The sequence below is a fragment of the Silene latifolia genome, chromosome X (assembly GCF_048544455.1).
Source record: "Silene latifolia isolate original U9 population chromosome X, ASM4854445v1, whole genome shotgun sequence".
NCBI lineage: Eukaryota > Viridiplantae > Streptophyta > Magnoliopsida > Caryophyllales > Caryophyllaceae > Silene > Silene latifolia.
The window spans coordinates 313,879,271-313,951,359 of NC_133537.1; the positions used below are offsets into that span (position 1 = coordinate 313,879,271).

Genomic DNA, 72,089 nt, shown 5'->3' on the forward strand with positions numbered 1-72,089 from the left:
ACCAAAATTCTGAGATGGTAGGAAGTTTACCCATCATCCAAGGATCCCAAATATCAATTTTCATCACAAATGGGCAATCCTAAGGCTATTTTCGAAGCAATTTATGGTTTAGCTGTGAAACCGTCTCAAATTCACTCAAAGGCTCAAAACTCAACGAAAATTCGAAACAAATACATGGTTGTGTTCCTTATATTACCTATTATCCGTTTCTAATGTCAATTTCACAAGGCAAATGCATTTGGGGGAAAAGGCCCAAATTTTCGATTAATTGGGTCATAAACCCTAATTTTTTCGATCCAAAATTGAACAAATACAGAAGATTAATGCAAGAATGAGACGCATACCTCGATTAGTCATGATTAATGCAAGCTTTTGGATCAAACTTTGGCAGAAATGGTTAAGATTTGAGAGAGTAATGTGTGATTTGTGTTTCGAAACAAATGATCCCAATCCCTCTGTTTATCGCGTTTTTACGCAGAAAAAACGCTTTGGGGAACAGACGCAGCAGGCGCTGCGCCTATTCCAAGAGACGCAACTCTTGCTGCGCCTCTTCCTTGTGTTCCCTCCATACGAGTTTTCAAAAATTCGTTATGAGTTCGTTATTTGTGGGCCCATCTTTGGTGCGCCTCTTCCCCGGTGCTATTTTATTCTTTTGGTCCGTTTGACGATTATCTTTCGTTCCGACCCGCATAGAGCGTACTAATCAATTTCTAATCATTTCCTAAACACTTTTACTAATACTTAAACTACGTTACTGCTTCTCTAATCATCTACATCGTTTCCAAGCCAAAGGGTGATCGATTGTGAGTCCTAGCATCTCGTATTCCGTGTCTATCGCAATAGTAAGTATTCTTTATGCTTTATCGATTTGTTATTTTAAGTTAAGCAAACCCTAATTTGGGTTGATTTGGGGATTAAGGAATAATTAGTGATGGTTTGTGATTAGTGTTGTGTGATTATCATTGTTAGGTGACGATTTCGTAGAGGAGCGGTTCTAGCTCGCTTTGTTGATTTGTCGACCGGATTTGCTTATTAGGTAGGGTTTCCCTACTCATTTTTCTGTGTGATTGATTATAAGTTGATTGGAAATATGTGATTATCTTTTATGTGGTTTATTGTGATATTTTGATATTTGTGACATTGTTGGTATTGAATATGGAGCCATTGTCGGGAGATGGTCTTCACCTCCATGTTCACCCCTTGTGGCTCCCGTCACAAGAGAGATGTGTATATTAATGATCTGAGTTCACTTGTTGTGATGAGCGGGGCTTAGGTGGCAAGGCCGCGGTCTAACACTAGCGGTATGGGTATTTGTTGCAATGGGTAACTTGGCAGGTATGGGCTGCAGTTCAGACATTTGTATTTGGAGGTTGAGATTATTTATTGCAAGATTGTTTTGTATTGACTGTTGTATTGTAGCTCTTGATTATACAGTTGACCGACCCTTTTATGTTTTCAAAACCTGCGGTGATCCATTGGGAGATGGTGAGCAGAAGTCTAGCAGGTTTTGTTGTTTGAGCTTACATGAAAGTTTGGATGGGACGCTTGCGAGACGAGAATCTATTAGCTTCCCTCGAGTCTTTTAGCTTTTGCCGAGCCTTACACATTTTTATTCTTTTTGTTTGCGGTTGTATTTCATTTTGGATTTAGTATTTTGGTTATGTATTTTTGGTTAAACTACTTTACTTTAAATCTACATTCTTTTATGGTCAATATGATGTACCTTTCCTCGGGTAACCGAGATAGTAGCACTTCCGTTTACTAAGGTAGGCCTTGGGAAGACACTTTGGTAGATTACGGTGTTACAAAGTGGTATCAGAGCGACGATCTTGGAACCTAAAACCAACGAACAAAATGAGCATAGGGTGTCTAAATGAAATAAACTTAGATAGGAGTTGTTTGGAGCTACCGTAAAGATTTGGGAGATGTCCTAAAATCGCAAGATTGCCTTCACAACTTCTAGTCGGTCACTACAGGGTGTGTCGCGGGAATCGTTGCGTTTTGTGCTTGCTTATATATATATATATATATATATATATATATATATATATATATATATATATATATATATATATATATATATATATATATATATATATATAAGCATCATAACCCCATTAAAAGACTCACGAAAAACTCCCGTGCCACCCATTGTAAACCCAAACTTAGAGCAACCCTCTCTGACCAGCCTTAATTTATACCCCAATCAACGCCACATAAGGCCGCCTTTAACCACCGCGTTGACAACCCTTAGAAAGCCTGTACTCTTACCTTTCCAATGATTCTAAGAACACCTCAAACCGACCTCGTTTGCTATCTCAAACATCGACTGAAAGTCACCTCATTGCAAGTAGCCAGGAAGTTGTCGGAATCCGGCTAAAAAGTCGTGTTTGAAAAAAAAAATTATTAAAGGTTGTGTTTGACAAACTTTTTTTTTTAAAGGTGGTGTTTGAAAATTTATCTTTTTTAAAGGTTGTTTTTGACAAAAAAAAAACCCTTAGTTTAATACAAATTAATGAGCTTAGATGAGATTGGTTGTATGTATACCTTGGATTAGAAGTGATGTGAACTCAGATCATTAATATACAAATTAACCTGTGCTTACGTATGTCTTGGTTATTGAAGCTCAAAATGCCGCCAAAGAGATCTTCTGCGTACATCAAAACCTCTGAATGAGCTTAGATGAGATTGCCAAAATGATTGAGCAACAAGAGGCACTCACTGAGGCCCTAAAGAATGTAGGGAAGGGAAGGGAATGTAAGTAGTTGTTGATGCATCCAGGATGAGCACCACTATTTCTCGTTTCAACCCTACCACCCATGAGGGCACAGGCGAGCCCAAATTGCTCGACAACTGGCATCGAGATATGGAAAGTGTTTTGGAGGTTATTAACTGCCCGGATGAAATAAAAGTAGAGCAGGCTGCGTTTTATCTGAGGGACGAAGCTGGGGTGTGGTGGCACCGCGAGAGGGAGGCTGCACATCAGTATTATAAGAACTTATGTGAGCCCGCGATTCCTTGGGTGGAGTTCAAGAAGGCAGTGAGGAATCACTTTATTCCAGAACACATTCGTAGCAAGTTGAGGGCCGAGTTTGACATGTTTGCTATGACTGATAGTATGACCGTGGCCGAATACTATCACAACTTCAATTAGTTGTCGCCATATGCGGAGGACATGGAGCTGAGTCAACTGAGTCTGGGTCTCCATTTCGAGAGAGGGTTGTCGCTGAAGATTATGGAGAAGCTACCTGTTGGGTGATCTCAAACTTAAAAAGCGGTTTATGAGAGAGAGGGCTATGCTGAGAAATTGGTTGACATGGCCAATGAGGCCAAGGAAAAGGGGAGTGAGAAAATAAAGGCTGGGAATGAAGGTGTTAACCAGTCAACCTTCAAGTGTGGTAACCACAACTAGGCTAGAGCTTATTCTGGTGGGTCTGGCTTTAATGGAGGATCTCGCTTTGTGGGAAGAGGTGGTCGGAGTATTAGTGATAACTCTACTTCACATTGCTTCAACTGTGGCGGGATAGGCCACAAGCGATTTGAGTGTAAGAGTGATGGGGGAGGAGGCTTCCAGCGATCATATCACGGGAACTATTCATAGGCTCCGAGTTAGAGCATGGCGAGTTACATGCCAGCTGGGTCATGGAACAGTCAGGGTGGTTAGAGCAACAACAACAACAATGGCGGCTATAGCCGTAACAATGGTGGATCTTATTAGCACGCGGACAACAATGTGAACCAGAATTTGGCAGCCAAGCCTACTGCATCGGCGACTACGGTGCAAGGGGGAGGTCAGAAGAGTAGCTGTAAACTGTTTATGATGGGTAAACAGGCAGCAGAGGATGATGCGCAAATCGTCACTTGTACTTTCGTTGTTAACCATAAACCAACTTTTATTTTGTTTGATTCGGGGGCTACCCAATCGTTTGTGTCTAGAGGTCATGTCTTAACAATGGGTTTGGGGGAGTTTGAGTTGGTAAAACATAATGTGTTTATACCATCGGGGATTCGGTGTCATGTCATAGGTTGTACAAAGGGGTGTTTATGGTGGTTGGGCAAGTAGACTTACCGGTTAACTTACTTGAGTTTCCTATGGATGGGTTTAAGGTCATTGTCAAGATGAATTGGTTGGGTAAGTATGAGGCTAAGATAGACAGTCGTCAGAAAAATGTGTCTTTGAAGGGTTCTAAGGGAATTAGAGGGTCATATCGGGGGTTTGTGGTAAAACCCAAGGTTAAGATGATTGCAGCTATGACTTTAAAGTCATATTTGAGGAAGGGATGTCCTATAATCCTTTGCCATGTAAGGGATACTCGCATGGAGGAAAAATCAGCAGCAGAGATACCGGTTGTGGGTGAGTTCATGACGTCTTTCCGGAGGAGATATCAGGGTTACCTCCTAAGAGGGACATTGACTTCAGTTTAAAGCTTAAACTAGGGATGGGACCTATATCTAAGGCTTTGTACCCTATGGGACCAAAGGAGCTGGAAGAGTTGAAGAAAGAGTTGAATGAGCTATTAGATAAGGGATACATTCGACCTAGTGTATCGCTTTGGGGTGAGCCAGTTTTGTTCGTGAAAAAGAAGGACGACAGTATAAGGCTGTGCATCGACTATGGAGAGCTAAATCATGTTACCGTGAAGAATAGGTATCTTTTGGCGAGGATTGATGATCTGTTTGACCAGTTAAGTGGTGTCGAGTGTTTTCAAAGATTGATCTAAGATCGGGTTACCACCAGTTGAGGATTGCGGCTGAAGATATTCCTAAAATAGCGTTTCGGTCGCCGTATGATCATTATGAGTACGTGGTGATGCCTTTTGGGTTGACAAATGCGCCGACAGTGTTTATGGAACTTATAAATAGGATCTTCAGTCCTGTGGATGTGGGACAATGGAGGGTATTATCCACGGGGTTGAAAATCATCTTGGAGTCGCCACCAAATTTAAGGAAATTTGGGAACCATTTTTGAAAATGAGATTTGAGTTCGTTGTTGAAAGTACCTGATGGGAAGTTCGTCCCCCTCCGGTTGCATTAACGGCCTCTACTTGGGACTATGATGGCTAATCGGATAAGACTACAATCATTATATGAGAATGCAAAACAACATTTTGATCCTAACATGTGGGCTTGGTTTCTAATCGTTTAATGCATCTAATCTACTTTGTCCAAATGATCTAGCAGATGAGGTTGATTTGAGCTATACTAACAAGCATTCACAAACATGGCTTGGGGGAAGAAAAACAATTGGGGCACTACCTATAACAACCCAGACGATTCTCGTCGACTCGATGTGCAAACAATTGAATTAAAGATACAAATCTATCTAAGTAAAATTGATAAACATGACGCACGACACACGACACGAACTAGCCTACTTAGGCGTCTTAAAGTATGTACCATATGGTGGGGCCACGGCTTACATGGACTTCGTCTTTGGCCTCATCATCGTTTTGCGCACTCGCTTCGATTTAATTAATTAAATACTTCAATTTAACTAACTAAAGCAAAGGTTTTGTAAAATCATTTTGACTCAAAATAAAGGACTAACTAGACCCATATTTAAAGTACAAATTACATTACGTGAAATTATAATGAAATAATTACAACGATTAAATAACAATAACATTTGAAATAAAACCACATTAATTAAGCAAAAGGGCACGAAGGCCGAGGCAAGAGGGCATGAAGGCCGAGGCATCACAAGGACAAAATGGGGAGTGACGTGGACTATTCTAGTCATCGAATGTCATGAATCAGATGCTAAGCATGCGTAACTCAACTAGTGAGAAATTGTCATAAGAAGAGATGAATTCATTTAATTCTTTAAAGAAATTCGCATGACCTATTGAATGTCTAATTCATTTAACATGCATTCTACATATTAAATTGGCCAAGTTACGATTTAATAACGATAAATGATATAACAAACATGTATACATCATAAATTGAAATAAAACGAACTAAACATGCGATTTAATTCTACTATTTCATAGTTAAAAATAAAACAAGTCATTAAACATGTGAATACGAATAAAATAATTACAATTTCATTTTAATTATTTAGAACATGTTATCGTCCTATGATTGCAAATTATTTCGTTTTATAAATTAAACATGCAATTATTCTAATTAACATGTTATCGTCATAAATTGAAAGATTAAGCATGGGATTAACTAATCCTAAACAGCAATTAAACCATCATTAGCATCACAAATACGAAACATATTAAATAACATGAAACGATAATTAACGAAGGATAAAAAAACGAAACTAAAAGGCCTTAGGCCGTGGCATACACAAGAAAAGGAGAAAGAAAGAGACGGGATTTTGTGCACCCTCAACTTACATGTAGACTTGGACACCACTCGGTATCCCGTATGCAAGTGTTGCTTAGAAGGCACGTCGTCGATGATTGTAAAACAAATATCGAAACAATTTAACAAAATCAATTTCGAAAACAAAAACATTTTTCTCGCATAAAAAGCACTTTGTGCAGTGATTTTCAAATGAAGATTGTGACTTCGTTTCTGACTCAAATTTAAATAGGAAAGATGTCTGGAATCCTTAGACTCCAAAGATTTGATTTTTAACAAAAAACCAGACTAAAAATGATTGTAAAAATGACGAGAATTGGATGTGAACAGAGGCAGTCCAAAACGCGAGAAAACATAAACGAGAGAGCAAATCGATGCTCTAATGCATGTGTAATCCTTTGTATGAACTATGTGCTTTGTTTCTGGGTATGAGAGGATGCTAGGGATGCTTTGTATTTGAGAATGGAGGGCAAATGCTAGGGTTTCAAATGCTCTAAAAACCGTGTATGTGTCTTGTGTTTTCGTCCCCTTTTTCGGTGTGTATATGTTTGTTTATATAGAAAATGGGAAGGGGGTGCTTCTAGGGTTAGGTTTGATGGTAAAATATCTTTCTTGGGGAAGGGGAAGATGAATGTGGTCGAAAATATGGAGTGTAGAGGAGGTATGTCAGTTTTGGAAAAGATAAAGGAAGGATATTCGGTTTCTGTTTTGAGAAGCATGTGTGAGCTGTTTGGATGGGGGAAAATATCTATCTTACTTGGGTAATAAGTAAGATAAGATAAGGGAAGGAGATGGTTGGTATGGGGGGCTCGAAAAGGAGACGTTTGGGCTCGCAAAACAGGGGCTCGGGTGCGGGTGTGGTTGGGGTTTTTGGTGTGGGTTTGGGCATGGGTTAGGGCTAGGTTGGGGTGTTGGGTTATGGGCTAGGTTTAGGTGGGTGGTCAAGCTAGATGGGAGCTCGGTTGGGTGGTGTTTGGGGTGTCGGGTTGGGCTCGAAAACAGGGGAGAGGGGTTGTGGTTGGGTTGCTTGGGACTTGGGTTTGGGGAATAAAAGGGAAGGGAATGGGTGGTGGCATGGGGGTTCGAACCTGGGACCAATGGAGGATGGGATGTGCCAAAGCTATGCCTTGAAACTCGTGCTAAAAACTGTTTAAAAAACGAGCTTAAAACCGTCTCAAAAACCTTGTTTAAAACCGTTTAAAAATCAATTCTTCGAATTAAAATATTGCGGATAAAACACGAAACCGTCACACATCTTATTTCAAAAAAATTCCAAATAAAAACTTTGAAGAATAATTTATTTTTCAAATAAATTATAAAAGCTTTAAATTTTAAATAAACTTGAAAATAAAGAAAACCGATGAAATAAATTTCATTTATTTCGAAATAATTTAAATTTCATTTAAATTATAAAACCGTCAAATAACGCTTCTCCCGCATATAAAAACGGAATACTCTAACGAGAGATGTAAGTAAACATGTGTCTTATCATCATCGGGTGTTTTGTCGGGATTTCTGTAAATTCCAATATCGACGGATACGGGTATCTACAAGTCCGTCTTTGGATAGATCCGTGGTGGTCTTAATTAATGATATTCTAGTCTATTCCAAGACTAAGGAAGAGCATGAGGAACATTTGAGATTGGTGTTGCAAACTTTGCGCGATAACCAGCTATATGCTAAGTTGTTCAAATGTGAGTTCTGGTTGGAAAAGGTGGCTTTTCTGGGCCATGTGATTTCAAAGGATGCTGTAGTTGTAGTTTGTAGATCCTAGTAAGATCGAGGTGGTGTCAAACTGGGAAGCACCAAAGAATGTTGCCGAATTTGGAGTTTCTTGGGTTTGGCTGGATATTACAGGAGGTTCGTGGAAGCTTTTTCCAACATTGTTAGGCCTATGACAGCTTTGATGTGGAAAGAGACCAAATTTCTATAGGATGAGAGTTGTCAGACGGCGTTCCAAACCATAAATGAACGTTTGACTACAGCTACTGTCTTAGCTTTGCCAGTGGGGAGTGAGAACTTTGAAGTTTATATTGATGCTTCGAAGAATGGATTTTGGTGTGTCTTGATGCAAAATAGGAAAGTCATTTCCTATGCTTTGAGGCAATTAAAATCGTATGAAAAAAACTATCTTACTCATGATTTAGAGTTGGGTGCAGTTGTATTTGCTCTAAAGATTTGGAGGCATTATCTATACGGGGTGACCTTTAAAGTGTTCTCAGATACTAAGAGTTTGAAGTACATCTACACTCAAAAGGAACTGAATATGCGTCAGAGGAGATGGATAGAGCTGATTGGTGACTATGATATGAAGATTATCTACCATGAGGGGAAGGCTAATGTAGTTGCAGATGCATTGAGTAGGAAGAGTGTGCATTCGTTACGCACTGCCATGTCATTGATGAAATTAAAAGATGAAATAACTAAGATGGGGATCCATATGATTTGCAAGGGAGATGCCATTGGTGATTTGACTATAGAGCATGAAATTTATGATGACATCAAGAGGAAACAAGTGCTTGATACCAAGATTCAGGAGTGGAAGACATGGGTGGAGAAGGGTACTGTTTCGAGATTTTCGATCCATACAGATAGGAGTGTCCGATTCAATGGGTGGTGGTGTGTGCCTAATGATGCCGAGTTGAAGAAACTGATTATGACGGAGGCTTATTGCACTTCTTATTCGGTGCATCCGGGAGGTGACAAGCTCTATAAGGACTTGAAGAAGACGTTTTGGTGGCCCGGAATGAAGAAAGAGGTAGCGGAGTTCGTGACTAGGTGTTTGACGGACCAGAGAGTCAAAGGGGAGTAGCGAAGACCGCAAGTTAAGATTCAAGCACTTGAGGTACCTGAGTGGAAATGGGAGTCGATTTCTATGGACTTTATTGTAGGATTACCAAGAACTCAGTAGGGTAATAACATGATTTGGGTAAGCAAGCGTTATCCAAACTCGCCAGCTCCCGCCTGCAAGACATTCGCCGATCATGGCAAAGCCAACTTCTTGGGTTGCGGGCGTAAAAAAGCGGTTGGGATGACAGAGGACGTTGGCAAGTAGGATAGACCGAAATGCCCTTGCATGATGGATGTTCTAGAAGAGGTTGCTGAAATTCCTTTTTCTTCTTCCCGGATTTCACTTTTAGACAGAGAATGCAGGGAATATTAACTCTTTCGGGAACCAATAACGCGTAAACCATGTATGGGCTCTCGGGTCAGTACTGCCTGAATAGATTGTTTGTGTGGAGCCGGAACAGAGGAGGTCAAAGCGTGTTGATCGTCAGACAAAATCAACTCATTTTATTCTAATGAAAGATAATTGGAGTGAGATTCAGCTGGCTAATGGATACGGGACACGTGTGGTAAGACTACATAGGGTACAACAACAACAACAACAACATCAGAGCCTTAATCCCAGAATGATTTGGGGTCGGCTGACATGAATTATCCTTTAGAACTGTCCATGGGTGAACGCACACCTCAAAATGCGAAAAAAGGAGTGAAACATAATACAAAGTCAAGGTAAACTTATAGTTTTTAAAATCGAATTCTGGATTTCTTTTATAAAAAACTTAAAATTTAAATCGAGAATAAAGATTAAAACGATTTTGAAAACCGAAGTAGAATTTAAGGATCTGGAATACCTTAAAAGTAAACCAAGTAAAATATATAAGAGAGTGGTTGGTAAAAAAGGTGTAATAAAGGAGAGAAGAACATTTTTTTTTTAAATTAAATAAACACACTAAATATATCAAATAACATCAAATACTAAAAATCCACATGTATCCTTTCCCTCCATTGTGCCCTCTCCGTCACCATACTCTCCTCAAGCCCCAGAAATCTCATATCAAAGAATATTGCAGGATTTGATGGGGGGTTTATACCGCGGTTTTGGCAAGAGTTGCAGGATCTGATGGGAACTACTTTAAAGATGAGCACGACATTTCATCCTGTGACAGATGGTCAAACTGAGAGGACCATCAAGACCTTAGAAGATATGTTGTGAGCTTGTGTGATAAAGTTTGGTGGAAGTTAGGAAGATCCTTTGATTTAATTTTGATTTGATTGAGTTTTCATATACCAACATCTATCACACTATAAAGATTTATGGGATATCATAGGTCATGAGATTTATGAAAATGTTCAGAATTTTATGAATTCTTGTAAGATCCTTAAGCAAATTAATAATACCAATATCACACTCATTCCTAAAGTGCCTAATCCTGCTACTATGCTTGAATTCCGTCCAATTGCTTGCTGCAACATTTACTACAAGTGTATCTCCAAAGTTTTATGTGCCAGACTAGGAGAAATCCTGCCTGACCTAGTTAGCTGTAATCAAGGGGCCTTCATAAAAGGAAGAAACATTATTGAAAATGTCCTTATATGTCAAGACCTAATCAGATTATACCATAGAAAGGTAGTGTCAGCAAGATGCATGTTTAAAATTGATCTTAGAAAAGCTTATGACACTGTGGAGTGGAGCTTTATCAAACAATTGCTGGAAGGTATGGATTTTCCCAGGAAGTTCATTGATCTAATTATTGCTTGTATACAAACACCATCCTACTCTCTTTCTATAAATGGGAACAATTTTGGGATTCTTCAAAGGGGTGAGGGAACTAAGACAGGGTGACCCATTATCTCCTCTGATCTATACTCTGTACATGGATTACTTATCAAGAAAACTTAATGATATTGCTCAGCAGGACACATTCAAATTTCACCCTCTATGTGGTCCACTCAAACTCAATCATCTACTTTTTGCAGATGACCTTTTACTCTTCTACAAGGGGGATACTCATTCCATTATGTGGTTGCTCAGAGGTTTTGCCACTTTTTCAACAGCTTTTGGATTGTGCCTAAACAAGGAGAAATCTGCAGCATACTTCAATGGAGTACCCCAACACATAGTGAATGATATTCTTTAGGGGTCAGGTTTCTAACAAGACACCCTCCCATTTAGATACTTAGGGGGTGCCAATATCTCCAAAGAGAATCAACAAGAATGAAGGCCAACAATTGATTGACAGGATTGTTAAAAAATCAGATCGTGGGGAGCCAAACATTTATCCTATGAAGGCAAACTTGTTCTGATAAAATCTGCTCTCAAAACTCCACTCATACTCGGCAAGTATATTCCTCATTCCTAGTGGGATAATGAACAAAATTCAAGCCCTCTGTAGGAATTACTTGTGGGAGGGCAATGAAGGTTATCATAAAGTACCCAAAGTAAATTGGGATATAGTTTGTCTACCGAAAAAAGCAGGAGGCCTTGGTTTGACTGATTGTAAAACTTAGAACAGATCATTACTTGGAAAGTATATATGGTGGATAGCTTCTAAAAAGGACCGTCTTTGGGTGAATTGGATTAACCATGTCTATATGAAAGGGCAACATTGGACAGAGTATGAAATTCCAGCAGACTGTAGTTGGTCCTGGAAAAAAATTTACTCTATTATGAAACTGTTTAAGAATGGGTACCTAAATGATAAGTGGATAAATAATGAGAAAGGCTACACTGTGGAAGAAGGGTATCATTGGATGGGTACTCGCAGACCTCAAGTTCCTTGGTACGTAACATGGAATAGGAGCAATGTGCCAAGACACTCATTCATTTATTGGCTGAGTATGCACCAGAGGTTACTAATTAAAGACAGGTTAATGAGGATGGGGATAAGTCAGGATGATACATGTTTGCTTTGTCACAATGAAAGTGAAACTCATGAACACTTATTTTATAAGTATAAGTATAAAAAATGTTGTGTGACTGCAATGAAACAGAGGATAAGGGTGAAATTATGTCATGAGAATATGCATCAATGGATTAAGAGTAGAATAGGGAGGAGCAAAGCGCAGAGGCAATTAACTTCAGCCTCCCATGTAGGGCTTGTTTATCATATATGGCAAGCACGCAATTAAGCTACGCACCAGTTTTGTTTGCAGCCGTAACACCCTCATACACAAAGGTGCCTTACCAAGACCACCTAATGCATGGAAGTGCTACCATCTCGGTTACCCGAGGCAATGTATATCAAATTGACCATAAAAGAACATACTTTAATAGATAAGTTTAAAAGCGATTACATAACAAAATCCCAAAACTGTAAAGTGATACAACTGTTCCAAATCCAAAACAAAGTAAAGTAAATAAAATGTTTGACGACGCAGCGGAAGACTCCTAAATGACTCATGATGACTCAAGCCCAGCTATTCCTCGCATATCCATATCATACCTGCTCAATAACTGCTCACCATTCCCGAATGGATCACCATAGTTTATAAAACAATTAAACGAGGTCAGTTACTGATTACACAATATAAGGTAAGGCAATAACAACAATACATACAATCCTCCAACACCGTCACATCACCAATCACCTGACTAGCCTGAAGGTCTAGTCTCCCGTCTGCATTATCGTAACCGTAATCCACACCGATGATGGGGACCGCAACCGTTCCCACCTAAGCACCGCTCATCTATTCCGAGCGCAAACCATGTTCTTTAATATGCACATCCCCTCTTGTGGTGGGTTCCACAAAAGGCGAATCAAGGGCGTGAAGCCACTCCCGCAAGTGACTCCACTCAGCCGAGAGCGCACCTCACGAACCACAGACAAAAAACAACAACCAACCAAAACATCAACAATTACCAATTCAAATAAGATATAGACAAATGCCATTAACCAACAACCAACAATCAACAACCAACAACTAACTCATATCATATAAACAATAACTAAGTAGGAAACCCTACCTGGAAATGCAATTACAACGATCGTCACAACAGCGAATCATAAACGTTCCTCTACAAAATCACCTCTTATCAAACATACAATCACCATATAAACCAATAATACACCCAAAACCCTCAATTTACCCAATTAGTGTTTAAACAATCAATGAAACAATACAAAAACTATACTAGGATCTTACCCACAATGTGACGGTCTTAACGACGTAAAGAACTCTGGATTTTGACGACACAAGCCTTGGGATTTGATAGCAATGAGAGAGAGAAGAGCAACGTAACTTTGTTTTATCTTTTGTGAAACTTAGAATAGGGTAAAAGTGAAAAGAAACTGACGAAAAGTGTTTTTTATATCATTCTCACGTTGCTATCAAAACCCGGAAAATAACCCGTTAAAACCCACTTACTCGATCGAGTAAGTGACTTACTCGATCGAGTGGCCCCTAATCGATCACGTTGCCCCTACTCGATCGAGTACCCATCAGACAGAATATTGTCCAAAACGCCAACACACACTTACTCGACAGAGTAAGCCCTACTCGATAGAGTACCCAACAACACATAAAACCGCAGTATTACAGTCTTCCCTACTTCGTTCCTGAAGTTCAAACCCATACACAAAAACAAACTTACTAACTCAACTACGACACAACAACGCAACAAAAACTCAAAAACAAAACCAACCTCCTTAAAAATGAACTTCATCCCCGAAGTTCAAACCCATACACAAAAACAAACTTACTAACTCAACTACGACAAAACAACGCAATAAAAACTCAAAGACAAAACCCAACCACAACTCATACTGACTCAAAACAACCACTAATTGACCAAAACCAACATAAAACAATACCAAAACCTTATGCGATCATCTCCTACCCCCTAAAAGAAACATGGTTACGTCCTCGTAACCACACATACCTGATCGAAAAGAAACTAATACTGCTCCTTCATAACCTCTTCTACCTCCTAAGTAGCTTCCTCAACCTCGTGATTAGACCATAAAATTTTGAGCAACATTGTTTCCCCGGACCTAGTTTTAAGAACCTTGCGATCAAGAATCTGTTTAGGCTAGACAAGGATTCATCCAACTCGATGTTCTCCACCTCTAACACATGGGAAGGATCACTCACATACTTCCGTAACTGAGACACATGGAACACATTATGCACACGATCCAAAGCTGGTGGCAAAGCTAACCGATAAGCAACCTCTCCCACTCGATCCAAAATCTCATACGGTCCAATGAACTTTTGGCTTAACTTTCCTTTCTTACCAAACCGCATAACCCCACGCATAGGTGACACTTTGAAAAGAACCTTATCCTCAACCTGAAACTCGATGTCCCGATGATGCAAGTTCGCATAGCTCTTTTATCGATCCTGAGCCGCTTTCATCTTTTGACGAATCACTTTCATTTATTTTATCATCTCCTGAATCATCCGTGGGCCTAAAACCACTGCCTCAGCCCTATCATCCCAGCAAATCGGACTCCTAAACCTCCTCCCATACAAAGCCTCAAACGGAGCTATCCCAATACTCGTATGGTAGCTGTTGTTGTAAGAAAACTTGATCAAATTCAGCCTATCTTCCTAACTACCACCAAACTCCATCACACAAGATCTCAATATATCCTCCAAGGTCTTGATAGTTCTCTATGTCTGCCCATCTGTTGCAGGATAAAATGCAGTACTTATCTTCAAGGTAGTTCCCATTATCTCCTGCAACTTGCCAAAACCGAGAAATGAACCTCGCATCCCGATCTAACATAATGTCCTTTGGTACCCCATGTAACCTCACCACATGTTTCCTATAGCCATTAGCCAACTGCACCTTACTCCATATAGGGGTGTTAACCGGTCCAAACCCGGACCGAACCGAACTAGTTCTGACCGTAGACCGGATGGCTGGAAAGACAGGGACCGAAGACCGGGCCTGCCACTGTAAGATCGGACCCGGACCGGACCGGGTGTACGGTCCAAGAACCCGGACCGGACCACGTGGACCGAATGTAACATTAGAAGTTCGATTTCATTTCATTTATATCGCTAATAGAATTTGCCAATAAGTTTTCTTGAGGCATACTGTTAGTGAAGCGGTCATATACCAAATAATATACTCTAAATTAATGCCATTAGTTAATTCCTTATAAGAAATTAGTATATCCTTATCCCGAATCCTCACCTGATGGTACCCTGATCTCAGATCAATCTTTGAAAAGACTCCTACCCCGCTCAGCTGGTCAAACAGATCATCTATCCTTGGCAAATGATACTTGTTCTTCACTGTAACACTGTTCAACTCCCTATAGTCAATATACAGCCTCAAGCTCCCATCTTTCTTCTTCACAAACAGAACTGGTGCTCCCCACGGTGATACACTAGGTCTAATGTATCCCTTCTCTATCAAATCATCCAATTGCTTCTCCAGCTTCCCTAAATCTTTAGGACCCATGCGGTATGGGGCCTTAGAGATTGGTCCCGTCCCTGGTTTCAAATCCACACTGAAATCTATCTCTCTCTTGGGTGGCAAACCCGGTATCTCCTCCGGAAAAAATCTGGAAACTCTCCCACCACTGGTATCTTATCCGCTGTCGGCTCAACCATACTATGATCCTTCACATGACATAGAATAAAAGGACACCCCTTCCTCATGTAAGACTTCAAGTTCACCGCTGCAATCACTTTGACTTTGGGTTTGACAACAAACCCACGATAAGACACACTAACTCCCTTAGGACCTCTCAATGAGACTTTCTTTTGGTGACAATCTTTTCTAGCCTTTTACTTACCCAACCAATCCATACCAACTATCATCTCAAAATCGTCCATAGGAAATTCTAACAAATCCACTGGAAGATCAACCTGCCCAACTATCATAGATACACCCTTATACAACCTCCCACAAGACACTGACTCACCTGACGGTATAAAAACCTCATCTTTTACAGACTCAAACTCTCTCAAACCCAAAAGCTTAGCATGACCCGACGATACAAAAGAATGTGACGCCCCCGAATCAAACAAAACAAATGTAGAAACATCATTAATAAGAAAGGTACCAGTGATCACGTTTGCATCATTCTCAGCAGCTTTCTTGTCCATCATGAATATCTTGCCACTGGTCTTTTGTCCACCTCCTTGAACTGTATGAGCTGAAGTAGATGGTTTGGCAGCTGAACCCTGGTTGTTGTTAGCTGCTAGTTTCTGATTAAAATTACCGCCATTGCGATTGGACCCATCGTTGTTGTTACCATGCCCTCCTTGATTATTCCATTAACCCAGCCGGTCGATTGCTAGCATAACTCTGTGTCGGGCCATGTGAAAAGCTCCCCTACGATGGCCTCTGAAAACCTCTGCCCCCGGCAATCGTACACTCATGCCTCTTGTGGCCCATACCGCCACAGTTGAAACAAGAGATACTCCAGCTGCTACTGCTACCACCACGACTACGCCCATAAGAAGCTCCACCACTAAAACCCGATCCTGATGAGTAAGCCCTTGCCTGGTTATGATTACCCCTCTTGTAGCTAGACTGACCACCGCCCTCGCTCTCAGCCTTTCTCTTTTCTGGACCTCTCTTTTTCTTCTCTTTGGCTATCTCGACCAACCGCTTAGCTCGTCCTGCCCTCTCATACAATTCCTTAACATCAGTAAGGACCCCAACCGGTAACTTCTCCATAATTTGATAGGTTAACCCCTTCTCAAACCGCAGTGCCAAGTTCTCCTAACTTAGCCTCATATCCTCTGCATACCATGGGTTGAATTCAAGAGAGCTATGCACAGGGAGTTTATTCCAGAACATGTTCGTAGTAAGCTGAGGGAGGAGTTTGATTCTTTGAAGATGACTTCGGATATGACTGACTTACCCTGCTTGAGATAAAGATCTAGGGCACTCTTCCTCTCCTTGTCCCACAATTCCCCCGCATCATCTCTCAAGTAGAACGCAGCTTGTTCCACCTTAAAATCCTCGGGACAGTGAACCACTCCCAAGATGTTCTCCATATCCCTATGCCAATTGTCGAGCAAAATTGGCGCACCAGTACACATATATTCCTTTTGGTTGAAGCGGGATATCATAATGCTCATCATGGCAAAGTCTACCCCGACAATCTCATCAACACTCATCTCTTGCGCCCTAGCATACATGGCAGATCTCTTTGGCGGCATATCTTTGAGCTATTAAGAGGAGAGATAAACGTAAGCACATAGCCTACGGCTCAAAGCATATACGACCTGTACAACACCTATTCGATCGAGTAACTACACCTACTCGATCGAGTAACTACACCCACTCGATCGAGTTGCCCACTTACTCGATCGAGTACCTCAACTCCAGAACCTGACCAGAAGAGACACTAAAACGCACTTGATTGAACCCCATATGTACTCGATCGAGTAGCCTTCACTCGACCGAGTACTCCTCTTACTCAATCGAGTCACACAAAACAGCAGCTACTGCCCAACGTTGTCATATACCCACTCGATCAAGCTCAGCCCACTCGATCGAGTCCACCCTACTCGATCGAGTTACCCCCACTCGATCGAGTCATGCTGATGTTTCTAACTACCCGCATGCTTTTAACTTAATAACTTACGCAATAAAAGATATACGTATACAACACAATCGTTTCTATTCACAGGTTACTATTATCGCCCCATTATAAATCAACCATTATGCAACATGCTTAACCACAAACACATTATCACTTACAACTACCTTCACCTTTTTCCACCACATCCTCCATTCAACCATATATCATTATCCAACATATTCGTATAACATTAGTAAACACATAGCGATCCCATGACACCCCTTAGTGACCGGTTCCAAGTTGTAGGGCGAGTTCACGACTTTAGGACATCTCCCAAGTCTTTGTATTAGCTCCTAACAACTCCTACCCGAGTTCATTTTAATTTGACTCTCTAAGTTCATTAGATTCATTAGTTACAGGTTCCAAAATCGTCGCTTTGATGCCACTTTTTAACACCCCCATACACCAAGGTGCCTTACCAAGACCACCTAATGCATGGAAGTACTACCATCTCGGTTACTCGAGGCATGTATATCAAATTGACCATAAAAGAACATACTTTAATAGATAAGTTTAAAGCGATTACATAACAAAATCCCAAAACTGTAAAGTGATACAACTGTTCAAAATCTAAAACAAAGTAAAGTAAATAAAATGTTTGACGACACAGCGGAAAACTCCTAAAAGACTCGTGATGACTCAAGCCCAGCTATCCCTCGCGCATCCATATCATACCTGCTCAATAATTGCTCACCGTCCCCGAATGGATCACCACAGTTTTTAAAACAATTTAACGGGATAAGTTACTGATTACACAATATAAGATAAGGCAATAACAACAATACATACAATCCTCCAACACCGTCATATCACCAATCACCTGACTATCCTGAAGGTCTAGTCCTGCCAGATTACGGTCATACCCAGTAATCCACACCGCCAGTGGAGGACCGCAACCGTTCCCATCTAAGCACCGCTCATCTATTCCGAGCGCAAACCCATGTTCTTTAATGTGCACATCCTCTCTTGTGGCGGGTTCCACAAGGAGCAAATCAAGGGCGTGAAGCCACTCTCGCAAGTGACTCCCCTCAGCCGAGGGCGTACCTCGCGAACCACAGACAAACAACAACAACAACAACCAACCAGAACATCAACAATTACCAATTTAAATACGGTATAAACAAATGCCATTAACCAACAACCAACAACCAACAATCAACAACCAACAACTAACTCATATCATGTAAACAATAACTGAGTACGAAACCCTACCTGGAAATGCAATTACCACAATCGTCACAGCAGCGAATCAGAAACTTTCCTCTACGAAATCACCTCCTATTAAACATACAATCATACAATCAACATCTAAACAAACAATACACCCAAAACCCTCAATTTACTCAATTAGGGTTTAAACCAAAATCAACGAAACAATAGAAAAACTGTACTAGGATCTTATCCACAACGCGACGGTCTCAACGGCGTAAAGAACTCTGGATTCCAACAACATAAGCTTTGGGATTTGATAGCAATGAGAGAAAGAAGAGCAACGTAACTTTATTTTATCTTTTGTGAAACTTAGAATAGAGTAAAAGTGAAAAGAAACTGAAGAAAAGTGTTTTTATATCATTCTCACATTGCTATCAAAACCTGGCAAATAACCCGTAAAAACCCACTTACTCGATCTAGTAAGTGACTTACTCGATCGAGTGGCCCTTACTCGATCGAGTACCCATCAGACAGAACATTGTCCAGAACGACAACACACACTTACTCGACAGAGTAAGCCCTGCTCGATAGAGTACCCAACATATAAAACCGTAGTATTATAGCAGCATCCTAGAATACGGATCACAACAATTGTCAAGAATGTGTTTGAGAGGTTTGAGAGCAATAACAAGCAACCACTATCAACCAACGAGCAAGATTGGATTCAAAGCATTATCAATTCCAAAGTAAAATAGAGATTATAATGATGTATTCCATTTTTGAGATAGTAGAGTAGTTGTAAATCCTTGAAGAGGATATAAACCGATGTACCAAATTTTGAGCTTAATATATACTTACCTTACACCAAAAAAAATAGCTATCACACGAGTATTGAGATGACACCTTTTGAGGCACTGTATGGGAGAAAGTGTAGGAGTCCAATATGTTGGGATGATAGCGCTGAAGCCGTGGTTTTAGGACTGAAGATGGTACAATATATGATTGAGCAAGTACATTTGATTCGACAAAAGATAAAGGCGGCCCAAGATCGGCAAAAGAGTGATACGAATCTGCATCGCAGGGATATTGAGTTCCAGGTGGGTGATAAAGTCCTTTTGAAAGTGTCACCTACGTGTGGCGTTATGAGATTTGGCAAGAGAGGAAAGTTGAGCTAGAAATCCATAGGGCCTTATGAGATTTTGGATCGGATAGGTGAAGTGGCTTATCGGCTAGCTTTGCCACCAGCTCTTGATCGGGTGCATAATGTGTTCTATGTGTCACAACTTCGAAAGTATGTGAGTGATCCGTCTCACATGCTTGAGGTCGAGAATATTGAGCTAGATGAAGCGCTTACTTATGTGGAAGTGCCAAAGGAAATATTGGATCGTAAGGTGCGCAAGACAAGGAATGGTGAAACCACTTTGCTTAAGGTTTTATGGTCTAACCAAAATGTTTAAGAAGCTACATGGGAACCGGAGGAGACAATGAGGGAGCGTTATCCACATCTCTTTGATCTGGTATATTTGGTTACGGGGTCGTAACCTATTTCTTTTAAGGGAGTGGAGATGATCGCATGCGTTTTTGGGTAGTCTTGAGGTCGGTTTTGGTTGTTGTCCGGGTTGTGTGGTCATAGTTTGGTTATGTTTGAGGGTATGATTGGTGTTCTTTTCGAGTTGTGTGGTTTGTAGTCTGATTTATACATGGTCGTACAAGGATGGGTGTGAACTAAGGGGACGAAGTTCGCTTTTAAGGATGAAAGACTGTAATACCGCATATTTCTGAGTATAGTGAACTCGGTCGAGTAGGCTGTACTCGGCCGAGTGGGTCATCGGGTGTTTCGAGGCAGGCTACTGCCTCAAGTGCACTCGGACGAGTATGTGAGACACTCGGTCGAGTAGGACGTACTCGGTCGAGTATGTCTGGCACTCGACCGAGTGTCCGATCTGATGAGTCGTTTTTCCGCGGTTTTGATTAAAATGATTAGAGAAGTATATATAGCGTACTAATCAGTTTCTAATTATTTTCTAAACACTTTTACTAAAACCTAAACTACGTAACTGCTTCTCTAATCATCTACATCATTTCCAAGCCAAAGGTTGATCGTTTGTGAGTCCTAGCATCTCTTATTCCGTGTCTATCGCAGTAGTAAGTATTCTTTATGCTTTATCGATTTTTTATTATACGTTAAACAAACCCTAATTTGGGTTGATTTGGGGATTAAAGGGTAATTAGTGATGGTTTGTGATTAGTGTTATGTGATTATCATTGTTAAGTGACGATTTCGTAGAAAAGCGGTTCTAGCTCGCTTTGTTGATTTGTCGACCGGATTTGCTCATTAGGTAGGGTTTCCTTACTCAGTTTTCTGTGTGATTGATTATAAGTTGATAGGAAATGTGTGATTATCTTTGATGTGGATTATTGTGATATTTTGATATTGGTGACATTGTTGGTATTGATTGTGGAGTCATTGTCGGGAGATGGTCTTCACCTCCATGTTCACCCCTTGTGGCTCTCGTCATAAGGGAGATGTGCACATTAATGATCTAGGTTCGCTTGTTGCGATGAGCAGGGCTTAGATGGCAAGGCCGCGGTCTAACACTAGCGGTGGGGTAACCTGTTGCGACGGGTAACTTGGCAGGTCTAGGCTGCGGTTCAGACATTTGTATTTGGAGGTTGAGATTGTTTATTGCATAATTGTTTTGTATTGACTGTTGTATTGTAGCTCTTGATTATACAGTTGACTGACCCTTTTATGTTTTCAAAACCTGCGGTGATCCATTGGGGGATGGTGAGTAGAAGTCTAGCAGGTTTTGTTGTTGAGCTTACATGAAGGTTTGGATGGGACGCTTGCGAGACGTTAATCTATTAGCTTCCGTCGAGTCTTTTAGCTTCCAATGAGTCTTACACATTTTTAGTCTTTTGGTTTACGTTGTATTTGCTTTTGGATTTAGTATTTTGGTTATGTATTTTTGATTAAACTACTTTACTTTAAATATACGTTCTTTTATGGTCAATTTGATATACTTTTCATCGGGTAACCGAGATTGTAGCACTTCCGCTTATTAAGGTAGGCCTTGGGAAGACATTTTGGTAGATGGGGGTATTACAATAAGGACCAACGAAAACGATTACACATCTTTAAATTAAAAAAAAATGCACTTCCTATAACTTAGAGCAGTAAGTCTTATTTAAGACGAAGTGTTTGTTATATACTTATATCTACAAAACGAATTCAAATATCACCGCTTGATGCTAACAAGGAGAAAACTTTTGATACTTTCTAAGCAATTTATCATTTGATTTGATATCAATTTGACCCGCCGTCTTATATAAGATTTGTGAATTTCGGGAACTTAAAAACTTTTTTTTTTTTGTGCAAACCGGGGTGTTCACTGTCGACAACGGCGTGTAATCAACTCACTGTGTGTGCACTCACGAAGAGTTATTCGACTATTGAAAAAGTTTGCTCCATCCCGTGAGTAGAAATCAAACCCCAAAGTCCTGACTTCATAATTAAAGGATAATGTGACCTACCACCTCACCAAACCCATTGAACTTGAAAACTTGATACAATGAAATCAATACCCTACTTAATTTTTTATATTTTTTTTTAAATATCGAAAAATAAGCAATTTTGGGCTTAAAAATATCTTCTAAGAATATCCCCTGACATCACCTAGCTGTTGAACTCACTATCTCCCAGAAGAAAACAAAATACAAAAAGACATAGTCCAAACAAATCCTAACCATGCAACTGAACAAATCTTAGCCCTCAAATCAATCCCCCAAACAAATCATCTCAACACCTATTGTTACCAGTTGAGCAGTCTTCAGGAGTCTCCCTCTCCCAATCCCCTTCTCTCCAAACCCTTGTTTTCTCTTCCAAACACTTCCCCCAAATTAAAGATCAAATCTTTCCTCTATTTTTCACCCAAATTTACCATAAAGTTTCTAACTCTCTCTTAATTTCATCTATTTTCTTACAAAGATCTAATCTTTTTCAGAAACCCATCTCAAAGATCCAATCTTTTTCAAGAAATTTGGGGGAAAAGTGTGAGTTTTTGAGGTTAAAAAAAGATGGATGCAGATCAAGGGAAGTTGTTTGTTGGTGGGATTTCATGGGAAACAAGTGAGGAAAAGTTAAAGGAATATTTTGGACAATATGGTGATGTTTTGCAAGCTAATATTATGAGGGATAAGACTACTGGTAGACCTAGAGGTTTTGGTTTTGTTCACTTTTCTGATCCTTCTGTTCTTGATAGAGTTCTTCAGGATAAACACAGTTTAGATGGTAGATCGGTATGACCTACTTTCTTTTACTCCTTCCGTCTAGATCATTTGTTTATTCTTATTCTTTGTGACGAGGGTATTTTAATCCAAGTTAAAACAAAAAGGAGTACTTGTTTGTTTTAACACAAATTCTCATTTGTGACATGCAATATCCGTCGGATACCATTTTACCTCACAAAGTACCCACTTTTTCTCTCTCTAATTAGATTCAGTGGGGTATTTTCATGTGTTTTGGTTGTATAAATTATTGCTTTGTATATGTATTTCTTGCAGTTTATGTCACTTGTGTATGATTTGCTACTTGTTTGGATATTATTTGTGTTTCAGTTCAAAGTTTTGACCTTTCTTATGCAGGTGGTGGTGGGAAGTGTGATAGGATTTTATAGGTTCATTCATGGTGTTATATAAATATATTTTTCAAAGATTATGAAATCAATAACTTACTAATGCCTATGAACCTTTGTGGATACGGGTTTCGTGTATTCGGATACCTGTTTGAGTGTGGTTCAGTACCATTGCTCTAGTTCTATTTCAATTTCACTCCAAAATATGTAGGGGTTTGTATGCTATAAGCTTGTGTGAATTGCTTATGTTACCCAAATAACTATGTATTCCTTCTGTATTATAGGTCATGGTTTGGTCTTACAAATAATATCTTGTAAAATTTTGTGCTTTGTCATTAGATTGAGGCTAAGAGAGCTACCTCAAGAGAGGAGCAGCAGAACACTGCGAGAACTGGAAACAATGGTGGTAGAAATGGAGGTGGAGGCGGGAATATTAGAACCAAGAAGATATTTGTAGGGGGTTTACCTCCTTCTCTTACTGATGAAGGTTTCCGACAGTACTTTGAGGGCTTTGGCCATGTAACAGATGTAGTTATAATGTTTGACCAGAATACTCAGAGGCCCCGTGGTTTTGGCTTTATTTCTTTTGACAGTGAGGATGCAGTAGATAGGGTTTTACAGAGTACCTTCCATGACTTGGATGGTAAGCAGGTTGAGGTTAAGCGGGCGCTACCCAAGGATGCAAATCCCGGTATGGCTAGCCGCGGAAGTGGTGGTGGGTCTGGTGCTGGTAGTGGCAATTATGGTTATAATTCTAGTGGCAATCAGAGTTCTTATGACAGTAGGATGGAGTCTAATAGATACATGCAACCTCAAAGTGCTGGAGGCGGGTTTCCTTCCTACGGTTCTTCTGGATATGGTGCAGCTGGGTATGGGTATGGGCCTGCCAGCGGTGGGATGGGCTATGGTGGATATCCTGGATATGGGGCTCCAACTAATGCTGCATATGGAAACCCGAATGTGCCGAGTGCAGGCTATGGTAGTGGGCCTGGAGGTGCACCAAGGAGCTCATGGAATGCCCAAATGGCATCTGGTTATGGAGCATCTGGATATGGGAATAGTGCAGGACCCGTGGGTCAGTCCCCAACCGTTGCCTCTGGATATGGAAGTCAAGGTTATGGATATGGGAACTATGGTGGGGCTCCCAGTAGCAATACCTCTGGTGGGGCCGGGGGAGAGTTGCAAGCAGGATATGGAAGTGGCTATGCTGATGCCAATGGTCATGGAGGATATGCAAATGGGGCTCAAATGGGCTACGGTGGCGGTTATGGCGGGGCCCAATCCCGTCAAACCCAGCAGTAATCTTGCTCTAAGACGAGTCATTGCAGGCCATGGAAGGCTGTTGTTCTATGAAGCAACATAATAGCTCTTCAGTTCAATCTGGCTTGGGACTGGTTGGCTTGCTTAATACCCCAGTAGTTTGCACTTTGCAGTCTTTATATTTCTAGTCTAAGTCGTAATAATTAGTTTGCGAGTACAACTACTTATCTTCTGTCTTTGAGTGTTGTTTTTTCTTATTTTTATGCTTGTCACTGTCTTTATTTTTTGTGTTTTCTTTTCCCAATTACATTTGCTGTGTTTAAGCCATATGAGCACTCTAATTATGTTTGATATATGCTTGCTGTTATAACTATGTGCACTTAGTGAGATGCTTTGACATTTTACTTCCGTTACAGTTCAGGTAATCAGGATTCATTTTGCATGTCTGATAAGATGCATATTTCTCTCATAGTTACTTTTGATGTGTAGTAGGAAATATCGAGATTTAGTCAAGCCTCGTACTGGTAGAGATTGGAGCTGTAGGCAATTTGGGTTGATCAGTTCGTAATGGATAGAGATAGCGTAGTGGTAGTTGAAGCTTTAAACAACGGCATAATCATTTCTTCCGTATTTCCCCTTGTGTTGTACAGGAGGGGTGCTCAAGTCAAGAAGGGAAGCTTGATTCTGACATAAGTGTCTTGTCGGATGGCATAATGCATGTTGTGGGACTGATCAACCCAAGCAAGGCCTTGTTGCTTCCAACTCTCTATCGTTTGTGGCCCGCTAAGATTCGAAAGTTATACTCCATTCGGTATGTCGAGGATCTTCTCTATTCCTTAACTGTAGAAGTCGAGACTCTGATTTGATTTGTTGTAGAGAATCATTGATAGTACTGCAAGTGTTTGTCTTGGCAAAAGAAATAGTATTGATAGTACTTCAAGTAGGAATTAACAAAATAGACATTGAATCAATCCGACTCTCCCTTGTCTTCTTATGGCTTGTCACCATTTTGAACCCGCTCTAAATTTCAGTATTTTACCTCTCCAAACAGAGTTTTAGCAAAGTTTATGCGTAATCATGGTTAAGTTGAATAGATGTGTTAGTAGAACGATACTGGTTCAATGCTGTAGTTGGGTGGAACTATGTTGTGATTGTAATGAAGGATATCGTTGTAGTTTGTGAATGAGTTGATGTCGTCAGTAGCTGGTTGTAGTAGCACATCAAGTCTGTGTCATGGTACTCAATCGCAACTAGTTTGTAATGTTTCTGAAGGTTAAATTGCGTATGATTTTGAGGGATTATCGATTGTATTTATGGTACCAACTCAGGTGCGGGCTCGACAAATCAATATGAGTTTGAAAAGAAGAGCAACAATTTTTGTTTTGTGGATGAACATCTACTTGACATGGTTGTCTTCTGTGAACTTGAGGGGGCGAGTGTCATTAAAGGTGGGCAAATATGTACGGAGTAATAAAAAAGTTTCCTCTTGGGTAATTTCATATGTTGTCAAAAATTTTAAATAGGAAATGATAATGTCAGAATGAGAGTAGAGATTGACTTCCAGAAAAAAAATACTGTCTGAAATGAACTATCCCTATTTAATCGAATCATCAAAGAATTATTGCGTTGGTTCTTCTTTCCTATGAATCACTGAATGCGGCAACATTACCAGGTCGTGAGAAGACAATCTGCATTACATAGTCTTTAGTTAGTAATTCCCGAGAGCTGATGTGGGTTAAGACAAAGTTAAGATGAGGCGAAAAGTACCTGGTAATTCCCTAGTGTCCGTGTCTTGAACCCGGCTGCACAATAGTCGAAGTAGTATTCCCATGTTCTTATGAACTTGTCGTCAAAACCAAGTGAGCAGATTTTGCTGTAGTAATGTGGTAAGGAAATAAGCCGTATTCATTAGGTTTGTACTCATCTATCACAACTGAAAGATTACGAAACTTTACTACTATTCTGCACTACTGTATATTGTGTGAAATGTGAATGTTCAAAAGCTAAGGTCAAGTTTCGAGCCTTGGCCCAATCTGATTTTATGCAGATAGTCGGTCACTATTGGGGTAAGATATGATGAGACGGTAGGGAGTATCTTGGTCTTCGTGAACTTAATATTGCTACCAAAGAAAACTATATACGATGATAGGTATCTAACCTTTGGTGATCAAGAAAGTTTTTGCGCCAATATCTTAACGTTTGATAGTAATGTATCCCGATATTTTCCAGATGCTCCACACTGTGAATAACCAAGTTTCAGAATATCTTGGATAGAAGCAACCATGAATTGAATTTTGGGGCATTCAGTTTTTGCACTCACCAAAGTCTGGATCCAGCAGTCATTGCCGATGTAACGCGACTCAAGCACGGTAAACATCCGCCTGGGAAAATGTATTCCTTTATGAAGTCTGAGCTTCTTCGATACTCATCATATCGCTCATCTGGGATGGATATAAACTGAAGATCACATACATTTGTTAGCAAAACCATGTAGCTAGCAAAATCTCCAAGCATATGTGTTTCTTTTCTTTTTTTACTTTTCGGTTCAAAGAGAGGCACATCGACAACTTTAATCTTGCGGGCTTAAACCTATGTCATGAATGTCATCCTCAGTGACGGTAGGAACTAGTTTTAATTAAAAAAAAACTTGTATGTTTCGCTGAGATAGCCAGATGCGCCTCACGGTCAGTAATTTGTGATTGACTTCGTCAAGCACATGGCATTTGTCACTACAACTATTTTCCCTGCCCCAGTATCGAGACTTCATTCTAATTTTAAAAAAACTTGTATGTTTCGCTGAGATAGCCAGAGTGCTTCACGTCTGAATTTGAGTTACATATACGGTCAGTAATTTGACATTACCTGAAGTACTAGAAGGCCATTGGCTGCTAAGAGCGACTCGCAACATCGAAAGAACTCCTCCATGAATTCATGCCCTACAGCCTCTAGCATCTCACTGTTCCAATCACATCAGTGCAAATTGAAACAGGGTTACAACTTACAACCTACTTCAGTCTATAACACATTCTAGTCAAGCATGGTATAGAACAGAGGTCCTACCAGGAGATGATTCGATCATATTTATGGTTGTCTGGCAGTTGTCGATAATCGATGAGAAGAAACCTTATGCGGTCCTGATAACATTACATATAAAATCACTCATTACCAACCAAAAATTGGGGTAGCTCATGATATTAGGTGCAACTGAAGCGTGAAGATACCTGTAAGCCAGCCTCCTTGACCCTGCGCTCTGCAAATTTTAGCTGCTCTTCAGAAAGAGTAATGCCGGTGTATTTGCATCCAGTTCGCTTCACTACTTCAATGGCTAAGCTTCCCCAACCGCAACCAATCTCAAGCACCTCATGATGTTTTTCTACCCTGGCCTAAAATGAGGTCCAAATAAAGCTCTCAGTAAGTGTAGATGAAAACCAGCACCTTACAAAGATCAGACAGTCCAAACCAGAACTAAAACAACAGCATTGTTGAACAAGAGACTAAACAAAAAACGGTTAGATTGTTCCGTTTTGCTCTTAGTGAAAACATGGTTAGTGTGTTTTATTTTAAAATGAAAATTCTTACCTTCTCGATCAGAAGGGAAATTTTTCTCATTTGCGCCACACTTAAATCTTCGCTAGCTGACTGTCAAACATCAGAAATCATGGCAAAAGCTGGTCACATTCAGCGGCATTGGATAGCAAGATACTATGTTTGAGCCGAAGAAAGTGTGTTTGATTTGAAAATAATCATTCTAACCTCAAAAATGGCGCAAGAATAAGTCATCGTTTCATCCAGAAAGAGCGAAAACATGTCATTACTCTGCAAGTGAAAATGAGAATGCATCACTGTATGCCTGATTGGCTGTTCATCAAAAGCATGACATTCAAGCAGCAACTTGTTCATACCAAGTCATAATGTCTAGAAATGTTTCGCCGAGCTTGTGTAAGTGTGTTTTGCCTGGAAACATGGTGGTAGAAATATTTTGCAGATGCAATCCCGGCTGTAATAAGCATCGGTGTCCACCAACCCCTGCGGCCAGTGGTGAAGTCAGAAACTATACTACGCAAAAGTTATTAAATTTAAGCAAGGGTAGTCTGATATACCTCTTACTATTCAAGGATGAAGAAGAATTCAAGTCTCTGTTGGATATAAAGATCTGCAATAGAAAATTTCGTGAGCAAGAACTTAAAAATAGTCGTACTCATATGAGCGCATGTGAGCGGATTAGAGAGTCTCATACTCCTCCATCACAAAAACATGCCTTCAAAGGAAACGTAATTTTTTGGCCATGGGACAAACCAAAATCGAATACATAAGCTACTAGCTGAGACAAAGGGACTAAGGGAGTAGCATTCACTTATAGTTGCAGGGAACTTTTCTTAATTTACCATGAAAAGGTTAAGGAGACCTTCATTTTTATCCACAAATGAGAAGTCTCCATTGATATATGCATCTGCAAGGCCTAGATCAGCTTCTGTCGCAACCTGTCGGAAACATCACCACTATTAGCTATTCCAGCTCCTGTAAGGCTGTAATTCCAGACTTTTAACCAACAATGATGGTAAGATTGGTTACCATTTTTTTTTCCTTAGATGAATGGTTATAAAGTATGATAATGTAAAACCGTCTTACAGAAGCACGGTCATTAAAAGACCATGAGTCAAACTAGGGACACAAACCTTCCAATAAAACTGAGGGTTATGAACTCTTAATGCAACTTTTAATGGACAGAGCTTCCTTGAACCCTCGAATGCGAGAATAGTTCCCCCATCCTCCAATAAACTGTTGAATACAAAGGAATTGAACTTAAGACATGATGAACGATTATAAAGGAAATGAAAACTGTAATAATGATGCAACTTACGTCAAGCTGCCAGCAGATATGAATCCACTCAAGAACCTTGTAACGAAAAGGCGAGCTGCTGTTTCTTTCAATGAAGGCACCATTTGTTTCGGGTTTTTCAGAAGATTGAAGCTACTGCCAAGCAAACTGTGCGCAGCACTCATGCCAGCCTGAAAATCAAGGATAACTTAATTATTGTCACATGTTTTTATGGGTGGAAAGGGGGCTATAATAGCAGTTCTGATGCTGATGGGTTCCGAACCCAAGCCATGAGTACCACTACCCAGTCAGTTAACGAGCTGAAAATTATACCTTCAACCCATCCTCATGAAAGCCATAACCTAAAAAGGAAAATGAACAAAAATAATTACCATTATCCGAATCAAGGCACACAAAAACTTAGAGACGGTCTTATATGTGACCATCTCATACAAGTCTATCACGGGCAGAATCGGTAGGGATGATTTCTAAGATGATAGTAGATACTTTATAAGGGATATACCTTGATATGCTCCACAGAACCAAATTCCTCTTGTTCCTTGAATCTTATCAAGCTCAAGTGAAGCTTTTGTTGCAGCAACTGAGGGAACAGGATGACCAGTTATCCACTTTAGCAGCACATTTTCTGGCAAGTGAGGTGGGTTAAGGGTTACAAGAAACGGGTCTTCGTTAGTCTGGCAGATGTTCTGCATATACAAAAAGGATGGAATTACTAGAGATATATGATGGCAGACGGTACAAACAGAAGAACCAACTGAGAAATTTCTTTGGTCAATTATGGAAAGACATGTACCTGTAGCACGTTAAGCCAGTACGTCAAACAGACTTTACTGTCAATGCTTCCCAAGAAATTCCATGCACTCCATGCAGCTTCATTTCGAGGCATGAATGTTTTATCTCGGTGAAGGTATATATCACTGCCGCGAAAAATACATCAAGATGAACATCGTATAGAAGCATTTCAGAAAACCTGATGATTATGCAAGGGACAAAGCTGTACCTGTAAACATACTGGAAAGCACCTAGTAATCTTGTTTCATCAAATGTGGCATCTTTCCCTAGTATTCTTATAGCATCCGGGGCATGTACAGCTATAATGCATCTATCGTAAACATCCTGTGTACCGTCTGCACAAAACAACGTGCAACCTGCAAAAGCATTTTTGAAGAACAGATTACACAATTGTGCGACACTAACAAAGATGATTTAGTAACAACATTACTTTTTGACGTTTTTACTGACCTATAATGAGTTCTCTACGAGAAGGATTGCATTAAAGGACAACTATTTAAAAGTAAAAAAAAAAATGCAACAAGATGGAAAACATGTAATGCCATTTTCAAATGATTCGAACAAGAGGTTGAGGAATGCCACTCACCCTGGTTGGTTGTTGAAACAGAATGCACTTCTGTACTGGTTTTTACTTGAACATCTCTCGCTTCTAGCTCCTCTCTAACCTGTAATAAAACACCGTATTTTAGGAAGAACAAGTGACATTTTTCTACTTTTATGGAATGAGAACAAACATTGAACCTTGTTTACATAACAATGGGAGCGCCCTTTAACAGTAAGCCATTGTGGACGGCCAAATAACTGTCAGATTCCAAAAATCATCAGCTTTAGTCAGGAAATGCAGGAACATAAAGCAGCACTTCAACAAATACACATTAGTAAATATAATGGACCTGAAGAAGGTGATGGTTGCGACAAAAGGAAAGAATGGAATAGGCAGAAAAGTTCATCACTGTGTTTGATGGGCAAGACCAGATTGAAGCACACATTGGTACCTGCAACGGTTTCAAACATAGATCAGGACTACTCCAATGATTTTATTTTATCAGTTAAATTAGTCGAAATGGCTGAAAATATAAAAAAAAATTAGGAAGTTGATCTTTTCATCCCTATTTATATTTTCGGAATTGGCTTCTCTGAATCTATCATTAACAGGAATGATGTGATTAAGTCAAAAAGTCTGATCAAAGATTCGACAGTTTTACCAGATAAGCTTTCTGAAACAACTCGGAGTAACCTCTTGAGTTGATAAAGTTTCCAAGAGTTTCATCACGGTCCATGTCTGGATTGTTTTCAAGCTCTTCAAGGTACCTTTACCAGGAAATTTAACATCAGTCTCTTAACTCTTAAGTGCAAACACGAGTGAACAACGACTGGTTCAATCAGAAATTGAAGTATAGTATAACCAGTTCAGTGAATCATTGAATAATCGTTAGTGGTTAGTCCATTACAATTTACAAATATAAATTGAAGTATGAATTATTTTGCGCAAGTCAATCAGAATGCAGAGACTGTGAGCATTCAGTGGAGAATTTGCAGATTGGAGCTTGCTGTATGTATACGAGTTCAAAAATGGAAGATAGAAATCAGGCAAAAAAAAACGTACGTAATAGCGTCATCTTTAAACTTGATAATTTCTTGAATCATCTTCAGGAAATAAGGATTAAGAGCATTAGTCTTCTGGGCAAACAGACCTCTAAGACCATTTCGGCTTCCCCACTCGCAACCACGGCCTTTGTCTAAACTTACAGAGAATGACATATCCGACGCCTCCATTTCTATACCGAGGTTTTCAAACATCTCCAACATATTTGGGTACGTTACCTACACCATTGAATTTTCGAAGCCATAGTTAGACAAATTGTTCCATATTATATTATATTATCATTAACACGGTCCTATATTCCTATTGAATTTAGTTAGCCATAGTTAAATAAATTGTTCCATAGTATCATAACACGGTCCTATTGAATTTTCGTAAATATTTGGACAAATTGTTCCATAACACGGTCCTATTGAATTTTTTCCGCTTAGCTAACTGACATTTGCATTCTATTATCAATATAAAAGTCAAGGTTAAATTAATATAATTACGTGTTATACATAAAAGGTGGTTAATGTGGGTTATCATAATAATAATAATGTAGGGACTAAAACAATAAAAGTGGTACCCGATTGAAGACCATGAAGCCAAGGTCTAAATGAACACCATCAAAACAAACGGTCTTAGCATGTCCACCAAGGCGTTCTTCTTTCTCGTACAAAACCACATTAATTCCTGCTTTAGCTAACTCGTACGTTGCACCTAATCCGCTGATGCCTCCTCCAATCACTGCTACTCTCATTTTTTTTTCTCTTGATTTTCTATATCATTAATTCAAATATGACATCACTATAGTCACACATAGATATCCAGAATAACATAGATATACCGAATTAAAGTCGAGTATATAACTTATATACTCCGTATTTTCATACATTCTTATACCTTTTGAGTGTAATTCAACTTGTTTTAAGTGACATTTGGCAATGATGAAGATAGACGACATGGGACATTTCACATTATATAGAACAATACATATATATATATATACGGAGTAATTTAAGTATTATCGGTTGATTAACAATGTCAATAAACGAAGATATACAGATCCAAAACAGACTGTTAAATCAGATTGTTTTTGTTTTTCTTTTCTAACTTTTTTCTACTACAACAACTTGAATAAAATGGTCATGACAATGAGGTAGACAGTCGAAATCCGAAATGTTGAAGACCCCAATAACCTTAACAATGTGCCAGAATTAAAATTTACAACCCTATAACAGTCATACTACAGTATATAATTAAGCTTATCTTATCAGAAACAGAACGTAACATACCTCACAGCAGCAATAATAAAGCGTCGCAACGCTCAATGTTGAAAGGAAATGGCGGAACCTTGAATAGCGTCGCACTCAAATTTTTGGTCGTCTCCGTATTCGTAAGATGGATAACTAAGAGATAAGCTGGTGAAATAATAACGACGATTTTGTATGAATAGTAGTATGGGATGTGGTGTGGCACTGTGGCCTGTGGGTCGACAAATATGCAACTTGTTACTTGCTCTATATACTAGTCCAACATATGCCAAAACACTATCAAAGACAATTCAACCAATTTTTAAATTGTCATTTTAATGTCTAATGTACACAATTTTTGATAGGAAAGTGCTCCCTCTCTCTCTCTATAAGGTTTACATTCCGTAGGGGGTAAGAGTTAAAGGAGGGTGCATGAGAATTTGAGGAAGAAAATGCAAGCCGATGTACGTGTCGACTACAGATTAGAGTAAGCCACTAAATACAAATAACGTAGGAATAAAAAAGCCTTTGAACGTTATTATTATGAAATGATGTAAAAAGAAAAATTAGGACTAATGTTTACTCGTCTTAATTAATTAATTAATTCTCTATTTTCCTTAAAAAAAAAATAATAATTCTCTATTTTGCCAATGTTTTATTTTAATCAATCTAGCAAATTATACATTTTCTAAAGACTAATGAAATTGAGTTTTGAATTTTAATCAATATGAATCACAATAGATTCAAATTTAGCTCAAATCCAATGAATCGTATCTTAATATTTTGGATATAATAATGAATTTAAATTTGAACCCCAAAACTATACTCCTTCTGTCCCACTAAATAATTTACACTTATTTTTATTTTATGAGGAGGAAATAAAGCAAGTGTAAACTATTGACTGAGACGGGGATGTATTCCGTACAAAGTTTACAAAATTTGACATTCCCAACTCGTTTGATAGGCTTAAATTGGGTCTGATTTTGTGTATAGTTAACCACTATTTAGTTACAATTAGTCTCATTATAGACGGATATATCCGTCTAAAATAAAAGACGGGTCAAATATGCTTAAAGTGGTAACATTTTTGGCCCCCAACTTATTGTTTGTCTTATGATTAAAGTGGATGAATATCTGACCCGTTTATAACTATAGACGAATATCTCCCTTCTATAATGAGAATTTGTGATTTAGTTAATCAACTTATTGTTATAGTTAGACAAAGATCATGAGGTTAAAGTAACTCAAAAAGTGAAAGGCACGACTATACACTTATTTTTCTCCCAAAAACTATGAGTGTCGTATAGAACACCACGTATCCCTTTGTTTCTCCGATCCAATGTAGTAGTACTAATGATTGGAAAGAAATATTTAGTGAAAACTATGGACTATATTCTTTACATCTAAGCTATTATAATAATTATATTTGGTGGATAATATTTAGGTGTGAGGAGAACGGACCTCCCAGAAGATACGAATTTTTCATTACTCTATTAGTATGTCTCCCTTAACATGATACAGAGTACTATTTGTCTTAAGATTAAAACGGATCGAGTATATACCATTTGTGTATATAACGATTGACGCGGGAAAAGCTATATATTTGTCTTATAGATAATTGGTATGATACTTGACCTGTTTTAAGCATATGACGGATAGTACTGTCTTAAATGAGAATTTGTGATGGACTATATATTGGAGTTGCGGTGGCAAATGGGTCAATCGGGTGGGTATGAGTCGGGTCAATTTAGGTGGGGTCATTTCGGGTCTGTCATACATTTAGGATCGGGTTGGGTCGGATCAGGTCATTTCGGGTCTCGGGTCAATTTCGGGCGACCTGTTGTCGGGTCACTTCATGTCAGCTCACTTTCGGATATGGTCATTTTAGGTCGGATCGCTTTCGGGTTAATAATTAAAACACTTTAATTAGTATAATTTTGATTAAGAAATACATTTTGCAAATTTAACTATGTATTATCAAAATTGTACTAATTAAAGTGTTTTAATCATTGTCAAAACATGACCCGACCCGTAAAACCGACCCGGGTTTTTAGGATCAAAGACCCGTAAATCTTGACCCCTAAGAAATGACCCGAACCAAAATGACCCGTTATTTTAGGGTCGAAACCCGACCGACGGATCAAAGATAATCTAAGAATATTATTAAAATATTAATATTTTTATATTATATTAGAAATAATAAATATAAAAAGTCTTATTTTATATTTTTAATTAAAAATTAATTTAAAAGTCAGTTTTATATAACTTTTATATCATTAAATAATAAAAGAATTATTAAAATAATAAATATAATAATATTATTAATATTAAATATGATTTAATTTTTAATAGTATGTTTTTTCCGCTGAAAAATGATAAAATAATAGACGCCATAAACTTTTATCTAACCCGTATTCTGATCCTAACCCGACCCGAGACCTGTATGATCCGACCCATATTCTGACCCAACCCGGGACCCGATCCGCCCGACAGGTCTAGTTGTAACCAATGAAACTCTATTTTGATATATATAACATTAATAAGACTTAGTACTTGTGGTTTCGGGTCATTTTAGGCCATTTTAAGTCATTTTGGATCGGCTCAATTATTGATCGCATTTTTAAGTGTCAGGTCATCTTCGGGTCAACATTGGGTCGATCAAGGTTCTAGTCGGGTTTGGGTTGGGTCGGGTCAATTCGAATTTCGGGTAGTATTCAGGTCAAGCAAGTTCGGGTCACTTTCAGATCTCGATTTAACCTTTATCAAATCGGATCATTTGGGCGGATCAACTTTGCCAGGGTCTATATTTGAGTGGTACTCCCTCCGTCCCAATCAATTGTTATCTATGTTTGAAATTCCTTTTACAGAAAAACACAATAAATAACAATTGTCTGGGATAGACGGATTACTAATAACAATTCCTACGATTCAAAATCGAATGGAGGTTTGATGTCGGGAGCGCCTTACTTTCGGACCACATATTACATGTACATTTTGTTTTAGCTTTTAATTTTTACTAGTTTTATACCCGTGCAAAAAAATGCACGGTTCGTAATAGCAGGCGCTATCATTAGATACATAAACATATAATTGAGCGTGATTAAGTGTTAAATACCGTGACAATATAAATGGTCCATATTTGGAGATTCGAATATTTGATAAATATTAGATTTGAATATTAGATAATAAACAACCGCATTTTATTAGAATTATATTAAAGGTATTTGACATGTTAGACCCGTTGAATATACGAGTATGTAAATTGCAACATTTTATGTAATTTGTGACATTTTAACTTATGTTTTAACATAAGTAATTAAAATAGGAATAAAAATTAAGTTGATGGGAGAGAGTAATTAAATAGAATATGAACATGGAGGGACCCACATGTGAATACTCAATAGCCAATCAAAAGTCAAGAAAAAACTTGGCTTTTATACTATTTAGATGTTGTTTAAAATGTTTTTGGATATAAAATTAGTGTATCAAATGTATTTTTAATTTAAAATATTTCTGAAATTGTGTTAGAAAATTGTTTCTTAATGACTAAAATTCTCAACATGATTACATAAAAATAAGTTGTCATTTAGTAATTATTTATCCACTTCAGTGGATCTAAAGTTTTGTTTCAAATTATGCATTGAATTGAATTACCTAATTTACTTCATATTTTACTCTATGAAAGCCTACTGTCATTATAATAATAATGAATAATTCAATTTGAATAAGTTGTTGAATACTTTTATATTTCTTGGCTAATTTAAAGGTGATGGATCTAAAGTTGATTTATATATAGGGGATTGTACTTTTTAACTATATAATATCATCTTATTATCATATAATATAGAGTTCATTAATAATTAATATGGAAAATAGGAGAGAGAATTAAAAGTAAGAAAGTGGGTTAATTAAATGTGCTTATGAACGTGGGTTTAAAAAAAAAATAGAATTTACTTTTCCATGTCCTAAATTTTAGGAACCAATAAGATCATCTTAAATGCTTTAGCTTTTATATATAGGGGATTCTCGTGATGTACATGTATATCAACGTGGTCTGTCTTTCACCCCTTATTGCGTTGCTTTTGCTCTATATTCTATAATAATTTGCCTCTTTAAACTTGTCAAATTAGTCGAAACCTTTTCTAATTATAATTTAAACTGACCTTAACCATGATCTAATTGACCTTGATATGTATTCGAAATGATGGGTTAGTTAAGGATTGTTATTTGTTAATCTTCGGCGTATATGTTGGATTCATTTTTTCATATTAATAGTACTCTGTATTTATCTAAATTAACTTTAGGGATATTCTCTCGTGTACCCCCGAACTTTTTCGTTTTTTATGGTGTACCCTCATTTTTTGCAAAAAAACTTTTTGAAACAATAATTCATGATACGAGTTGTAAAACGGTAATTTTTTTTTCAAACCAATTATCTCGTCAAGGCCTTCAATTTGAAAAAAAAATTCACCGCTTTTTGAACTCGTAGCCGGTAGTTATGGTTGGTCAAACATTTTTTAACGAATAAACTTTGACCGACCATAATTCCCGACTACAAGTTGAGACGTCGGTGAATTTTTTTTCAAACGGAAGACCTCTTAAAGACAGTCAATATGGGAAAAAAGTTTATCGTATTCTGAACTTGTAGCCAAGAGTTATTGACGGTCAAAGTTTTTTTGCATGAAAAGAAGGGTATATCATAGAAAATGAAAAAGTTGAGGGGTACACGAGAGAATATCCCATATTATTATAAATTTTTTTATACCCTTATTAAAGTACTCCGTAGTTACCAAAATTTATGTGTGTATTGCAAAGTAAAGCGTCTCACACAAGAGATCCTTTTTTTAAATATATATATATTGAATTAGTGTCCACCAGTAAAACATGTTGGATACTTAAAAATTAAATAATGATTATAAATATTACTACAAATCCTATCTTAAGCATTGATAATATTTGTAATAATTATAAATTTTGTATAAGGATATTGTTGTGATTCTGTTGGATTAGATATGACCTCTTATAATAAAAATGTTCAGATTGATTTCTATTTGACTTATTTGTGACTAAAAATCATTATTTCTATGTCCCAAATGAACCAATAATTAAGGTGGAAACACTTTTAAATTAGTGAAATCTGAAAAAAAAAAAAAAAAAAACATAATTTTGTAATCTTACATGTATAATATGAGCGAGCACAAATTTTTAATTAACACTGCGATCCCACTTACTAGATTTTCTAGCTATGACAATGCTCATAAGAGTCCTAACGAGGACTCAGGGCCGTCCCTGACAATTTGAAGACCCTGTGCGACATCTTAAATGTAGGCCCTTAATCAACGGTGCGGCTTAAGTTAATAATATATATTTTCTTAATAAATAACAAGCACTCTTCCACGAACAGTTATAGATATTAATGTTTCCTTAGTAAAACATGTGGATGAAAATGCCATAATGGTTAACATTAGCATTGTCACAAACAAGCACCCCAGGTTCGATTCCAGCATGTAGCATGTTGCAGTTTTTCTTTATTTTAAATGTGCAAAATTTAAGTAAAAAAAGCTGACAGTGCGAGTCGAACTCATATCTCCGCGTCAAAAGTACCACCCAATTACCACTGAGACGCTAGACACTTCTTGAAACAAGTACTTGCTATTATGTATATATAATAAGACATCAGATTAGATTGGGCCCTCTTAAGTTGGAGGCCCTGTTCGGCCGCGCGGGTTGTACACCCATCCAGCCGGGCCTGCGAGGACTTTGATCCAGTCCGAAATAAAATAAGCTACCACATCGATCGAATATGACTTAATAACACCCCAAACAGAAAGTAGACAATTAAAAGTGACCAAATTTGAACCCTACTCGATTAACAAGTTTGCAAGTTATATATAGTTATTTTGTACCCCAACATCTTAAACCGGACAACGTTACAAAATATCTTACATATTTCTCACAATGAAAGCTAGAATAAAATTTGAGAGAAGTCTAATATATGCCGACGAAACTAAGATCTTAATGTTTATATAGAAGTCTGTTATACATTAAAATCAAATATAAACGGCAATCAATCATAAAACCTGAAAACAATGAATATAACAAAGAAGCATTTTATTAGGATTGGAAATACTATACATATCGTGTACATACTCTTGTAGGATAGGATACCGATTTGGGAAAGATTCGATAATCCATGCACCAAATCGGTATCCCATTCCTACTAACATTTCCCGATCCTAAAAACATTAATGGCAAAACTAAAAGAATGGATCAACAATAAAATTTATGAAAAGATCTAAAGACCGAGTTTTTGTTAGGAATCATCGTGTCAATTGCTTTCGTTGTGTTGGATAAACCAGTGACGTGGTTACCTCCGATAACCTCTGTGACACCCCCGAATTTCTACGAAAAGAAGATGCAAATTTTGCAGCGGAAAAAGCGATGTTTTAAAAACTTTGATATTGAAAACCGCGGAGTCACTATCTAAACCGAAAAGTCAAGTTAAGGAAAACTTTTATACAAATACAACTTATCTAAGAATGAGGGATCTTAGTCCCTAAATAAAATACAAGATAAAACTTGGACGATTCTAGACTACAATGAGGAAGGTCATTCGTTATAACTTATAAGGACAACGCTCGCTAGCTCACACTAGTCTTCACCCCAAGTAGCACCGACTAATACCTGTCATTCATGTAAACATGAACGCCAAAGTCAGTGGGGGAGTGACTCAAGGTTCTCCCAGCCATATTATATCAAAATGAACATAACAAAGAACTCAAATAAGGCAAGGCATAATAAATACGGGATACAATTCACTTGAACAAATAAGCATGGGATCATTCATGTTAGAATAATAAGAGAAAGCAAGATAGAATATCAAATGAGCATGTCATAGGCATATTTAAATAAGTGAAGTAAATTAAAGAACATAGATACGGTTAGTTAATCACAAGCACGAATTCCAATGAGATGTGACATATGCAACTATCCAAATTACACAAGACTAGTACTTAAGTCAAGTGAGATAGATAAACGAGTAGTTAATCATCGCAATACATATATTTGAAAACCATAGCCATTGCTTTGGAAATCTTCTAACAAACCTTGCACGGGACGTGGGTATTAACGTCACATGCACACTCATGGCTTGCATCTCACCATAAGAACGGATGAGAGCATCAATCCCGACGATCATATCGGAACTAAAAGGCTTGCATATCACCTCTAGTGTCCGATAGGACCAAGACTCTTACATTCAACCACATAAGACGTAAACTCTCGTGTAGAAAGACATATGCCAATGACCATAATCAAGCAAGACATTTATTTCTCTAAGACTCAATTCCTCCTGGTAGGATGACGATAATATATACAGTCCTAGTCTAAACCTGGCCAGACTCTCGGGGTGTACTTTTTCCGACTCGATAAGCGATACACGTTTCGCTTCCAAGACTCAATCGACAGAACGGAAGTCGAGTACCCCGAATTCGGCAGAACGACACGAAAGAGGCAGAAATAGCATTAGTTAACCAACACTTGGCAGAACGGCACAAGTAAGGCGTAAAGATAAGTCAAGCAAGAAGGCATAGCGTTATGGCATTTTCACAAGAATACGACTCATTACAAGTAGTTGCTTAGAATAAATCACTCATACTTGAAATATGATGGAAACATGAAAATGAGCAAGTAATAACCCATAAATGAAATATACTAAGTCATTTCATACTTGTATAACATGGCTAAACATTTTATTTCATATTTACAAGTTACTTGAGTTTAAAATAGAACAAGCGATAACAAATGAATTAAGTGATACGAAATACGAGGCAAAACGTTAACAAACAAATGAGAACTCAAATATGAAGCATATAACATCATTTTATACTTTTCTAAGATGAATAAACATTGTACTTCATATTTACATGTTACTTTAACATAATATAAACAAACGATAACAAATAAACTAAGCAAGTTAGACACACCACGTAGAATGTCACACTTAAGCCGAATAATCAAAACCGTCATTTAATATGTGAATGAGGCATAGTCAAATAGTTCTAATGTTAAACAAATGTTATCATACCCTCCATAGGCCTTAGATCAAAGGTCTAAGTCAAAAATAATAAGGTAAGGCGAGAAAATAAGGTTTATCGGTCACAGCACAACTTTGGCAAAGTTGCACGATCAACTCACCCTGCACGGTTCAAGTTGCACGGTCAAAGTCTTACCCAACTCGCACGGTCAACTCGCCCTGCACGGTCAAAGGCTCACTGGAAGTCATTCTCAACTCGCATGGTTGGGGGACTACTTTGACTCCTTTTCGTAAAATTGCCATATCTCCTTTATTTCTTGGTCATTTTGGGCGTGCAACCTACCGTTATAATCGTAAGAGGACAAGCTAAATCCTCGACTTGGAATTACATCAATATCAGATATATAACTCGAGATATGGTCATTTAAAGTTGACTCTTCATATTTACGACTTCCAAACTTGCTATTATTTACTCAATTTCATTCCAACTTTCATGTAACATGTTTAAACATGTGAATGCATAACATAGTGTCTCAAATGCTACATTTATATGTCCAATAATGATTTATAAGACTCTTGAACGTATTGGTCTTAAACCAACATAACCAATTACAAGAATCGTCAACAATGGAAAACCGCAACTATAATACCTCAGATTTATGAGCCGATGGGTACTCTATCGAGTAGAGCTTACTCTGTCGAGTAAGTTAGTTTTGCATTCTGGAGTACGTTCTGCCTGTTGGACACTCGATCGAGTAGGCGGTACTTGATCGAGTAAGTCGGGTTATACGAGTTTTTGGCCGGGTTTGATAGCAACGCATGAAAAGGTAATATAAAGTAATTCCGCCGGTGCTTTAGACATCTACAGGAAACAGGGTAAGACTGCAATCCCTGTTAGGTTTATTTACCTATTATTAGACTCCTCTAATAGTGAACTAATTAACTTCTTAATTATTTGTTCTTTAGATCTAGTGCATGCATAACAAAATAAGAGATTTATAAGAAAAACAATGTCCCTTACATTGTATATTGGTTTAAAATTAATGGGCACAAATAAGGTCACCTTCTTTATTTGTTCTTGAGCTTAATATGTTGGATGATCCTCCAAAATCCCAAAGTATAGATCCTCCTTAGATTGCACCCAAGACTTATCCCTTAAACTAGTATACTAATTAACTAGATTAATAAACTAGTATCTTTAAAATGTGTTCTAATATGTTTATTATTACTACACTAGTAACCTTGTTGATATTAGAATTTATGAACAATTTATAAGGTTAATAAAAGCTTGTTTTAGAGAGATTTTGAGAGAATATCGAGCATTTGCATGTGATGTGTTAGAATGAAAAATAAGAGAACAAAAATCTCTTAAGAGGAGGAGGGAGGGCTGGATGGAGCAAGGAGAAGGTGCCAAAAATTGGCATCTTACTTTATGCTTTTTCTCTTCACAACATATTAGGTGTGTAAGAATTGTAGGATAGGTATGATTACCTATTTTATCAAATAAAATAAAACAACCACAATTCATCACTACTCCCTCCATAATTCGGTCCATATCACATAAAATGGACTACCATTTTATTTTATCAATTTGTCATTTGTCACACAATATGTCACATGTAATATGGTACATGTTATTAATTAATTTAATGCATATTTATCACATAAATATCATTTTATAAATTAATCAAATTACATACAACAAATTGACTAGTGATACTTGATCACATAAATAAAATGGGTCATATAATTAGAATTCACAACATCTTGTAATTATAACTAACCATTCATTCTTATCTCAATTGTTTCACAAACAATAAACAATTTTAGTAATATAGTATTTCAATTACTAAAATAAATCTTATTTAATTCCATTATAATAAGATATTAATATTCTCTCTCACAATTAAATTGTTCATTTTAAGGAATTGATTAACTTGTATCATCATACAATTAATCAATTTGTCTATTAAGGGAATTGTCCTTTAGGTGTGACCTTAAGGGATCAACTGATCACCACCGTCATACGACAGTAATGTCAAACTCTAGTTAGCTAATCATTACCGATTAATGTTGATCAGTTGATTATAAAATGAATCATCCCTCACGTATTCTTAATATGAGATTTAAACATGTGATCGCACTATTGTTGATGACACATATTCCAACAATCTTCCACTTATCCGAGACAAGTGTGCGTCACCAATTCTCTTGTTCTATTACAATCTCCCACTTAATGTAAGGTGTCTCGCAAGTCGTACTTGCACTTGATCATATCTTGAGTGGTTTCCTCGATCTGGAGTGTAACTGTCTGACCGGAATTATCTACCGTAGATACCTTCCGAGCGTGGCCACGTATTTCCAGTTCACTACTCCTCGAGTGGCCTTGAGATTTCAAACAACCATGACAAGGGGTGGACAATTCCTATCGCAATATTCCCTTTGTTCAGCCACAATTCATCATAACCCAAAATATACCCATTTGACCTCATTTACGACAGTAGTAGAGCATAAATCAAAGCTAATCAGAAATTTGTGCCAACTTGGGCGAATAGTCTCTAGTCAAAAGAATTGACTCATAAGAACGTTATAACAGCTCTTTCCACGACTAGGCTTTATGAATTACCAGAACTCTATGATGTATCACTTTTATATATACTTTTATAGCTCCTTTCATACCATTTTATATACCGTTTTCGTGTCTTTATATCGTTTATATGCCTTATTTCAGTGAATTTTCGATACTGCCGCTACTTTATGTTTTAATGCAGAAATGACGCATTACGAGGATAATCAAGCTAAGATGGGCATAGCGGAGATGGCATAGTGGAATACACGGAGCATGGCACGAAGAACGAGGTAGCATGAAGGCTAGAAGTGAAGAAACGAAGAAATCATTCTGTGTAGCTGGTTCCTCGATCGAGTCCCCTGAGGCTCGATCGAGTAATCGCCCTCGATCGAGTCACCTCAAGCTCAATCGAGGAACCTCTCTGGCAGATTTATTTTCGAATTTTCCTAAAACAGTTATTTTGTATTATAAATTCTAAACTCGTACGTTTTTATTAGGTTATGCTTTATTTTTCTTAGAACGGCTGAGTACTCTCTAGTTGAATCCTTCCTTGTTGCTACGGTACTAATCTTTCTTGAAGAATTAATTCATTCAAGTTTATGTTATTCAATTGTTGTTCTTATTTCATGTTTTCAATCATGTCTTCAATTATCGTTATTGTTGTTCTGCTTTAGTCATGAGTAACTAATTTCCTCATCTAGGATGAAGGGGATCTAGGTTAATTAGAAAAGGAAAATTGATTAATTGCTAAATAAATCATATAAGTTGTCGTTTGATTATTGTTCTTATTCTAGTTAATTATCTTAGGCCTGAGTTGTTAATTAGTGTAGCGAATTAATGCTTTCACCGACAGGGTTAGAATTAATATAGGTTGCGATAATCAAATAGATTGCATCTAATTATAGCGATCGCATGTTAGAATTGATCTAAAGGGCATAAATAGAATCGACCGATCTTGTGACCTTAGACAGCTTGATAGATCTAACAATTGATTAAGAGACCCCATGTATTGACCTAGTGAACCGGAAATCCTAGACTTTTATTATCATTGTTTTAAACCCTTTTAATTACTCGCAATTAGTTGGTTAGATAACAAACAAAACAACCCCCAAGAAAACGGTTACCTTCAGACAATTTAAATATTTACAGACTGACTATTACCGCCTCCCTGTGGATTCGATACCTGTCTTACCACTAGCTATTCTTGTTAGTTTTGAGATAGTTTTATTTTGATTTGGTGATACGACTTTAGCCATATCAAATTTGGCGCCGTTGCCGAGGAGGCAACAATTGTTTAGTTTGTTTCTATTTATTTTGTCTCAGGGAACCTAGTTCCTTGAGACCGTTCTCACACTTTTCTTGTTAGTTCCGTGTATGCCCAGGTCGAATAGGTCCAAGATTATTCCTTTTGATCCTGAACCAGAAAAGACCTTTGGTTACAGACGGAAATTTACTCAAGAAGTGGGTCAAGTAGAAGACTTGAGTATACTTGACGTCGAGACGGCGAGCTCAGCACAGTCGGCCGATCAGTCCTACACAGAGGACGAAATTCCCGAGACCGAAATTCCAGTTGAAACTCATACTCCTGAGACTACTATCATGCCTACTCTAGCCAGTCACTCCGAGCCCACATTAGCTTCCATCCCACAAGGATTTAAGCTGCCCACTACTGACAATGGAACCTTCGAAATTCGCCCATCTTACATCAATTTGGTGGAGCGAAACTTATTTGGAGGGACACCATCAAGATCTGCTACACATATGGAGAAATTTGTCACCTCTTCTTTGTTCTATCCCGTTAACCATTTGGAGTGATACAAGATCAAGTAAAGTAGGTGCTTTTTCCTTTTCACCGAAAGATGGAGTCTTTGAATGGTTGAGGGACTTAGATATGGCAGACGAGGGGATTCGATCGGAATACTTTAGCTCTTGCCTTCTACAAGAGGTACTTCCCACCTCAGAAAACTAATGCGCTGAGAAGTCAAATTACCAGTTTCAAGCAAGGAGCTACTGAAGATTTGAATGAAGCATGGACTCGCTTCAAATGGTTGGTTCGATCTGTTCCCCATCACGGTTTCCCAAAGTGGTTTCTTTGCAACCGGTTTTATAACGGGTTGTATGACGACCATCGTGCCTTATTGGATTCATCAGCTAATGGAAGGTTTCAGGACAACACCAACGATAGTAACGCGTAGAAGTTGATTGATCAGATTGCCACCCATACCGCTAAGTATGGAAATCCCAGGGGAAGCACGCGAGGGATTGGGGGAGATAGTGCTCTTGCTGCGCAATTGGAGACTATTTATGCTCAAATTGCTGAGATAAAGACTACTCAATCATTGGGTAGTAAAGAGAGATTTCATGCTATGAGTAAATTACAAGAGGAGTCTTGTGCTAGATGTGGTTTAGACGGTCACAATGCAGCTGAGTGTTTGAGCACAGTGGAGCAGGTTAATGCCTTTCAGTCTTACAGACAAGGTGCCCAAGGTACACCCTTCTCCAATTTTTATAATGAAAGAACGAAGGAACACCCTTTCCTTCAATGGTCAAGTCAGAATGTGCAAAACCCGCAGCAACAACAACCACAAAAGAATGTTTATATTCCTCCCAACAGTCGTGGTAATCAACCAAACGGAGGATATCAAAGGCAAGTTCAAGGAGGTCAGCAGTTTAACAATCAATATCAACAACCTCCTCAACAAACTCCTCAACAAGCTCCGAACAATGAGATGGAAGAGTTGCGTAATCTTTTGCAATAAACTTTGTCAATGCAGCAGAAGTAGACGGCTCAAATTTCTGAGCTGATTGCCCATAATAAGATGCTAGATAACCAGGTGGCTCAGATGGTACTTCAAAATCCATCAAAACAGGCCGGGGGGTCTTCCTCCTCAAGGTAAACAAGCTCACGAGCAAGCTAATATTATTCAACTGAGGAGCGGTACCACATATGCAAATCCCGACCTGCAAAGCCTTGTTAATGATGTGCCCACTGCTGGTGATGAGGTACCTTTTATGCATCCCAAGGGATTGGGTAATTTGGAGCTTAGTGATGATGAGAAAGAACCTGAAGAAGTTGAAACACGAGCTGACGATAAAAGCAAAAAGAACGAGAAAGCTGAACCTACTGAGGTTCCTCGATCGAGTCAGCCCAGGCTCGATCGAGGAACTAGTGTGCTCGATTGAGTCCAATCAAGGCTCGATCGAGGCACCTCCTTAACAGACGACGGTGTTTCAAAACTTGATTCAAAGGTCAAGCAAGCCGAGCCCATTACTATTGCACTACCTTTTCCTCATCGGCAACAAAAATCCAAGCTGGACAAGCAGTTCGGTAAGTTTATGGAGGTCGTGAAGAATCTACAGGTAAGTGTTACCTTTATTGAATTAATTACTCAAGTGCCAGCTTATGCAAAGTTCATGAAGGAGATTTTGACAAGGAAGAGATCCTTTGATGCGGTGGAAACTATTGCTTACACTTAGAAGTGCAGTGCCATGTTGCCAATCAATTCACCACCTAAATTAAAGGACCCATGAAGTTTTTCTATCCTTTGTCATATTGGTCATCTTGCTATTAGTAAAGCTCTTTGTGATTTAGGAGCTAGCGTCAGCGTTATGCCTTATTCTATTTGTAAGAAATTAAATATGGGTCAGTTGACGGTTACAAATATGACACTGCAGATGGCCGATAGATCTGTTAAACACCCACTGGGGGTGTTGGAGGATGTTCCCGTTCGTATTGGGAAATTTTTCATCCCCGTTGATTTCTTTGTCTTGGACATGGCTGAGGACAACCAAATCCCTATCATTTTGGGCAGACCGTTCCTACACACTGCGGGAGCGGTTATAGATGTTAGGCAAGGGATATTGACTCTAGCTGTGTGGGATGATACTATTGTCTTTAACTTAGAAAAAGCATTAAAACATCCCATGATAGAAGAAACTTGTCATAGTATAGATGTTGTTGATTTTACTATTGATGAGTGTCTTCCTATGTGTTTGGACATGGATCCTCCGGACATTGCCCTGGTTTCGAATTCAGCTGATCAGACGGGTTCATGGAGTCCAGAAGTTCATCAGATTGAGAGGCTTCTAACTGGAGAGGAATGCCCCCATCAAAAGGTATACAGTTTGGGTACCGCACGTAAGGTAACTGAGGTAAAGAAACCTGAACTAAAGCCCCTTCCCTCTCATCTTAAGTATGGATTTCTTGATGACTGTGAAATGAACCCAGTGATTGTCAATGCTAGCCTAACTGAAGGTCAACTATCTGCTTTGTTGACCATTTTGAAAACTCATAAAAAGGCCATTGGGTATAGCATTGATGATCTGAAAGGTATTAGTCCTGATTTTTGTATGCACCGTATTCATTTGGAAGAAGGCCACAAGGCTAGTGCACAAGGTCAGAGACGACTAAATCCTCCAATGCAGGAGGTGGTAAGAAAAGAGGTGCAGAAACTACTTGATGCTGGCATTATTTTCTCTATATCTGATTCTAAGTGGGTCAGTCCTGTCCAAGTTGTACCTAAGAAGGGAGATACTACAGTAGTAAAGAATGATAAGAATGAGTTGATTGCTACTAGACTTGTTACAGGGTGGAGGATGTGCATTGACTATAGGAAGTTGAACACTGCTACTAAGAAATACCACTTCCCACTTCTTTACATTGACAAAATGTTAGAGAGATTAGCATGTCATAGTTATTTCTGTTACCTAGATGGCTACTCCGGTTTCTTTCAGATACCCATTCATCCTGACGATCAGGAAAAGACCACTTTCACATGCCCATATGGTGTATTTGCTTATAGGAGGATGCCCTTTGGTTTATATAACGCTCCTGCTACTTTTCAGCATTTTATGATGGCCATATTTTCCGATTACATAGAGTCTATCATGGAAGTCTTTATGGATGATTTCAGTGTGTATGGTACTGATTTTGATGTTTGCTTGAGAAACTTGACTAAAGTTTTTTATTTGTGAGGAGAGCAACCTTGTTCTCAATGGGAGAAGTGCCACTTCATGGTTCTTGAAGGGGTGGTACTCGGTCACTTGGTGTCAGGTAAGGGTATTCAAGTGGATAAAGCTAAGGTTGAGGTAATTGAGCAACTCCCGTACCCGGTTAATGTTAAAAGTGTGCGTAGTTTTCTTGGTCATGCAGGGTTCTATCGCCGCTTTATTAAGGATTTCTCTAAAATTGCTCAACCTCTAACTCGACTACTTCATAAAGATACACCTTTTGTGTTTACCGACGAGTGTGTTAAGTCCTTTGACAGGATTAAACAAGCTCTCATCTCAGCTCCCATAATCCGATCTCCGGATTGGAGCCTTCCTTTTGAGATTATGTGCGACGCCAGTGACTATGCAGTTGGAGCTGTTTTGGGGTAGCGAAAAGATAAGGTGTTACATGCCATTTACTATGCAAGTAAGACTCTTGATGATGCGCATCAACTATGCTACTACGGAGAAGGAGCTTCTTGCAGTTGTCTATTCTTTAGACAAATTTAGAGCTTATCTTGTTGGTTCTAAAGTTATTGCTCACACTGACCATGCAGCTTTAAAATATCTTTTAACCAAACAAGAGGCTAAGCCGCGACTTATTAGATGGATTTTGCTGTTACAAGAATTTGATTTAGAAATTCGTGATAAGTCCAGTCTTTGAGAATGTTGTTGCGAGATCATTTGTCTAGGCTGAGATTTGCAGGAAGAGAGATTTTGCCCATTGATGACTCTTTTCCAGATGACCAACTTCTAGCTGTAGCTGCAAACACTCCATGGTTTGCAGATTATGCCAATTACTTGGTAGTAGGTATGCTTCCTCTTGATTTATCCTATCAGCAGAAGAAGAGATTTTTGCATGATGTGAAGCGGTATTTCTGGGACGATCCATATCTATTCCGGGAGTGCATAGACGGTATCTATAGACGATGTATTCCAGAGGGTGAGGTACATGCCATCCTTTCTCATTGTCACTCTTCTTCTTATGGTGGTCATCATGGTCCTTCTAAGACATTTGCTAAGGTAATGTAATCGGGTTTTTATTGGCCTACTATCTTAGAGGATGCTACTACTTTTGTCCGTTCTTGTGATGCGTGTCAAAGAATGGGTAATATCTCGCAAAGGCATGAGATGCCTCAAACTGGAATCTTAGAGGTGGAGATTTTGGATGTTTGGGGCATTGATTACCAAGGGCCATTCCCTACTTCTCATGGGAATCAATATATATTAGTAGCTATAGATTACGTTTCTAAATGGATGGAGGCAATTGCCACCCCCACTTGTGATGCTAAATCTGTTGTTAAGATGTTTCAGAAAATTATCTTTCCACGGTTTGGAGTGCCTCGCGCGGTGATTAGTGATGGAGGAAAGCATTTCAACGAGCGTCATCTTAATTTCTCTTGAAGAAATATGGCGTTACACACCGTAAAGGAATGGCTTATCATCCTTAAACCAGTGGACAAGTAGAGGTTTCTAACAGAGAGCTGAAACAGATCTTAGAGAAGGTAGTAAGCAAGAACAGAAAGGATTGGAGTCGGAAGCTAGATGACACCTTGTGGGCTTACCGTACTGCATTCAAGACACCGATTGGAACATCACATTACCGTCTAGTCTATGGCAAATCTTACCATTTACCTATGGAGGTTGAGTACAAGGCTATGTGGGCCATAAAGGAAATGAATATGGATCCCTCACTGGCGGGTGAGAAACGACTGATTTAGTTGAATGAGCTCGATGAATTTCGACTGCATGCCTATGATAGTGCTCAAGTATACAAGGAGCGAACGAAGAAGTGGCATGACAAGCATATTTTACAAAGGGAATTTCGTGTTGGTGAGAAAGTTCTCTTATTTAACTCTCGTTTGCGTTTGTTTCCAGGTAAGCTAAGGAGTAGATGGTCTGGACCGTTCACTGTTGCTCATGTGAACAAATTTGGGTCAGTTACACTACAAACTGACAAAGGAGAGACCTTTAAAGTGAATGGGCAACGATTGAAAGTCTACTATGAAGGAGCTTATGTTGGGGAATAGAGGCCATTGACCTCTTTGCCATTGATTCTTCTTACTGATGAGGAATTACGATCGTGCGGGACCGCAAAAACCAGCGCTACCGAGAGGCAGCTCGGACATTGTAATTTATAAATTTGTAAATTAGGATTTCAATTTACGTATTGCATTTACATTTGTTTTTTCATTGAAATTTAAGAGATAAGAGAAGAGAATTTTATATGCTTTCAAGGTATTTTGTGCAGGATTCGATGTATTTGCAGCCAAGATTAACAAACGACGAAAGAGGACGCCATCAGCAGGTTCCTCGATCGAGTCAACCTGGGCTCGATCGAGGCACCAACCCCCTCGATTGAGTGCACACAGGGCTCGATCGAGGCACCAACCAAGGGAATTAAAACTACTTAAATTGAGAGTTGACATATGCTGAAATTGGTTCCTCGATCGAGTCACCTCAGGCTCGATCGAGGCACCATTGTGAACTGGGTTCCGCGATTATTTTCAAGTCGGTTTTCTATATTATTTGTTCCTAATATTTCCAATCCCTCTATTATTTCGTCATTCTTTGCTGCCCTATTTCGACTGCTACTCCTCTTTCTCTCCTACATCATCATCATTCATCATCAAATCTCCCATAAAACTTGTGGTTGTTTGCATATTAAGTGATTACATCAATCTATTGTGCTTATTTTTGCAATTTCATTGCTCTATTTGCTAAGGTAAGTCCCGTTTTTCCCTCTAATTGTTCTGGAAAATCTGAAATTTCTTGCTTAAATCTTGAGTTTATTGCTTTAAATCTTCCATTGCTCATATACAATTGCTATTTCCTTGCTTTTTAGCCCTTTGTTTGTTGAATTAAATGCCTAATTTGCTAATTTGGGAATTAGGGTTCTTCAAAATCCGGGTTGAATTTATGCATTAAATTGGTTAGAAATTGTGTTCTTATGCTTGGAATCTTCATTATTTGATATATAATCATGATCCCCTAGCTTTTTGGATGGTTTAATTGTGATTTTCGGTCTTAAAAATCAATTTTTCGACCCATATTTGCCAAAAAACGGGACTGTTTTTGCTTCATGGTTGGGGTATGATTGTATACTTGTCTATTTTGCAGATAATGTCGTCTACTAGGCAAGGAAAAAAGAGGACACGGGAGAGAAGCGCTACTATTCGTCAACCGGAGGTGGTAGAGTCTTCCGAGGAGGAGGATTTATCGCCATTTGACGATTTTCCTTTTGTTGAGTTCCGTGACAAGGAGCAACGGGATAGGCTCGAGTTCTTGATGAATAAAACCATGAATGCCACAAGGTGTGTGGATCGGAAAATTTTGCGAACCTTCAAGATTGATGACATTATGTTGGGTATGTTTGTTGAGATTGGATTGCAGGGTCTTTTTCTACTACATGAGTTATCATATCCTGCCTTGACCCTTGAGTTTTTGAGCTCATATGTTTATTTCCCTCATGACCATCTTATTCGGTTTAGATTGCTTAATGTAGAACGGTCTTTGACTTTTGACCGTCTTTCCGAAATTCTGGGGATTGATAAGCGTACCGATGGGGATTTATATAATGGTAGTGGGATGTCTGCAGTCCGATATTTCCCTTTGTTTACTGGCTATGCGGATGCAGACGTTAGTAATATGTCTTTGTTGGATGTTCAACATGTTTGTCTTCGACTTTTTCTACGATATTTGAGCTACTTGCTTTACGGGAGGCATGACAAGAGCAAGGCCTCTTCCTTAGAGGTCTTGATTTTAGCTAGTTACTTGAACCCATTTCAGGAGAGGACCTTTCAGTTTTCTCCCTCTGCTCTTGTTTGCCAAGCTTTTGACCGTATGATTGGGAAACATGGTGATTTAGACTGTGGTGCCCTCATTACTAGGATTGCTCGGGTTTTATGTGATTTTGAGGGGGATGACCCCTATGAGCCTATGGATGACCATGAGCCCTTAGCTGATGACGACCACCTGCGTTACGATGTCTCCTACATTGACATTAGGAACGGGAAGGATCATTATTGGAAGGTCCGGGGTCGTTCTAATATGCTTTTGCCTTGTGACCGTTTGCCGGCTGTGGATCCTCTTGAGGAGACTAAAGCTAGGGAGAGACCCCCACATGTCACTTATTTGATTCCCGAGGATCTTCTGGTTACTTTTCCTAGCTCTACTACTACTACTACTACTACTACTACTACTGGCGGGCGTCGGAGACGTCGTCAGCCTACCACCCACTTACCTGGTTCCTACCAGCCCACTCCTCCTCCTCCACCTCCTACAGCCTATCCTACACAGGGTTATCACTTTGACCCAGTCCTTGCGAGGGAGGTGAGCATTCATCAGGGCATAACACCGCATTGACTGAGTGGCGTATGTGGGAGCAGACGGAGGCTATGACTCTTGCTGTAGGGAGACAGTACACGAGCACTTCTCCAAGCTACTACACCACACCTGGTGATGATAGCCGTGTCTTCCACCTTTTTGGAGTGACTTCTGCTGAGTTTGGACAGTTTAGTACTGATTATGGTGCTTTGGGTCGTCCTTTATACACTCCAGTCCGTCCCCATCAGCCTTCTTCTGTTTTTCCCGAGGATGTGGGTGTTCCTTTATCCCAGCGTGGGCAGTTTGGTCAGTTTGGAGCTTCTGCTGCAGCAACTTTCCCAGGAGGTGGCCGTTCTAAAGGCCGTGGTAGACGAGCTGGTCGTTCTAGAGGCCGTGGTACCCCTGTTACTGACCCTGAGCTGCTGGCTATGTATGCTGAGATTGATGACTTCGGTGAAGCTAACCTTGATGATGATGATGATGGAGCTCAGTAGTGACAGCTGGTCACTACATCCCTCACTTTCCAGCTGGTTTGGGGGAGTGCATTACAGCTGGTACTATCTTTCTTGTTTTTGTTTTTATTGTATTTCTTATTTTCCCTCTTCCCTTTGTTAGTCGTGTCCCATAGGTTGCTGGATTTCTGTGTGATTGCTATGCTGTAGGCGTCGCAATGAGGACACTGTGACATTTAGGTTTGGGGGAGAGTATTTATTTCTGTTGTGTGTTTATTCTATTGTTGCGTGAAAAAAAAAGAAAAAAAAATTGAAAAATTTATAAAATATAAAAACATGTTTTATTTATTTTGAGTCGAGTCTTGGTGAATTGTTTAGCAATGATGATAATTTGCTTTGTCTTTGCATTTGAATCCCATCTAGTTGTCCATGTACATTGTTTTGATCCGTTAGCTATGATAAACAAAGCTCTTTACTCAAGTCTTGACCGTCACAATACGCCCTATGCCGAGTAAATTTGACTTTATTTTGTTGGTAAACCACTTAAATTTCTGAGGTCTTTGGAGCTTCCTAGGCCGGGAACATTAATAAACCGGTCTCATTGTTATTTAGGCTGAAGAGTGTGGTCTCCTTGTGGAATATATAATATCAAACTACATAAGTGTGACACTAGTTTCTTAGCTTTTGCGCGTTCATATGATTGAGTACATGAGGAAAGGCGGTTCTTTTTGTTCAAATATGCCATACATTACCCACTTTTTGTTAGCCCGTTTGAACCATGTAGCCATTCTATATCCTATTTCTTAGCTACATTCCAGAATTTGCCTACCTTTTTCGTGACAGTCGCAGTTGCTTGAGTCTTTGTTGTTATAGCTGCTTTGGTTGGGTTGGGACTTTTATGTCATGTGGGTAGTAGCTATCTTTTTGTAGCAATTGTGTGACCTCCTATGTTGAAAAAGAAAAAATTTATGAAGAAATGAAAAAAAAAGAAGAGGAAAAAAAAAAGAAAAGAAGAACAAAAAAAAGAAAAAAAAAGATGAAAAAAAAAGAAATAGAAAAAGAAAGAAAGAAAAGAAAAAGAAAAAAAATTCTTGCTTCATCAAGTTTTGTTAGGAGGTCATGAGTGGTAATTACTGGAGTCTAATGCACATTTGAAGAGTCTTTTCATTCTCTCATATGTTGTCAAAGTTGAGATGATTTCTCCAGTTGGATGATTGTTTTATATATTATAAGATTTGGCTATTGTTTTAGCGCTCTGACTACCGTCTGAGCCTCACATACCCATACGTGCTTTTGCACAAGCCACTTCTATACCCATGCCACTTTACCACCATTATGTCCTTGATACATGTACTTGGTCTGTATTATGACTGCGCGCTAGTTGGAGAATCTTCTATCACATTAGATTGCATGCATATTTCATAAGTTGAGTGAGTATCTTTATTCTTTCTATCTTACATATATCTCACCCCTCATGAGTGAAACAGCGAGAATCCAACAAAATTGTCTTGCAAGGTTGAAAAGCATTTGGCTGAGTCTCGGTATCATGTCACATCTTAAGTAGAGCTGCGTTAATCTGTTACCCGTGCCTTTGAATTCGTTTTATTGGCACAATTTTTGGTCATTACTTTGTTACGGATGTGGATAGCTGGGATTTGTATCTGCCTAGACATTTGCTCTGAGTTATTCATTCACCAGTTGTTTGTTTGTCCTTTGTTTGGATTGATTGCTTTGCTTGAGGACAAGCAAAGGTTTGGTTTGGGGGAGTTTGATGTATCACTTTTATATATACTTTTATAGCTCCTTTCATACCATTTTATATACCGTTTTCGTGTCTTTATATCGTTTATATGCCTTATTTAAGTGAATTGTCGATACTGCTGCTACTTTATGTTTTAATGTAGAAATGACACATTACGAGGATAATCAAGCTAAGATGAGCATAGCGGAGATGGCATAGTGGAATACACGGAGCATGGCACGAAGAACGGGGTAGCATGAAGGCTAGAAGTGAAGAAACGAAGAAATCATTCTGTGTAGCTGGTTCCTCGATCGAGTCCCCTGAGGCTCGATCAAGTAATCGTCCTCGATCGAGTAACCTCAGGCTCGATCGAGGAACCTATGTGGCAGATTTATTTTCGGATTTTCCTAAAACAGTTATTTTGTATTATAAATTCCAAACTCGTACGTTTTTATTAGGTTATGCTTTATTTTGCTTAGAACGGCTGAGTACTCTCTAGTTGAATCCTTCCTTGTTGCTACGGTACTAATCTTTCTTGAAGAATTAATTCATTCAAGTTTATGTTATTCAATTGTTGTTCTTATTTCATGTTTTCAATCATGTCTTCAATTATCGTTATTGTTGTTGTTGCTTTAGTCATGAGTAGCTAATTTCCTCATCTAGGATGAAGGGGATCTAGGTTAATTAGAAAGGGGAAATTGATTAATTGCTAGAGAAATCATATAAGTTGTCGTTTGATTATTGTTCTTATTCTAGTTAATTAACTTAGGCCTGAGTTGTTAATTAGTGTAGCGAATTAATGCTTTCACCGACAGGGTTAGAATTAATATAGGCTGCGATAATCAAATAGATTGCATCTAATTATAGCGATCGCATGTTAGAATTGATCTAAAGGGCATAAATAGAATCGACCGATCTTGTGACCTTAGACAACTTGATAGATCTAGCAATTGATTAAGAGACCCCATATAATTGACCTAGTGAACTGGAAATCCTAGAATTATATTATCATTGTTTTAAACCCTTTTAATTACTCGCAATTAGTTGGTTAGATAACAAACAAAACAAACCCCCAAGAAAACGGTTACCTTCAGACAATTTAAATATTTACAGACTGACTATTACCGCCTCCCTGTGGATTCGATACATGTCTTACCACTAGCTATTCTTGTTAGTTTTGAGATAGTTTTATTTTGATTTGGTGATACGATTTTAGCCATATCACTCTATAAGCGGTCACTGCCCGGCAGAGTGTCCCATACAGTCTGCCTATGTGATCGACTAGTCATCCCGTATGACTCTATGGCACTTTGAACTTGCCATCAATCGCATCACACTCTAGTCACTTAGAGACGTCACCTCATATAAGTAACTAGGGGCGAATACCATGTCAATCCAGTTCACTTTAATGAGGTTCAATTTGTCTCTACAACCCATTTGGAGTTAACAAAGTAATGGGTGAGTTTTAATAAAACTCAAACGATAAATGCGATTATCACATATGAATAGTCAATACACTATTACTACTTCATATCTTATAATCTTTAGTGTACCTTTTACACTAGTCGAAATGCAATGGATATACCCTATATCCATATATTCCAACTTTATCAATTGCTATTTCCTTCTATTCAATGTTATTTCTAATAAACTTGAATTTATCTCTAAGTATTTGTCTAGTCTTTTTACTAGACTTGGGCTCTTTAACTTGAAATATGCTCCCACTGTTATCGCATAACTTGTGATAAAGTCATTTGTTGAGGGATTTACCCGTAATCCCTACGTTGACCATTTTATCACAATTTACTTAGATTCCTTTTGTAGAATTTGCAATGTGCAAAACTAAAACACTTTTCTAGTCTCTTACTCCAAAGTCAATAAGACATCCTAGGATTTCAACAAATCCTTTTCGGTTTGGAAACTAAAGTTTGTGCAACCCTTCAACACATAACTTAGTTTATCATTCAAACATATGAACGAATCCTTTCTTCTCAAGAATCTCAAGGATGTTCTTTAAGGCTTTCACAAGCCATATCATGGGAATTATCTTGTTATTGACTTATCATGCTCTAGTCATATGTCACATCATGGCATGTGCGTCTGTTGGCATACATGATCGTTCCAATGGCGGAAACATTAGAAATCGAGTTCATGTAATCAACAACTTAATAGGTTCAGTGAACGACTATGACTCTATCATAGTAATTCCACTTTCATCACCATGAATAACCTATTCAACCTTGTTGATTTTAAACAGATTTGAAAGATCTTATCAACTCTATGCCTATATTCTCTCACATAGATTCAGAAATCTTAGAATATATCGCACCTTTTCCTAGTCTCCCAATCACTCTTTCATAGAAGAGAGCATTGGTACATTATTCTCAATAAGTAATATGTTATCAACATATAAGACATGGAAAAATAATTCTTGCTCCCACTTAACTTCATGTATAATCATGATTCTTCAATCATGTGAATGATACCATTCTCAATTATCACATGAACGAAAAGTATAATCCTTTAATGCTGGCTTAAGACCATTTTGGAATCACTTAAGAAAGTTACGCATAATATGTTAGGATTCTTAGATCTTTATCTAAGGTTTTGTGTTCCAAACACCTCCTTCTCTAAATTTCCATTTTAGAAAAGCGAATTTTAACTTCATTTGCCATTTATCATGAAATGCGGCAATTCCTAACATAATTTATTTTGATCAACATCTTCATGTCGATCTATGCTCTTATTTACTCTAAAGCCCTATTTACTTTAAGGAGACCCTCGCCTTTAAGTAAATCTACTCTTTGAGTAACAATCTTTGGATTGTAATGCTATGGTTCATATGTAACAAAGTCGAATTAGGACAATACCATTATTTTCACAAAGCAATATTTTAACAACAAGACATGTGTGCTAAACTCCCACTCTATCTTTATAGATTATAGTTCCATTACTTTTCCAAAGTAACACATTAACTATAAAACATGTTTGTTACGATCTACTCCCACTCTATCTCTCAGAAATACATCTATCTTCTTGAGAGATAGCTTTGTGAGTTACAAACATATATGTGGTGGAGTATTAGGAGTTTTTCCCGACTATGCATTAGCTTTCAAAAGGCCATCCCTATCATGGCAGCTTGATTCATGTGATATGCGAATCTTATCCATGTCATCTGTTAAATAGACTCTCTATTTCAGGTATCTCCTGGTTGACCATCCGTTTTAGAATAATGTGTCCGTTTTTGTATCGCAAATTCCCTAATATATGAGTTCAATAGCTCAACAAAACTTTATAATTGATCTTACATAAGTAAGTTGTTACATTTAGTAACAATGGCATAAGGAGAATCAAATTCATAGCTTATGGACATATAATGATCTAATCATCATAATTGTTTATTTGATCAATTTTAAGTTGATAATCTAATGTTCACTATGCAAGTAGTATATGATGAAAATCTTAGAACAAACAGTACGATAAAGCAAGTGACTTGGGTTGCAAACCAAGTCACCAATATCCAAAATACAACCATTGTTTAAAGGATACAAACAAATTTCCAAGTCACACAAGGAAATCAAAATAGTTCTAAAATCTCAAAGTTCAACATGAAAATAAAGATAAAGAAATATAAAGCCAAGCTTCCATAGATCTAGCTTGATGGGCGGCTACCTCTAGCTTCCCTCAAGATCCTTCAAGCTTGCTTTTCTTTGCCCTTGTCCTTGATAGGATGCCCTAATTACAATAAAAAGGGTAATCATCACAACTTGTATCAACATACCAAAGTTGATATTGAAACATAAAAAAAAAATAGGGATAGTCATATACCTACTGGAATAACTTTTCCAGCTTTAATATCGCCAAGATATTTCAAACAATTCCTCTTCCAATGTCTAACACCACTACAATAGTGGCACTTGTCCCTGGATGAGGCACTGTACTTGGGCTTGGAGGAGTTAGCTTCACAAGTCTTTGCTTTGTTCCTGTTGGGAGTTCGCTTCTTTCCCTTGTTCCCACTTTTCTTGAAAGTTCCCTTACTCTTATGATTGACATTGAGCACATCTTTGGTGGTGCTAACACTTAGCCCCATGTCCCTTTCGGCTTGCACACGCATTTTGTGCAACTCATCAAGGGAAACTTTCTTGTCTTGCATATTAAAATTCACCCTGAATTGAACATATGCTTTGACTTTGTTAAGGGAATGAAGAATCCGATCAATCAGGAGTTCCTCTGGAATCTTTACCTTATGCATTTTTAAGGTCTCAACATGCTCCATCAACTTGAGCACATGAGGGCTAACTTTTTGGCCTTCCTTAATGTTGAGATTAAAGCATGCGGATGCCGCTTCATATTGTATGATCCTTGGATCTCGTGAAAACATGTTCACAAGTTTCATGTAGATCTCATGAGCGGTGCTAATCTTTGTAGCACATCTTTGGAGTTCGGTCTCCATTGCAAAGATTAACACATTTTTGATCGCGGCCGACTCCTTTTGGTAAACCTCATAGGCTTTCCTAGCGGCGGTGGTAGACCTAGCATTAGGTTCGGCGGGAGAGGCCTCGGTAAGGTAACGAAGCTTGTCGTCAACCTCCGCGGCCAAGCAAAGTTGCGCGTCCAAATCGGCGAAATTGGACCCATTCTTTTCTAAGTTACAACGATCCATGAAGGATCGGAGCCATGAAACATTGGTGAGCGTGTTGGAGCTAGTGGTCGCGGATGAAATTGGAGTTGCCATTGCAATTGTGAAAACGATTTTGACTACAAAAAATAGTAAGTGAAGGAATTAATAAACATATATCGTTTTAATAATAATAATACTTGTAAACATTTTAAAAAAGTTTTAAGCATTTATATAGTGACCTCTACCCAACTATTATAAATGATTCCGAGATCTAAATTCATATTAACTCGGGCACGGTGAGCCGATTCATCTCTTATTAATATAACTCGGTGGATTAGCCTCTTAATCGATTCTACTTCTAGAACTTTCGGTCGATAAAAATTAGTTTAATATTTATCTTTAGCCCGGAACACATGCGACTACGGTCACGAATACTTCCGTTGAGCTCAATCTAAATTTCGATGTAACAACATTTTATTACCCACTTACCCAATGTAACAAGTTTAGTACCCCGGTGAGCCGAGCCTACTTCCTCATGAAATTGGGACTCATGGTTTCTACTATTTGGTAAGGCTAGTTCTCAATTATTATAAGTGAGAGGTCTTGTAAATTTATTATCTATCACGTTTTAAGTGAACTAAAGCGGTGAACTACGATAATTATAATTGACACGGTCGATGACTCGATATGATATGCATGTGTTATTTTGGCGATTTGGCAATGCATGTAACATATTAAAAGAAATGCAAAGCAATAATAATAAATTCCTAGTATGGCCTTCCTAAAAATAGAAAATCAAATAATCTATTACATATTCGGAAACCAACTCCTTTGGTCCCTTGAATCTTCAAGTGACATGCCTTCCAAGAACACCGTCTTCGTCGGATCACCTTTCCGAATGACACCGTCTTTGAAGAAACTCCATAATTACAAATAATAATAAAAATACAAAGCTATTCCTATTATACATTTGTAAAATGGAAAAACTAGTAAAAATAAAAGTGATACGAGATCACATTAAATTACAACCGAATCAATATTCCCTTTCATTACGGGTAATATCGATTAAAACTAAGGCCATACTAAGATAAAATTACATAATTCAAAATTATATAAATAAAAGACATTCAACAATTGAAATATGCAGCATTATAATTGTAGACACCTCAAAATGTCTACCTAGCCTTACGGGTACCCGATGATGAGGCTCAAATTTAATGACTAAATGAAAATTGACAATATTATAATTAAAGGCTCTTTACGCTTATTCTTCGAGAAACCCGTTAAAATAGCATAATACTACCTTTAATCCATATATTTCCATTTGAGCACACAACTCCTCTTATTATAATCCATGTCCGATTCATAATATGTCAAGGCCTTAATTTGGTTGTCAACGTAAATCATGGTGGGCTAATGACTTATAAACTCGTTGCATCCATTCTAGTTGTTCACGTGAGCCCATATGATGAATTAGGCTTTAATAAGTTTCCTTATTGGCAAAGTAGTAACTAACCAAATACAAAGAAAACAAGGAAACCAAATATCGACATGATAATGTTTGATGGCAAATAAGATAAAGTTTTTCGTCCTTTTGATAAAAGAAATAACCACCCAATCAAGATAGAATTCCTAGAAGTGATCAAAGTGGCACAATTCTGATGCAAGCGGAATTAGTTGGGTATAAATACCATCTGCAAGGTCACACAGAAGAACGGACGAGCCAAAAACACGCAAACCAGTAACACAAATAAAATACCGAGAGATTCAAGATCAAACCAGACCATAATTTCAATACTCCCAGACACCGTCTCAAATATATAATCCCAGATTCAAATCCAACTACATACAAGTAAATTGTCCCTTCAAATCAAACCATACAATACATTATCCCAGTTTCGATATAAGCGCATAAGAGCCAATAATTAACGACAAAGTCGAAATTCATTAATAGTCAAACATCCAGATAGGCCTGAGGGTACCAACATCAAATAAGTTTTTCTTTACTCTTTCTTTTTTCTTAATTATTTTATTTTGTCTTTTATTTATTTTGTCTATTTTATTGTATTTACTAACCAAGTTAATTTGTCCTTGTCTCAGATTTATATCGTCTTATGTATAAAATTGTATAATTAACCTTTTTTATTGTTAGTTTCATCAAATATATAATATTACAAATAAATAGTAGAGGCCGTCAGTTTGATGGGCGGTCTGGGTGCCTAACACCTTCCCTGACCGTACCTTTACCCCCGAATCCGCAATCTTTGGTTCAGGCCGGAGTGGCGGATCAGTCCCCATTCCAGGGATCAAAAGGGGCCTTTTCCGTTAACTTATTTTTGTATGTTTTTTATAAAACCTACTGGCGACTCCATACTATTTACTTATTTTTCAAAAAGGAGTTTTTTTTCAGGGATCTCACAATAATATGTGTCTATCATGCCAAATTATGTGCCAAATCGTCCTATTTAACTTATATCGATTATATAACCCGGTTTTATGGAAATGCATGATCATAACTTTTTAAAATCACAAATTAACACTTAAATCACATTTAAGCTCAAGTTAATTATCCTAACACTCTTTAGGACTCAAAAATTAGTCATCACTCAATTTTTGACAATAATTCAACTTGATTTAATTTTATGCTCATTTTTTACCTTAAAAACATAACATTTATGAAATAAATCCAAATTAAATTACAATAATTTCAAAATTTGAATTTTAAATTTTTGAACATTCTGGAATAAATCTATGACACTCATAATATCAAAAATCATGGTTAAAATTTTTGAATTAATTTCGAGAAAATATAGTTGCAATTTATCGGTTTTATCTCATAAAACATCTAAAGTATACAAAAATCAATCCAATCAACTTTACAAATTTATATCTGATAAGTGGGATATTTATTCAACCTAAAATAATTTTCTCATGCCATGTAATTCGTTTTAGCTATTTTTTCTAAAATAGTCACTATTTATGCCTTTTTTACTCTAAAAATTCATAAATCATGCAAAATGAAATCATATCATCTCAAAATTTACATACACTGTGTAAATCATGCATGTGACAACATATTAAAGTTTCATGGCCTGGTTCGAAGTTTAACTATTTTTAACCATTTTACCTCTTTTAATCCATTTTTATCTCATAAAAATCATAAATCATGCAATATTAATCAAATTAATACGAGATTTTAAACACAACTTGTAAAATATGCATGTAAGGTGATATAAACTTTTCAAGGTCAGAGAGTAAGTTTAACCATTTTTAGTCATTTAACCTCCATTTATGCCATTTTTACACTAAAAATTCATAAATCATGAAATATTAATCGCATTAATATGATATTTTACATGCAATACATAAAATATTCATGTGAGGTCACACTAAAATATCACGTCCAGTAGTGAAGGTTAACTTATTTTAGTGAATAAAAGTTTATTTTACTCATAAAAATGTAATAAAATCACTAAAAATCATTAAAATGAGCAATAAATTTTCATAAATCATAAAAATGACCTAAAAACATTTTAGGATCAGAATATATAACATGCAACATGATTTCGTGTCTTACTCTTATAAATCACTAATTGTTAGTTTTATATGTTAACATTTTAACTCGGAAAAACAATAACCGATTATGCATGCAACATCCTATGCTCACATACCACTTGTTAGGTTTATTTACCTATTATTAGATTCCTCTAATAGTGAACTAGTTAACTTCTTAATTATTTGTTCTTTAGATCTAGTGCATGCATAACAAAATAAGAGATTTATAAGAAAAACAATGTCCCTTACATTGTATATTGGTTCGAAATTAATGGGCACAAATAAGGTCACCTTCCTTATTTGTTCTTGAGCTTAATATGTTGGATGATCCTCCAAAATTCCAAAGTAGAGATCCTCCTTAGATTGCACCCTAGACTTATCCCTTAAACTAGTATAATAATTAACTAGATTAATAAACTAGTAACCTTAAAATGTGTTCTAATATGTTTATTATTACTACACTAGTAACCTTGTTGATATTAGAATTTATGAACAATTTATAAGGTTTCTAAAAGCTTGTTTTAGAGAGATTTTGAGAGAATATGGAGCATTTGCATGTGATGTGTTAGAATGAAAAATAAGAGAACAAAAATCTCTTAAGAGGAGGAGGGAGGGCCGGATGGAGTAAAGAGAAGGTGCCAAAAATTGGCATCTTACTTTATGCTTTTTCTCTTCACAAGATACTAGGTGTGGAAGAATTGTAGGATAGGTATGATTACCTATTTTATCAAATAAAATAAAACAACCACAATTTATCAGTACTCCCTCCATAATTCGGTCCATATCACATAAAATGGACTACCATTTTATTTTGTCAATTTGTCATTTGTCACACAATATGTCACATGTAGTATGGTACATGTTATTAATTAATTTAATGCATATTTATCACATAAATATCATTTTATAAATTAATTAAATTACATACAACAAATTGACTAGTGATACTTGATCACATAAATAAAATGGGTCATATAATTATAATTCACAACATCTTGTAATTATAACTAACCATTCATTCTTATCTCAATTGTTTCACAAACAATAAACAATTTTAGTAATATAGTATTTCAATTACTAAAATAAATCTTATTTAATCCAATTACAATAAGATATTAATATTCTCTCTCACAATTAAATTGTTCAATTTTAAGGAATTGATTAACTTGTATCATCATACAATTAATCAATTTGTCTATTAAGGGAATTGTCCTTTAGTTGTGACCTTAAGGGATCAACTGATCACCACCGTCATACGACAGTAATGTCAAACTCTAGTTAGCCAATCATTACCGATTAATGTTGATCAGTTGACTATAAAATGAATCATCCCTCACGTATCCTTAATATGACATTTATACATGTGATCGCACTATTGTCGAGGACATATATTCCAACAATCCATGGACTGAGTTCAAGAGGGCTATGAGGCAGGAGTTTGTTCCGGAGCATGTTCGCAACAAACTCCGTGATGAGTTTGATTCCTTTAAGATGACCGAGGATATGACAGTGACTGAGTACTATCATAAGTTCAACGAAAAGGCCAGATATGCTAAGGATAGGGGGCTAAATCAGGAGAATTTAGCACTTCGCTTCGAGAAAGGGTTGACTAATCAGATTATGGAGAAGCTATCAGCGGGGACTCTTACCGATGTGAAAGAGGCTTATGAGAGGGCTGGACGGGCTGAGAAGTTGGTCGAGATCGCCAAGGAAAATAAGGAGAAGGGCTGGGAAAATAGAAAGGCTGAGAGTGACGGTGGTGCTCAATCTAGTTATAAGAGGGGTAACCACAACCAGGCAAGGGCTTATTCTTCTGGATCGGGCTTTAGTGGAGGATCTTCTTATGGGCGTGGCCGTGGTAGTAGCAGCAGCTGGGGTATCTCGTGTTTCAACTGTGGCGGTATGAGTCACAAGAGGCATGAGTGTACTACTGCAGTGGGGAGAGGCTTTCAGAGACAGTCTCATAGGAGCTTTTCACAGGGACCGACATAGAGCTATGCTAGAAACCGACCAGATGGGTCATGGAACAACCAAGGAGGGCAGAGTAAGAACACTCATGCCTCTTGGTTGACAACAAACCCACAATAAGACACACTAACCCCCTGGTATCTCAGCTGCTGTCGGTTCCACCATACTAGTGTGTTTCACATGGCATAGGCTCAAAGGACACCCCTTCCTCAAGTAAGACTTCAATGTCACCGCTGCAATCACTTTGACTCTGGTTTTGACAACAAACCCACAATAAGACACACTAACCCCCTTAGGACCTCTTAAAGAAACTTTCTTTTGGTGACAGGCTATCCTAGCCTTATACTTACCCAACCAGTCCATCCCGACTATCATCTCAAAACCACCCATAGGAAACTCTAACAAGTCAACTGGAAGATCAACTTGTCCAATAACCATGGACACCCCTCTATATAACTTACCACAAGACACTGACTCACCTAAAAATCTCATCTTTTATAGACTCAAACTCTCTCAAACCCATAGACTTAGCATGACTCGATGATATAAACGAGTGTGATGCCCCCGAATCAAACAAAACAAAGGTAGAAACGTTGTTAACAAGAAAAGTATTGGTGATCACGTGTGCATCATCCTCAACAGCTTGTTTGTCCATCATAAACAGCTTGCCACTGCTCTTTTGTCCACCCCCTTGCACTGTACTAGCTGATGTAAAAGGCTTGGCAACTGACCCCTGATTGTTGTTACCTGCCGGTTTCTGATAAGAACTACCGCTATTGCGGCTGAACCATGTTACAGTGAAGAACAGGTATCCTTTAGCGAGGATAGATGATCTTTTTGACTAGTTGAGTGGAGTATGTGTCTTTTCAAAGATTGATCTAAGGTCGGGGTACCATCAGGTGAGGATTCAGGGATAAAGACATACCAAAGACAACTTTTCGATTGAGGTATGGTCACTATGAGTATATTGTGATGCCGTTTGGGTTGACTAATGCGCCAACAGTGTTTATGGATCTGATGAACCGGGTTTTCAGCCAGTACTTGGATCAGTTTGTGGTGGTGTTTATAGATGATATCTTAGTCTATTCCAAGACTAAGGAGGAACATGAGGAGCATTTACGATTGGTGTTGCAAACCTTACATGACAACCAATTGTATGCTAAGTTGTCTAAGTGTGAGTTTTGGTTAGAGAAAGGTGCTTTTCTGGGCCATGTGATCTCTAAAGAGGGTGTAGCCATGGATCCTTGCAAGATTGAGGCGATGTCTAACTGGGTGGCACCAAAGAATGTGGCCGAGATCAGAAGTTTCTTGGGTTTGGCAGGGTACTATCGACGGTTCGTGAAAGACTTTTCCAAGATCGCCAGACCTATGACAACGTTGATGAGGAAAGAAAACAGGTTTCGTTGGGATGAAAGTTGTGAGACGGCATTCCAAACATTAAAGGAGCGTTTGACCACAGCTCCAGTCTTAGCTTTACCTGAAGGGAGTGAGAACTTCGAAGTGTATACAGATGCTTCGAAGAACGGGTTGTGATGTGTGTTGATGCAAAAGAGGAAAGTCATTGCCTATGCTTCTAGGCAATTGAAGTCTTATGAGGAGAACTATCCGACGCATGATCTAGAGTTGGGTGCAGTTGTGTTTGCTCTCAAGATTTGGAGACACTACCTATATGGGGTGACCTTTAAGGTATTTTCTGATCACAAGAGTCTCAAGTACATCTTTACCCAGAAGTAGTTGAACATGAGACAGAGGAGATGGATGGAGCTCATAGGGGACTATGACATGGATATCATTTACCATGAAGGGAAGGCTAATATGATGGCCGATGCATTGAGCAGGAAGAGTGTGCATTCTTTATGCATATCTATGTCACTGATGAGGCTGAAAGATGAAGCGACCAAGATGGGGATACATGTGATCCATAAAGGGGATGCTAGAGGTGATTTGACAGTTCAGCCGGATCTTTATGACTATATTCGCAGGAAACAGGCTCTTGATCCCAAGATTCAGGAGTGGCGAGCTGGAGTAGAGAAAGGGACGATGTCTCGGTTCTCTATTCATTCTGATGGGAGTGTTCGGTTTGATGGGAGATGGTGTGTACCTAAGGATGGGGAGTTGAAAAAGCTAATCATAACAGAGACTCATTGCACACCGTATTCAGTATATCCAGGTGGTAATAAGCTTTATAAGGATCTTAAGAACACGTTTTGGTGGCCTGGGATGAAAAGGGAGACAGCTGAGTTTGTGGCTAGATGTTTGACTTGCCAGAGAATCAAGGGGGAACATCGAAGACCGCAAGGTAAGATTCAGTCTCTTGAGGTACCTGAGTAGAAATATGAATCTATCTCCATGGATTTTATCGTGGGGTTTACCGAGGAGTTAACAAGGTAATAACATGATATGGGTGATCGTTGATCGTTTGACCAAGTCAGCTCATTTTATTCCCATGAAAGATACATGGAGTAAGGTGTAGTTGGCAAATGGCTACAGGAAGAATGTAGTGAGGCTACATGGAGTGCCAAAGGACATTGTGTCCGATCAAGATGCGAGGTTCATTTCTCGGTTTTGGCAAGAGTTGCAGGAATTGACGGGGACTATCTTTCATCCTGCAACAGATGGGCAGACGGAGAGGACAATCAAGACCTTGGAATATATGTTGAGGGCTTGTGTGATAGAGTTTGGTGGTAGTTGGGAAGATAGGTTGGATCTGATAGAGTTTTCTTACAACAACAGCTACCATACGAGTATTGGGATGGCTCCGTTTGAGGCTTTGTATGGGAGGAGATGCAGGAGTCCGATTTGCTAGGATGATAGCGCTAAGGTAGTGGTTTTAAGTCCACAGATGGTACAAGATATGGTTGAACATGTGAAGTTGATTCGACAAAAGATGAAAGCAACACAAGATCGACAAAAGAGTTATGCAGGCTTACATCGTCTTATATTGTTTATGCAGTAACTGACCCCGTTTAAATGTTTTGAAAACTGTGGTGATCCATTCGGGGATGGTGAGCAGTTGTTTAGCAAGTATCTCTTGTATATGCACGAGATTGGCTGGGGATGGAGTCACCACGAGTCAGATAGTAGTCTTCCGCTGTTGTGTCATGACATTTTATTTACTTAGTTGGATTTTGGTTTGGAACAGTTGTATCGCACTTATCAATTTTGGTTTTGATGTAATCACTTTAAATTTATTTACTTAAAGTAAATTTCTTGATGGTCACTTTTGATTACTATGCCTCGGGTAACCAAGATGTAACATTCTCATGTATTAGGTGGTCTTGGTAAGACACCTTGGTGTATGGGAGTGTTACAGCAACTTTACCCAAATTCGCTCCAACTTCAAAGTTGGGCACACCATTAATAAACTAAAATGAAACCTCATGGGAAATCAATGTTCTAACATATATGAGACATGTGAAACTTGAATTAAGCATGAGCATGGTTAATTAATATTATTAACATACCTTTGTCATATTTTCCACTAAAAGGCACACACAACAACATAGTTTGATGTCAATACTTTAAAACATCATTCAAACCAACAATAAAATGATTAATACTATCATATGGAACAAGAGAATCATAATTTAACATATGAAAGTGGATTCCCAACACAACATAGTCTCAAAGTCTACAACTGTATCCAATTGTTCCAAATATCAATATTTCCAAGTAATAATTCTCATGACCCAACTAAACATGTTGCCATGGCATAATTAAGACGGAATATGCTCTAATTAACATGTGTAAACAACCCATTTCATCCATGTGAATATTCATGTAACAAAAGATTAGATATTCCTCAAACAACCATAAGATGGTTTCACACACATACTCATTCAACAACAAACATGTAAAACATGTAAAGATTCAAACTTTAGCATACATATGAGTAAACTACAATATATAAATATACAAATTGACATAATATCGAGTAACCTATCACCGCTACCTTTTAGCACTCCAAACCGTCAAATAGCCATACCCGAGTCCTCCAAGCTTGTTCCCCAACAAAATTCCCAAGGAAAAGAGTGAAAAGCTCTAACCCTAGAAAGACGGATTTGTAGAAATCTAAATAAATATGGTGTCTTTTTTACATAGGAAGGAGGAGGGCGAGACAAGGAGAAGAATGGTGCGAAAATAGTTCCAATTGGTGAAGAATTGAGGGAGTTATGGTGAATCTAAGTTTTTGTGATAGAAGAGTGTTAATGGTGTTTTTTGAGAGGGGAAATTTCAGAAAAATAATGAAGGAGATGAAGATTTGAGGTTTTTTTGGTGGTTTTTATGAAGAGAAAAGAGAAGGAGAAAAAGCCCAATAGTCATACTAGGCCCAAAAACATAAATTGAGTCGATTTTCACTAAAAAACACGACTCAAGACTAACTACGCATCTTAAAAGGCTAAAAACGGTTATTATTATTATCATTCTAAAATAAAGCAACATTTTCATAAAAATGGGTTTAAAATATAAATAGAATAATAAAATATCTAATTAAATTATAATTTTCAAGACGGGAATTTCGCGGGTGTTACAACCTCTGCTTTCAAAAATGCGTTTTGGATTCGTGGGATACAAAGTCTTTTCCATTTCAGTTCTTCCTGCTTCTGATAGGCCTCTTAGCGTGAGAGGAATCAACCAAAGGCCAAAAGGATCTACTCCTAGCTGGAATAGACCAGACAGGTCAGAAGGAATTAATTTTTTTGTTGTTGCTTCATCCACCACCCTTGCATTTTTTTGTCTATATATCCCGCCCCCACGAAATGTAGCTTATGCGGAACTGTTAGTAGCTCTTGAAACCGTTAGTATGAATGCTACTCAGTGGCGTCGTCGAGGGGTGTGCAAGGATTTTAAATCAGCTATTGATATAATGTTTCATGGTTTATCAAATTTTCACACCCCAACTAATCAAATCCTAGAATCGCCACTAATGCTACTAATGCAATAATTAAGTGGAAAAGGTAGACTATCTTCATCGCCACTAATGCTACTAATGATAACCAACGTCTCTCTTCCTTTATCTCCTTTCTCTAAAACCCTAAACTACCTTCATTCCCTTCTTCAGGGGATATCATCTACAATTTTGGTAATGGTAGGTAGAGGTGTGCATCGTAGCGGGTCAATTCGGCACAACCCAGTCACGTGGCCGAGATACAGCAGCCCGACCAACCTGTGCGCCAAGATGGCATGACCCGGTCATCATCTCGGGCTGGGCTAGTGCTCACATTTCATAGGCTCGGTCCAGTCTAGCATTAAAAACCATAAAATGAAAGGGGCCTAGCCTGACCCTCCCTGGCCCGCTACTAAGTGGTTTGGGCTCGGGCTGGACGAAACCAGCCCAGCACTGGCTCGGCCCACTTGGTCCCTCACTCGTGCCATGCATGGGCTGCGGATCCTTAGTCTAGCCCGCCTCCTGGCCTGGCCCAGCCCGACACTCTAACACGCCCACTTAACAAAGAGTATTTAGTAAGACATTCCCAGTTTAATAGGGTTGTTACCATTTCGGTTTTCCGAGGTAGTCCATATCAAAACACAATAATAGAATAGTTATCAACTTTATTAAAAGTCTGAAAAAAAAAAACCGATTACAAGCTTCGAATGTAGATCCATCCAAATAATACGGCGGAAGTCTAAGTCAAACCAAAAGTCTAAACTGATAACGAAACTACTAAATGATAGACTCTAGTGATCTCCGCCATCCTCCGTCCCAGCCAGTCACCACAACACAACCAAGTCAATCACCTATCGGACTCACTTTTCACCATTTGACCGTAAAATCAAATGGATCACCGCGGATAGTTTAGAAAAATGTTTTGGCATAAACAGAAGCACACGAGTCAACCAAAAGGCCGAGTAGAAATAATTAATACCCACAACATCATTTATAGTAACAACGTTATCATCATTCGGTAAACAACCAACACAACCACAATAACCATCCAATCACACGACATGCGTGCTTGTCTCGATATCATACAATATGCGTGCTCCAATCACACGACATCCCGTGCATGCTACAATCACACGACACCTTATACGTGCTAGAATCACACAGTATATCTCATGCGTGCTACGATTACACGGCATCCCATCCCTCATATCATTAAATGTGCGCATCACTCTCGTGACAGGTCCACAAGAGGAGACTCTGGGAAGGCATCCATGATCAATGCATGGCGCCGTAACTAATTACCCGTATTGATTCCCAATCATACAATGGAACCCAATCGCATGACCCACGTGCTTCATCCACAAACTCATACCAATCACAATTCATAATAATTCAATAATCTTATTTTCAACATCACAATCAAATTGTATTGTGTCTCATAGCATAGACATTCAACAATAACACAATCCATAGGAAGAGTAGAGATTATCCCTACCATAACAATTTCCATGCGAGGCACGATTTAGAAGTGCTCTTGTACAAATTCGTCACCTACATCAATAATATCATCCAATCACACTCTATTCAATTCAATTATCCACTATACTAATTTCTTCCAATTTCCAAAGTCTAAGCTTGGGTCTCATATGAATTATTAGAATAGAACTGCCGATTAAAATTGTAATAGACGCAATAGTAAATAATCAAGAACTTACCACCAATTAATATTAAGACCGAATCGCATGAGAAATCCCTAGCCTTGAAGAATCAATCTC

The 72,089-nt window shown here is 38.2% G+C and overlaps 3 protein-coding genes across 5 annotated transcripts; 2 read left to right on the forward strand and 1 right to left on the reverse strand.

Moving 5' to 3' along the window:
- Window positions 1-19,702: 19,702 nt before the first annotated feature.
- LOC141620559 (uncharacterized) lies at window positions 19,703-20,263 on the forward strand. The gene is made up of 2 exons (XM_074437398.1): window positions 19,703-19,907; window positions 20,019-20,263. The coding sequence occupies exons 1-2, from the start codon at window positions 19,703-19,705 to the stop codon at window positions 20,261-20,263; spliced, it is 450 nt and encodes a 149-aa protein (XP_074293499.1).
- A 2,323-nt stretch (window positions 20,264-22,586) lies between these two features.
- Window positions 22,587-27,452, forward strand: LOC141617602 (heterogeneous nuclear ribonucleoprotein 1-like). 2 transcript variants are annotated; one of them, XR_012531147.1, is made up of 4 exons: window positions 22,603-23,105; window positions 23,780-24,834; window positions 25,351-25,511; window positions 26,930-27,452. XR_012531147.1 is itself a non-coding variant. In XM_074434782.1 (2 exons), the coding sequence occupies exons 1-2, from the start codon at window positions 22,884-22,886 to the stop codon at window positions 24,740-24,742; spliced, it is 1,185 nt and encodes a 394-aa protein (XP_074290883.1). In that variant the 5' UTR covers window positions 22,587-22,883; the 3' UTR covers window positions 24,743-25,053. The 2 variants fall into 2 exon arrangements, 1 of the variants encoding a protein (XP_074290883.1); XM_074434782.1 differs by lacking the exons at window positions 25,351-25,511; window positions 26,930-27,452 and having other exon boundaries at window positions 22,587-23,105; window positions 23,780-25,053.
- Window positions 26,162-33,640, reverse strand: LOC141617601 (uncharacterized). Of its 2 annotated transcripts, XM_074434780.1 has the most exons (25): window positions 33,213-33,640; window positions 32,504-32,696; window positions 31,939-32,156; window positions 31,538-31,643; window positions 31,226-31,327; window positions 31,074-31,133; window positions 30,919-30,997; window positions 30,541-30,688; window positions 30,334-30,457; window positions 30,043-30,226; window positions 29,853-29,881; window positions 29,562-29,710; window positions 29,377-29,479; window positions 29,086-29,181; window positions 28,801-28,853; window positions 28,603-28,726; window positions 28,454-28,516; window positions 28,280-28,339; window positions 27,922-28,083; window positions 27,761-27,834; window positions 27,563-27,656; window positions 27,021-27,157; window positions 26,859-26,939; window positions 26,468-26,573; window positions 26,162-26,388 (listed from the first exon to the last, which is right to left on the reverse strand). In XM_074434780.1, exons 2-25 carry the CDS (start codon window positions 32,675-32,677, stop codon window positions 26,341-26,343), a joined length of 2,574 nt encoding a protein of 857 aa, XP_074290881.1. In that variant the 5' UTR covers window positions 32,678-32,696; window positions 33,213-33,640; the 3' UTR covers window positions 26,162-26,340. The 2 variants fall into 2 exon arrangements, with proteins under 2 accessions (XP_074290881.1, XP_074290882.1); XM_074434781.1 differs by lacking the exons at window positions 32,504-32,696; window positions 33,213-33,640 and adding an exon at window positions 32,293-32,346 and having other exon boundaries at window positions 31,939-32,230.
- Between the last annotated feature and the right edge of the window lie 38,449 nt (window positions 33,641-72,089).

What these genes read in the sequence shown, in the direction of transcription:
- LOC141620559 (XM_074437398.1), top strand. Translation starts at nt 19,703, where the DNA reads ATGACACCTTTTGAGGCACTGTATGGGAGAAAGTGTAGGAGTCCAATA. An exon ending in GGATATTGAGTTCCAGGTGG is followed by an intron (nt 19,908 to 20,018) that starts GTGATAAAGTCC and finishes TGGATCGGATAG; the next exon opens with GTGAAGTGGCTTATCGGCTA.
- LOC141617601 (XM_074434780.1), bottom strand. Translation starts at nt 32,677, where the DNA reads ATGAGAGTAGCAGTGATTGGAGGAGGCATCAGCGGATTAGGTGCAACG. An exon ending in GCTTTCCAGTATGTTTACAG is followed by an intron (nt 30,458 to 30,540) that starts GTACAGCTTTGT and finishes TTTTCGCGGCAG; the next exon opens with TGATATATACCTTCACCGAG. An exon ending in TCAAGGAGGCTGGCTTACAG is followed by an intron (nt 27,835 to 27,921) that starts GTATCTTCACGC and finishes TAATGTTATCAG; the next exon opens with GACCGCATAAGGTTTCTTCT.
- LOC141617602 (XM_074434782.1), top strand. Translation starts at nt 22,884, where the DNA reads ATGGATGCAGATCAAGGGAAGTTGTTTGTTGGTGGGATTTCATGGGAA. An exon ending in ACAGTTTAGATGGTAGATCG is followed by an intron (nt 23,106 to 23,779) that starts GTATGACCTACT and finishes CTTTGTCATTAG; the next exon opens with ATTGAGGCTAAGAGAGCTAC.